The 69,934-nt window shown below is 41.6% G+C and overlaps 1 protein-coding gene across 2 annotated transcripts; it reads right to left on the minus strand.

The window, feature by feature from the left end:
• Window positions 1-18,199: 18,199 nt before the first annotated feature.
• WNT7A (Wnt family member 7A) lies at window positions 18,200-56,886 on the minus strand. Of its 2 annotated transcripts, XM_042806986.1 has the most exons (5): window positions 56,022-56,886; window positions 54,845-55,071; window positions 43,461-43,732; window positions 23,316-23,426; window positions 18,200-21,784 (listed from the first exon to the last, which is right to left on the minus strand). In XM_042806986.1, exons 1-5 carry the CDS (start codon window positions 56,090-56,092, stop codon window positions 21,305-21,307), a joined length of 1,161 nt encoding a protein of 386 aa, XP_042662920.1. In that variant the 5' UTR covers window positions 56,093-56,886; the 3' UTR covers window positions 18,200-21,304. The 2 variants fall into 2 exon arrangements, with proteins under 2 accessions (XP_042662920.1, XP_042662921.1); XM_042806987.1 differs by lacking the exon at window positions 23,316-23,426.
• Window positions 56,887-69,934: the final 13,048 nt, after the last annotated feature.

Here is a 69,934-nt window from a genome sequence, read left to right on the forward strand (position 1 = left end):
CAAAACCCTATACCAGGACTGCTGGTACAACTACACTGGCCTGCCAGACTCTTTTCCTGAACCACATTACCTCTTCCATGAGAAAGGGAAGTAGTATAATTCATAAAATTGTATATATCTGTGATTAGAGTGTTTTGGTATCCAAACCCATTTAGTCTTCACACTTTAATTTGGTCTTAAACAGCAACAAGACAGAAGTAACAAACCATCAGGGTAATTCCAGGTAGCACCTTGGACTTACCTCTGGTGCTATTGTGATTTGACAGAGTTACTGATTACTGGTTAAATACTTCAGTGAAACCAACAAAGATGTGCTGTGGGGAAATTTTGATGATTTTTAAGGAATTTGAAAAATAAAGGTAGCAACCCATGCAACCCATACAACCCATGACATTCAAGACAGACAACTCTGTTTTGTCACGAACTGTAATGGTTTTTTTCTCTCTGCTGGAACTCAAAACTGTCAGTGTGATCTGTGAAGTTAGAATGTATCCATTCCTCCTGTCTCTGAGAATCTTCTGAACTGCAAACCAGCTTAAGTCTGAGTGTAAAATGCAGTATGGGGAACAAGGAAAAGGAGGTCCCTGTTATTGAAATGCATGTGGTCAGTGAGATCAAAAGATGTTTTTAATCGTTTCACGAGTGACAGAGTGAATAGAGAGTGATGTAGCAAAGAAGCCATCGGAAGAGGCATTTCGAAAAGACCCAGTCATTCCCTGTTCTTGGATTAAATCAGAACAAATGAAAGACAATGAAAACCAAGAAAAGACTGAAATGTTTAAATGTTGGAAGATAATCTGTTCTGAGCCAAATCCTGCATTTCAAAACACCCTGACAGAATCTGGATATATTTTAGTTCACAACAGCGTTAGTCAAGGACTTTAGCTGTGTTTCAAAGGACAGCCTCAGAATTTGTGCTAAAATGGCTCAGAAAGTTCAGTTTCAGGACAGCTGGTGACTGTAACATGACTAGTTTTGTCAATCTGGTCTGCAAAAATTGGCTTGTAAAATTCAAAGAGTTTCTTATGATGCATTTTGGCTGCTATACTCAAACTCACAAGCACAGAAAGAGAATTAAATGAAAGTTTTTTAGGCTTCAGTGTGAGACTGTATCAAATACATCATCCCAGAGCACCGTACAGATCACTGTTCATTAATTAGAAAATGAGATTATGGCACATCTGTATGACAGGACATACCAGAATTAAGCAGTCTGGTACGAGCCTCTTGTCAGCAATTACAAAGCCATGTTCAGGTGAAGACAAGGGTCTTGCCCTGTTCTTGGTGTTGGTGTAGTCATGGTTCTTCAGTGCTCATCAGGCATGACCTTAGTCATTGTGGAGAATACTAATAATTTTCCCATGCCATCTTACACCAGAGATGCATTTCACTGAGGAGGGGTTTTTTCTTTGTTTGTTCTCACAGAGTGCCTTTCTACTAAAGAATTCTGTAACCTAAATAAGTAGTCTAATAAGAGTCAGCTGATCATGGTTATGCTGTACTTGTCTCCACTCTTCCCACATAGATGTACAGCTCTTCATTTTACTTGCTTTATAAGAAAGTTTTCATTTAAAACCTAAAACATTTAACCTGCAAATCCTATTTGTAATGCTTTATAGCTTAGAAAATGAGACAATGTGCTCTAAATCATGAAATGATAGGCCCCCCAGAAAATGAAAAACTTAGTAGTATAACTATCATGTAATGACATTTGACTCTGTGAATTCAGCTGTCCTGAATAATACATGCCTTGATGTCTCACATTCTAATGTAGTTTTTAACACCATGTGTTTTGTAGGGATCTGAGGTTTGGGGATTTATTTTTACATTGTTGCATCATTAAATGTAGTGGAGTGTCACTTGATTGAGTTTCTTAGTTCAAAATTGTGTGTAATTTCAGTCTACTTAGTTGAGTTGAACTATCTGTGCTTTAATAACCAATTGTAAGAATGGACTATGGACTTATTCCAAATAACCCACAGAAGAAAGGAATAAATGTGTTTTCTCTCCTATGTTGATATGAATAGTACTCTTGAAGGAAGAAAATTATCTCATTACATTAGAATCTAATAGGAGGAAGTGATAAATATAATACTTTAATGTACTTTATAATAGTTAATCTTGAAAGCTGAGGAATAATTTAACGTATAATATACTGGTAAATATTCAGTCATTTACTAAACCTACCAATCTTTGATTTTGTTAGTTAATGTTTTTTAATTGTCAAAGCAATAACTGAAGAAGGAGAGTATCATTCTAATGTAATTACCTCAAAATACTACTAATATCAATCCAGGAAGGTTCCTTTCATATTGAGATTACTATCGAGAGGAAATGGAGGTAGTCTGGAAAGAGTTCAAGGTGCTTCGTCATTCAAGAAAGTGGAGGAGTGAAGCAATGTGCATGGGAAAAGGAGCTGTTGGGGTCTGCCAGGAATTATGAATGACAAGGCAAGAGGTCTGTAGCTCAAGGATTGCTCCAGAACAGTATATATTTGCAATATTGCTTGCAGCTGCATAAAATACAAATCGAATGAGTGACATTGAATGAGCCATGCACTATACACAGTTTTTAAGACCTCTCTATCTTATTGGTTGCTATATCCTGCTCATTATCTTTAGTGACTTTGAGAAAAGAGAAAGTGAGTTGGATAACTCAGCCCCAGTGGATGGTTCCTGTATTCATAAACAGGCACAATTCTGCACTTCCTGTGTACTTTAGCATAGGACTAAAGAAAGACTTTATTTCTTCTGGGTTTTACTGCACCTGAGTACCTTGTTTACTGACAGCATAATCTGACCTTGCGTGTTTAAAAGCAGAACGCTTTCCTTAACTATACTGAGTTCATGATAAATACTTCTAGGAAGTACAAAAAAGAGAAAAATCTTTTCCAGGAGAATCAGTTGTTTTAAGAGTGCATGTGCTGCAGTGTAAATGCATTTCTGTGTGGGTTTAAATGTTCTAGACATGTTATCTCCATCATACGCTAGTGCCTTAGTTTAGTAATAAGGAGATGTATTATTTGCATGACCATAAATCTCACTGAAAGTATTAAAAGATGTTTGGATGCTCAGACTTACTATGACATAGTGAAGATGTAGTATTTCTTTACTTGAGATGTATAGGAACAATTACACATATTATAGAAATTTTCTTAATTAATTGTCTCATTTAAGCAAGTTTGAAATGCTAATACATGAAATGGCTCGATCCTCATTCATCATTTCATACTGTATAAATCCAGTTCATAACCTTCAGCAAGTAACAAGCCAGAAAACAGAACAGAATTTCAGCAGTCTTGTCTCTGGTAAACCAAAGGCAAATCGACAAATCTTGATAATGAAAGCAAGCTGTTTAATTATAAGATTCTAACAATTAACATTTTTGAGCAAACTATTGAGGAATTGAATGAGCAAATTTGTAGCCAATTCAATAATGACTCTTTGTTTCTGTAACTACATCAGCTTTTGAAGGTCTAAGACAATTTTGGCACATAACTGACCCAGATGTGATATAATAGAAACAAGGAGCAGATTGGTTTTACTGGATTGAATCTACCTGGTTCTGTATAATCAACCAGTGAATGGGGAGATGGTACTAGTGAGAATAAAGAGGAACTGGTGCATGAAAGATGGAGGAACTGGGATGGAGAATAGAAGAGAATGGATAAGAATCACAGCTGTAAATGAAATCTGCGTGGAATGGTACCCATTTAATTTGTTCTCTTGTTTTTTGGAGGGAGGAGCTTCCTTTTAGTAGCTTTTTTGCTTGTTAGACTCTTCTGTGCGTCTTTAAACAAGCTAAATGATCTAGAACTCGTTTACCTTGAGAAGGAGTGAAAAGCTGTCTGCATATTTTTCCCTTCAGTAACAGCACACCAGAGTGAAGGGCAGCTCTAAGTTATGTGCAATGTTGACTGAACAGTAAAAGAACAACCTTGATTTAAAAAAAAAAAAAAAAAAAAAAAAAGTTAAAATATGGAACCCACTGGTTTTTCCATACTTTTCCATTTTTGGACTTCTGTCACGGCCTGTATACTACGTGCTGACACAGATTGATGGTACACTGTTGTAAAAGCTGAAACACTGTTGTAACCTGACAGCTGTGCATGCATTTGATGTAAACTTTATCACTACATACTACAGATCTTGCTATGCTATATTTAAAGAGAACAATAATTTCCTGAGATCTACAGCCATGGATTCAACTCTGATATATAGGTCTCTGTGATGAAGATGATACCATTCTTAATGTACAAGCTAACGGGTGTACAACATACGGGACTAAATTTACTACAGCTGCATACCACCATTAGTAGTAAGACAAAATTTGCATTGTCCGCTGAAATACTGTGTAGATTTTTAGATAGTTATAGGTAAAAGTAACTATAGTAAGATATATCCATTTGAAGTAAAATTTAAGAGTTACTGAATATTTTGTTCTGATATTGAATGTTCTTCTGAGAAGCAGAAAAATCTGTATAACTCTATTTTGACTTCTGCTTTTGGTTGAAAGCAACCCTTCTACAAAGGTGACTAAAAGCCCATGCAAGTATAAAGCTCTGGTCAGAAGTAGACTTTGTGGATGCTACCAGTTTTGCTCTTGAGAGTACTATTTTTGAGCAAATATCCATAAAAAAAGTTAGCTGAAATGTCAATGACAGCAAGAATTCACATGGATTAATCTCTTCATTAAGTTTCAGATCTAGGGCTTGAAGAAGAAGCAGTATATACAGCCTATGGCGGCTGCCTTGCTCCATTAGTGAAAGAAAGTCATTACCCTCTTGCTGGGAAGGAGATGAGATGAAGAAATGATGAATTGTTTTTCTTGTGAAAACAATGTATTGTAGATACTCCTGAGATAATAGGAAATATGCTTTTGGGAATAGTACTGAAGAATGCTGTGTCCTAGGCTTTTGCAGTGGAAAGTATTGCAGGTTTTGGTTTTGTCATCCACATGTCCAGTATCCAGAAGAAAGTGTGGTATATTTGGTTTTTCAGCTTATTAAAATACACTAATGGGACATGACTTGCTTTCTAGTAATCCAAACTCTGCACCCTCATTGCTTTCTTATTGTCTGGCTAGATTAATATAAAAATAACATGTTTTATTTAATAAGAAAGAAAATTATCTTCCTCGGTGGAGAGAAGTGTGTTGGCTTTAGGAGTGGAAGAGCTACCAAAGGACCTCAGTCTTTCCAGAAAGGTTAGGAGTTATATTTCCTTGTTGGCTCTATTGATTCTTCTTGACTCTCAAGGCAGTTTGGTCTGCAGCTTTCCCCGGGGGCTGGAATGATGACTGTCACCACCTTGTTACAAGTTTCAGGGAGGTTTTGTCACCACCAGACACTCATTCTCGCCTCAAACCAACACAGAAGAAATGCATATATAATGCTCTTCCTGGCACATGGTTGCTGGTTACTGCTCCATGCGGTGGGTTCCTGAGGGTGTTATAGCAGGGAGCTACTGCACCCTCCACTAACGCAGCTAGGAGCAGCTAGCATGTTCATGCTAATGATTAATAGCAATGAGTTTTCAAGGGTTGTGGCAAACTTTTCTTGGTATCAGGCACTGAATGATGAAATGTGTGTATATGTGTGTGAGAAAATTGGATTCTGACTACAAAATGCAACGCTACTCAGCTCTCTCCAAATACAAGAGGAGACAGGTTTAATGTATTTTCTTGGTAAGGTAGCTGTGTCTCATGCTCATGAAGACAAAAATCATGCCCCCAGTCCCATTCTCTTTTAGTGATCTTTATTTATTCAATAGTCCCACTGGATGTGGTGAACCAGACCAGATTTTATGTGGTGATTCTGTCCACAAACCCTTTCAGAGGATTTGAAAGTGATAGCGGCAATAATAGTTACTACAGAGTGCATCTAGTTTTAAAAGCATTTTGCCAGAATACCTGTCCTGATACAATGTTAATGTCTTCATTGTTGCCGGTGTTTCAGAGCATTTGTAACACACAACCTGGCTAAAACAGAAGCTCAGAAAACTGCTCACAAGAAAGATCGTGTTGGCTAGATTTCCATGCAAAAAACTCCAAGGTGCCTTTGTAACATAACCCTTTATTAATGATAGAAATTGAGTCAAAAGAAAGTATTGCAAGCCACTGAGGTTAACCAATATGCCACTTAAATATAACTGTAGTTTGTGTTATCTGTAACTGAAGAAGGTCATGGGATCTATCGTTTGCAGCAGGAGTTTGCAGTGCCAACAAATTAGCATCAAAAGCTCTGGCTTGGCATACAGAACAGGGCGATAACTACAGCCTCTGAAAACTTCTCAAGAGAGCTGCGAACAGAGAGGAACAAGCTCCCTCAAGCTTGTGATCTTACTGTCATTTATTACAACAGCCTCACTCTTGTTGCCAGCCTTAACGTGCTTGAGAAACTGTCAGCTGAGCCTTAGAAAGCAAATGGCAGAGATGACAATGCCAAGGCAGCCGGGGGAAACAGAACCCACATGAAGATCCCATCTCGGTAGAGCAGCGCTACAGCCGCTCGTGGGGCAGATGTGGCTCTGGGGTGAGCAGGCATTTCACCTCTTTTTGTTTTAAAGATGAAGAAGACAACAACGGGATAAGCCCGGAAGAATTAAGACTTCTGAGTGGGTAGAAAAGAAAACCAATTTACTTTGAAAGCAATGAATTTAAGTGCTTTTGCCCTTTCTTAACAAGACTGGCTAAGAAGGAGAAAAGAAGGGAGAAAGCAAAGTCTCCTTTTTCCCCTCCCCCTTGAAAAATCCTACATGTCCTTTTGGCAGAGATCCATCATTCACTTAATGTGTCCTGATGAAATCAATTCATGTGTCAGGATTTGGAGAGCTAGAACAAAATTTGTTTGCTGATCCCATCCACAGATCACTCAAGAGGATTCATAAAGGTTAGCAAAAAAAACCCCAAACAAACCCACATTCAATTTACTATGTAATGCAATGCATTAGAAAATTACATATTCCAACAGAGAGAAAAAAAAGTCTGATTGTACAAACCAGTAGGTCAAAGTCCACAAGCACCTCAAAGCACATGCAATTACACGAAAGGGGATTTGCCTCTGGCAACTGAAAAAACTGCCATTTACAGTGGAAAACTGTGCCCTGTTGAGCAAGGTGAGGGCTTGAGGAGGCAAGTCCCCTGTGGGCAATTCGGTGGGATGCTTGGGGGCACAGCCCACAGCCTGCAGAGGAGCTGTGGGGCAGGATGGAGAGCACGAGATAGAGCACACACCAGCACGACAGGAGCAGGGTCCATGGCCATGGGGCCAGGCTGGTGCTCTGAGCCAAAGCCAGCTCCAGGTTCATGTTGTCCATGGGGTTTGGGAGTGCTCCTGTCTCCAGGTATCTTCTGGGTCATGTGTGGAGAAACTGCACCGTCACATACCCCCATCAGGGCAGGTGGGGAATTTCGCCTCTAGCTGCTTGTCTTCACAGACCTTAGGCAGCCTGTGAAATGACTCCTGGTTCAGGATTCCCTGGTGTCTGTCTGCACTGACGCATTCAACTAACCCAGTGTAAAACTAAGAAACAAAGACTCGGCCCAAGTGTCCGTAGCTGTTTTCTAACGAGAACTTCTCAGGATGCAGGCATGAGCTGACTTGACCACAGCGTGCTATTTTGTCTGCCGATGTGCTGAGAGGCTTCACTTTATGCTGTTGCAACAGATACAAGTAGGACCTTGCTTTTGGAAATTATTCTTAATTAAAATACAATTAAATGCATTAAATAGAAAGCAGCTTTCTCTAATCTCACATTTGAATAAAAGGGATTGCTACAAATGTTAGTCAGCAGAGTGCTCAGGAATGTGTAAGCTCAGCTAACACCCTCCTCGCTTTCCAAGGTTCACACAGTTGCGGCTGCATACAGAATATTGGATTGGGATAGTAGAATTATACTTACTCTAGCTGAAGATCACACCAACTACATTAGCAACTCACAGACTGATGAGCTATTTTATAGCCTTACTGTATGTAGTTCCTCTGGTAAATAACGTGGGGCATGATGTCACACTTGCTTAAAGCAATTCGTTGAGTTGTAAATATCACTAATCAATTCCTGTGACTGAAAACCGTGACCTTGGGTGTAATCCATGACAGCACTGACTTTAATGTATTTTCTAGTCTTAGCAGAACTACTTTTAGCTGCCCTTTCCCATTAACTTCCCATCTCACTAATAAAATACTAAGAGAATTATATTCACCACTTCTGCCAATTTTAACCGGAAACAATTCTGACTAAGGAATATGAAATGCTGCACATTGACAGATTTGATCTCCTACTAGCCATTGCTAGGATCGGCAGCCACCTCCTCAGCCTTTTCTTAAAGCCAGACATGCTTTGCAGCCCAGGGTCACTTGACCACAGTTTCAAACTCAAATTTAAAGGGCTTTTTATTTATGCTGAAAGCAGCTCAGGGTACATGATCTCTGCCTGTGTGAGAGGTTTTATTGTGACACTCCTCCAACTTGAAAACTTCCTTCTTTGATTCCAGAGCCTCCTTCCCACCTCTCCTCACCTCCAACAAACTTGCACGCAGACACCTGAAAATTATTGGTATTTGTTTCCATCTGATCATCTCCTAAAGCAGGAAAAACGCAGATGTGATTTTTTGTTTTTTAATAGGTTTTTGATGGGTAGTTTTGAGGAAAGTGATTGAGGACAGGACACAACAACTATTTGACAGGAAAGATATTTGCACTCAGAAGTTTCTTTCCCTAACATCTGAATTTATTCCAGTGATGCAGGCCCACATCCTATTAACTGAATTGCCTTCACACTATAGAACATGGGTCAAAAATCTGTGGAGAACAGCTGACCTGGCCAGGTTTCTCTGACTCAGGACTGCTGAGGTCTGACACTCTTGCAATACCATGTATGTGCATCTTGTGTTTGAAGTAAGGGCAAGAGCTCAGAAGCAGAATGTGATCCGACAAAAATATCTCTTGCTGTCTTTCTGTAATGACATGAGAAATCTCTGCATATTTGTTTTTTCTTCTAGACTTGTGATAGGAGTATAGACATAGTCAGTAGCAGACACAGCCTTGTGGGACTCTAAATCTCTGTAGTCCCCATGGAGATTTTACACTTGTAATTCTCAGTTCTGGGCTTTAACTGGCTACAGCAAAAATCTTCATTGCTTCACAACGTCTTGGTGAGAACTTGACGCTGCAAATTTGTCTTTCATCTTTCCCTGTACTTCTGCACTAGCTTCAGCATCTCCAGGCCTCCCAGCAATCTAATTTCAAGTGTCTTGGCACTGTAGGTTTCAGCAGATGCATCAGGCTCATTTTTGTGTTGTGAACACGATGGGCAAATCTACAGCTCTGAGGCTCTATATGCTGAGCGATGTGGACGTGTGGGTGGCAAGAAACTGCAGGCAAAAGCTGACAAAGTTGTTGGAAAGTTTGTTCCCTAGAATCTGAACTTCAGATAAATAGTACATGCTGGCTGTAATTTAAATTCAATCAATATTCAGTTAAAAAATAAATAGCAAGCTTTTTAGATCAGTGATGTAAGGGAATGTTGGTTCAAGGAAGTAATTACATATTATGTAGAAAAAGTCAATTTAAGTTCTCAATAATTTACTTAAGTGATTTACTTGACTGATGTGTTGTCTTGACCCAATAGGGCAGAGTAACAGACACTAAGTTATGGCATAGTTCCAGCAAAAACAGCCGTTGTTACTCTGTTCGACATAAATCATTAGCTACCGTCTTGTTCCAGGTGTACACAGGTGCTATTTAAAAAAAAAAAAAAAAAAAAAGTGATAAATTTTATGTTTGTAAACATAACTCTGTCAAAACTAATCCTGTTTCTGGCAGATGAAGATGTTATCCATACCTCTTGGTAAGGCAATATATATTTTCAGGAAATAAAGTTCCTAGTATATAATTAGCTTAAATTGTCAGTCCATAGGGCAGTAGGGATATGTGCTGTTTTTTAAGTGGATAGCTGTGAAAGAAGCTGTAGTTGCCAATACTGCCCGTACACATGGGGGAGAGCTGAAGGAATGGCTCTTGGCGTGGGCTGGGGGTGGCCGAGTGAGTGTGGCACCCGCCGGCGCTGCTTCGCAGAGCAGATCGGCTCCGGGGCTGAGCCGGCGCAACCACCTCCGCTTCTCACTTCAGGCTCTGCACTGCGATCAGCTGTTAGTGGCTTTTTAAGGATGCTCTTTGGACTTTTCCCAGATTACATACCGTACATGTGGAAGATAGAGATTTCAATTTGTAGTCATGACAACGATGCTGGCAAATACTGCTTTTCTCTTTGCTTGCTGTACCTGTCATACACAGAGTCCTTTTAAAAATTACCTTTTGTACTGTACCCTTTCTTTAAAGTTGGGAGTGAACTTTAGCCTCTGAAAAGCTGAAACCCTGAGTGAATCACTGGTGTGTGGGGTAGGTCTGCTGAGCTGCTGAACTTAGTCTTGAACTGCATTAACTCTAAAAGAACAGCACCAAGTCCCATATGCTCATTCCAGATATATGTGAGACTGACTGAAATCTGAATTTAATCTATTGTTCAGTTACCCTAGAACACCTGCTGGTATTCCTGGGTAAAGTTGAGCAGGTATGATCCAACATGTTAAAAAGCTTCAAGTAATCCATTAGTCACCTGCTACACACCCGTTTCCCTATTTTATGCTTTGTTGAGTGCTTGTAGCTAGAGTCCCCTCTCGTGCTTCCCAAGTGCCTCCCGTGGGCAACTGGGACAGGCAGTGCTCAGAGAAGCAGGCTCAGATGTGCGCATCAGGTATGGCTTCCTGCAGCCATCAGTTTCCAAACGCAGTTTTCCACTGGCACTTCTGAAGTTCTGATTACTTAAGGGGAACCTGAACTTAAGGGGAAAAAAAAAATCCAACCAAAAAAAAAATATCCCCAAAACCACTTCCCAGTTGCACTCCCTTGAAAATTAACATTGCATTGGAATATGATTCAACTACTCCTAATTCAGCATTAGCTCTAGTATTCATGATCTCCCTTTAATTTCCACAGACTGATGATCAGCAGCTCTAGAAAGAATCTCTGGAAGAAGCAGAAAGCTCAGGACCGAGGAAGAAAAACAGACATATGGTAGTTGGATAGGATGGTGGTGAGCAGCAAAACATAGGTGCATTCTTCATTTAAAAATATGGGTTTGCAATCATAACATGAAAATGCTTATTAAAAAATAATCAAACTGGGGGCAGATACAACCCAGTAAGCCACTTTGGGGAGGGGACTATAACAAGAGTTTAGAATGTAGCAAAAATGGCTGCTGACAGTTTTCCACATTTATTCTTACAGTAATCAGTAGCTTAAAATTTCTTGAGTTTGATTATGTAACTAGATCAGTAGATTAATGTTTGGGACCTATTTACTGTGACAGAAAAACAATACACTTATGATCTATTGTGGGCTGGTTTTAGATTTTGAACTTGAACAGTAAATGCAGTTGATGAACTTGCAGTTAAATTAACATGATAGCCCTGAAATAGTGGTAGTGTTTTGTGTTTTACAGATGAGAATAGGTGTTGAAATTATAGGTGAAATAGGTGTCAAAGGATTAACCTGAACTTCAGTCCTTCCAGGTCTTCAGTCTCTTCATAGAGCCTTTAAATACCACAGACAGGGCTTATGTCATTAGTCTCTTAATGTTATAAACATTTAATGAAGTTAAATTTGAAGTACAACACATTGTAAAATCGATCTGATCTTGCTGGGGAGACAAAGAGAAGAAAATTGTTTGAGTCATTTGGAAAACAAATTAAAAATTATATTCACTTAACTTTGAGGTGGATGAAAAATTACGACCAAGACAGATAGACCCATTCAAAGGAAAGCAGGGATCGGGAGCAGGGGAAACCTCTCTCTGTGTTAGATGCCGTCCGACATATATTAACACCACCATCAGTGGCAGGCAGCCCGACATGAATCACTTGGGAGATGACAAGCAGCACTTTCCTAGAAATTGGAGGAATTTCACTCTAAACATTGCAGCGTGGATGCCTTTTCCACAAAGTAGTTACTTCAGCAGCTCGAGCTTTCAGTGCTTTTGAGCGTATGTCTTCACTATGCCATCCACAGTTAACTTGTCAGGGGGACGTTCACCTGCTCCCAGCATTGCTCCCGTTCCCTCAGGCATGGCATGCCCTGTTTGGCTCTCAAAAGAGATGCTGCATTCTTTGACTGGAGGACAAAGCTATCCCTCCTACAAATGCCTGCAAATGCTTTCCTATAATTGGCTTTCTAAGGAATATGTTGGAGTGTGAGGTTCTCTCACCTTCTACTGAAGTGGGAGCAAAGGACTTTACTGGCAGCCAAATCAGTTTCCTAGCATGGTTTTACAGCACCCAGTGTCTCCTCAAAATGCTAAGTGGGAAGAAAATAAATAAATAAAAATAAATAAAACCCTATTAGCAAAGGATTACTGTGTAAAATTCTAAGACAATGAACAGGAAAAGTGAAGGGGCAACGGACATGTTAAAATGCTGCAGACAACAAGCTGCTCAGAGGAAAGTGTATTTGTTCTTTCTTTTTAAAACTCATTATTTATTTTCTCTGTTCTTCAGGCCTAATGTCTCACTAATGAATTCCAGGGGGATTTTTGAATCATGGTGATATCATGGGTTAAACCCCTTCTCTACTTCTTGAATGTAAATTCTTTTTTACATTCTTACTTATTGCGGAGCATTGACTTCTTTCCTACAACAAAACCAAACGCTATTTGGTTTTGCATAGTTAACATTTTGCTAATGGGTAGCCAAGATTCTCTCAGCAGCTCAACAACATTTTCTAAAGCACACTGGCGTTGTTGTAGCAACTGGTGGCTGCTCTGTGAATAAAGCAGATGTCATTGTGGCAGGATAAAGGGAGAATAATCTATCACCCAGCCACTACCACTCCTGCCCAAACAAGTCATCAAAATGACAACTTTGGTGTGTAGTCATTAATTAAGGTCTGTGTATCACCTTATCTCATCTTGTTATTATATAAACCAATGTTATGTTATCAACGCTAAGAATTTCTCAGCCTCTCACGGTTGTCTTTCTCATGGAGGAAACGCATCTAGGATGTGCTGAGGCACTGACAGTTTGCCAGCTTCCTTTTAGGCTTTGATTGATTTTGTACTTTTGTCCAAGCTGGTCTGGCCTAAATAAACACAATATATATTCTGGGAAGTTTTTTTTCTTTACTATTTAATCTGAATTCAGCTCATGTGGCTTACAACTAAAGATGGGCAAGCGTCAAAATATTCTGTCTGGTACCCAAGCTACGTAATAAAAAGAGAGACGGAAGCAGATAAATTGTCTTTCTAACTTCTCAGAAAGACTTTAATCCATTTATTATTTTTGTTTTAGCTTCTGTTCTAACTCTCACAATTTGTACTGAGTTGGTACAACTCATTGACCCAAGTGAATCACCTCACATCCCCCTCTTTCGGTGGCAGAAAATACGATGCGGTTTAGCATTGTTCTATTAAACACTTTTCATTAGAATATTTGATAACTTTTTAATATGCTTTCAGTGATGAAGCATCACAGCAACTTGCCCCTGCTTTACAGAGACCCTCAGACTTTGCACTGAGTTTCAACTTGTCAGAGGCTATTTGCTCCCTCTGCATAACTGCTGTCCACATCTTCTGATTTAAAAAGCCTACTCTCTGCTACCTCCTTTGCCTCACATCTTCATTAATCATTTGACTTAAGAAGACAAAACATGAGACCAGGTTTCTACAATTTCCCTGGTGCATGACTCATACTTAATGTGGAGACTATATTAATTACTGTGTGCTTAGCATTTAATGAGGTTGAGAAGAAGGAGTCTCCTCACTTCAGCTACACAGAAAATGCAGTGAATCTACTACATGCAGTGAATACATTTCCAAAACACTAAAATCTGAATATGTATTTTATAAAAGGAGGCAAATCGGTCATTGCTCAAGTTCCCTAAAACAGGATGGTAAAAGCTGAGAAATCTGGGCTGTAGTCCTAATTCTTTCACAGACTTCCTTTGTGCCCACTGGCCAACCCTCTTGTGCTTTGTGTCTCCTGATTTCCTGTCTGTTGATGGGGATAATAGTGGCTGACTGAGGCCAGGCTCAGTGCAGAACATTTGTACAACTTGACACCACAGCACTATAGAAGGCCAAAAGGAATTATCCTGATGGTTTTTAGAATATATGAAAAAACATTTTTGTGTGTGTGATAAATTATGCATCTTCCAGTGCTGTGTGATGGCATTATGGTCTAACACTACTGCCTGTACTGTATCATCTCTGTCCTTCTTTGTTAACTTATTTCTCAAGGTGACAGTTATTTAATATCCTCTAGTTTAAACCAGTTCAGGTCAAATGTAAATAATTTCAAAATCAGTTATATGTGGACAGATGTGATACCCATAGTACATATTTCCATGGGCCCACATGCAAAAGAAAAATTTCTAGGAAAGAAATTAAGCGCGAGAAATAACTCACAAAACAGGTTTCTTGCTGATTCAATGGAATAGATGTTTGGATATGGCTTGAGCCAAATGAAATTGCACTATGATCTGTGTGACAACTAGGCAGGCTTAACTTTGGATAAAATCTCTCCATTTAGCTAAGCTCTTTCTGTGTTCCCTGGTAGACTCAGTAGCGTGCCTTCCATGCAGTGAGTTTTTCAGGGATTTCCCCCCTTATGTGTTTTTTCTTCTCTTTTCCAAAGCATTTCTGAGCTGCTTCTGGGCTCCATATTAGGCCATAATAGTTTCTTTATCTTTCAAGTTTCCTTATCTGTCTCCTAGTTAGACTAATTCTTGCCTAAAGAACTGCCTTCTCTGACCATACTAAAAAGCAGTCTGATAGAGTTTGGTAGAAAATACTTTTCTTCAAGATACTGTTGACATCACTTGCAGACTCGCTGTGCTCCACAGCTGAGAATGAGTCAAAGTATGTGATAGTAATATGTAACCCTCGGGACAATACCAGAAACCTGCCTAGTGGATTTTGATTTAATTTATTTTGTAAGCTCTATGGGCCAAGAGATAAGTTTTGGGTCTTTTTTGTCATAAAAATGCTAAGTGTGTTATGGCATGTATGGCCTCCTATTATGTAAATAATAAAAGGGTTTCAGGATAACAGGATAAATGGCATAAAGGATCCAAGACATAATCTGCCAAACTAATTTGTAAAATATTAATACTTAAAGCAGTGTTTGCTGACATCATGTGAGTGAAGCAAGCTCAATAACATTGAGAGAATAAGAAAAATTAATAACTGGAAAAGGATTGTGAACAATGAGCAAATGTGATTAAGGATAATACTAAGCACTATCTATGGTACAGTCCATGTGAAGTCCCATTTAAATTGATGAATCTGCCTGATGAGGAATAAAACTCCGCACTGTCTCTTCACAGGTTTTTGCTACAATATCTTATGCAAGTTTAGCTGATTAGAGAACACCTCTTCCAGTCCACTCCCTTTAATTTTGTTTTAAAAAAACACCACTGCAACTTTCTCAATAATATTGAAAAGGTGAGTTAGGAAACATGGTGAATTAGATGACTGGAATAATTCCATATTTCTTGTATTGATCTGAAAAATTAAAGGTACACTGTGAGAGGATGAATGGTTTTTTTTTGCGTTGAGTGTCCTCCTCCTCAGCTGTACTGTAGCCCCACATACAGACCAAAAATCAAGACACACAAGCCATCAGTGAATGGGAATGGATCGGAGAGCCTATAAACACTCTATAGAGAACTAAAACTCAGAGTGCTTGGAGAAAGTTAAATAACAAACATATACACACTGCAGGCAGGCATGCTGGTGAAAATGGGAAGGTGAAGCACTGCAGTAACAGAAAGCTGTGTATAATGTATTGTTCCCAAGAAAAACTTCTGTGCATTCTTATAAACTAGAGGTGCACAGGTTTTTCTATGCTGGTAGTATTGGGTTTCTGATGTACTGCTAGTGAACTGTTTGTATGGGCAACCACAAAATCAAATGTGGGTCTGGTATGATATATACAACATGTATTTGGGGGGTATAGGGAAAGGATGCAAGCTAGCATAGGAAACACAAAAACTAGTTTTTTCTGTGCTAAGGGAGTTTGGCTATGTATTGATAATCATCGGTAAGTGGTGTAATTCTGATACCATCTGCTTTACCTCATCTTTGTTTTTTTTTGTGCACCCTGAAAACATTTCTCTAAGGTAAATATAATCTCATATTCTCCCATAGATATCAAACTTCTTTACAAAGTAAGCATCTTTCCCAACAAGAGCATGATGCAGTGACTTTGCTAACAAAAATACAAGATCAAGGTAAGGAATTATATGAACCTGAGAGCACCAGTAGTAAATATACCGTGCTACACTTAGAAGTGAGACTTCTCCACGACTTGTTTCTAACCTCACAATTACAAATTACATGATATGTCCTATTGATGAATCTGTGGATATGTTACAACAGCAAAACAGAAAAATCAGTAATTTCATAAAACTCCAAAGCATCAAAAGAAGCCTTTAGGGATTTACAGCATCACCTCTGGACAAGAGAATCACAAAGTTCTGGTATCTTTCTTCAGACACGTGGAATTCTTTAGATCCAACTACATCTCTTCATCATTTTTACTTAATCATATGTTATTGTTTGTTTCCACAGGAAAGATTCCCTTAATTTTTGTCCAAGATTAAAATGCCTGTCTGATATCATTGATATGATTTTAAACAAAAGAACATGAATTGGCTTAGCAAATTAGGTCACTTGCCATGGTGACAACTATCCCAGATAACCATGAATTAAGGGAGAATGTTTTGGAGTCTAGATGAGCTTCATCATCTGAAGTTCTAATGTGTGATAAAATTTCTATACTTGGTTCAATTTTGGACAGTTTTGGAACATTCAAGCCTGACCCAGACTGTACCACTGATGGTTGAGAGCAACAGTTATCTGCTGGATTTGGCCAGCCCTGCCTAGGCATGTCAGTCACTGAGTTTGCAGTTTAGTCCTCCCAACAGCAGAGTTGGAGAGCTGCTTGTTCAGTCCACTTCTTGGGGTTACAAGTTGGGGGCAAGGGGCTGTTAGTTAATACGCTCAATTTAGATGTTCACAGTGCATATTTCCTGATAATGATGAATTTTAAAATGTTGTCAGAAACACTGAATCTTAATTTGAACATGTGCACACTGACTACAGTCTGCAATGTTTCTGTGTTCAACAAATTGATTTTTAAGTGTGGTCAGTTTAAAACAGTTCTGTAATCCATGGGATAGTTCATTAAGAGCCTTGTGTAATATGGTACATGTCCATTATTTTCCTTTTCTAAGTAACTATGTACCCTTACAATAACTTCATGAAATGAGCCACTTAAGAGTACATTTTAAGGATGTTTTCAGTTTAATTATCACTGTTGAAAGACATATCTCCATTAGGTTTGTGCATACATGTCAAAGAAAACTTAATCATTGACTGACTCATTTTTTATGTAGGTACTACGAGTACTCAAGCTATTTGTATTCAGGTTAGTTGTCCTTTTAAAAAGGCCAAGAAGTAAAATCCTTAAAACTTGCTTAGGAGTCCCAAGGCAGAACTGCTTCATTTCCATGAACCAGGGCTCCGCTATCAATTGAGGAAGTGAGATTTCATAAATAATAGCTTCCCAACTTGCAATTATGCTTGTCCTCTTACGCTTCCTACTCCTCTTACTCTTCCTGCTTCTTGAATGTATGTTTTCTTTAAAAGCCTCAGCTAGGTTATTAATGTGGACAGCAATCCAGCGCTTCCCTTGGTTAGTAGAGATGAAAAGATGTATTTTCTTTTGAGAGCTGTATTGTTCTGCAGTTGTGTGCATTTCACTCCCATTGTGTGGTTCTTCACCAAGTAAAAACAGAGCTCCTCTATCCCTGAGGACAAAGAACAAACTGTTGTTGGAGGGAGGAATATCTACAAAATCGTAAATCTTTCTCCTTCTATTTATTCTTCGTGCCATTCAAGCCCATTTAGTGAATGACCAATTAACTCCAGACTCATGGCAGATTCTGATGGGCCAGATTTCTCCTATCTAAGATGACACAGCCAAATTTCCAAGTACTTCTAGTTGAATGCAGTGTTTGGTTTTCCTTGTTCTTTAACTCATAGTTCCCAAACAGTTATTCCATTATCAAGTTTTCATTTTCTCTAATTAATGCACTGACCATAAGCAATGTTGTAAAATATAGGGAAAATCTGTACCATATTCATTTCATTGTGCATCCAGTTCTTTATTATTGTGAGTAAAACTGTTTAAAGATAATTGTCCTTCAATAATTAATCTGCTAGCTGTACATTGCACATCACTGCATACTGAAATATACAGGAAGCAGGAATTTTACAGATTATTTTTCTATGGTAGAAACATGCTGCAAAAGTAATAATTTGTAAAATAACTCTAATCGGTGAAGAAAACACATTTTTGACTATGACATGGTATCCACTAAGTAAAAAAAAAAAAATACAAAGTGGGGGGCGGGGGGTGTGGGTGATGGGGGAGGAAAGGATATTCCAATATTAAACATTAGATCTGAATTATTTAACCATAATATAGTGCTGTAATTAACATCCATACTGCATGTACTTTACTGCCTTTTATGTCTTATCAATTCTTGATGTGTGGAATTTAGAACTAAAAGCAATGACTCAATTAACCCAAAAAATGTTTTTATATTGACAAATCATATGTTTGAAACTAAATTATGTTAATAATTTTATTTTCACATCCCATGCTGGTGTCTGAATTTCATAAAAATCCTCTTTTTTGTTAAGTGGGAGGTCTGCAAAGAAATTGCATATTTAACTCTAATAACACATTGCTAGGATCACATACTGCATGGGTATGTGGTTTTACATAAATAACATATATACAAGAAGTGAATTAAAAAAAAAACATGCCACATTCAGACAAGTTCTAAAAGGCTAGGTTGTTATAGTGAAACTTTGCAACACCTTTTGTGATGCTTCTGTTTACTTTCTCAGAAAACTTTCTCTGTTTTTGCAGTCTTATTTGGGAGTTTTGCCTCAGAAAGCTCAATGGACACAAGATATATCTATACCATCTACTCCTTGTAACACTTGCTGTTATTAACAGGAGTCAGTGAAATGCACCACAAACTGGATGGTGGTTTGTCTCTTTTACTGATGCCCCTCTTAGCCTCATCAGAGGTATGAGATCCTGTAGTCTGGAAGTAGGGGACAATCTGGCCTGTCCCAGAGAGAACATACAATATCATTGGTAACACCATGCCATGTTTCTTACCCAATGAAAAACATTAAAATTAGATTATTTTTTTATCGGTCACAAATGAGTCAAGCAGAAGGAACAGAATGATTCTTAAAAGAGAAAAATATCTACCACTCAAATATCTGAAGAAATTAGCAGTGATAACATGGAAATACCATAAAGGGAACACAAAAACACAAAAATGGCTTAGCTGGGCTCTGAAAAACAAGTGAGTAGTCTTTAAATTTGCCTAGATGTTTTTCTGGGGTTTTGAGCTCTGGCCTTTTGGGGGGAAAGAATAATGTAAATGCCAAAAAGGATTGAACAAAAAGTAAGCTTTGTATCCTATCTATGAGAATCAGACGATGTGTGTCATGCTAGTTTTTACAGTCATAGTCTACAGTCTTCCACTGATTAAAATCAAATTTGACAGTAACACAATATAGAGGTTTAACTGACAGCACACACAGCACATTTGCTAGTCATAACGCCACAGTTTAATGACTGACGCATGTGGGAAGTTAATTCGGATTTTTTTTTTTCTTGAATGGGATAAATGAGCATCCAGTTAATACCAATCTTGAATTCAAGCCATGTGACAAAATTGATGCTACATACCCTGTTCTTGTTTTGCATATTCTGCAAATTGAGCTGCAGGAAAAGAGCCGGTTTGTACACACATCCAGAGAGAAAGTTCATTCTGCTTTCTGACACATCCACCAACTGCAGCTGAATGTATCCAGCTTGCTGCTGTTGTGTCCACAAACTAATTACCCTTTCTCTGTTAAACAGCCTAGGAATTACAAATTGTATGCCTGTTTTGAGAAAAAGTACAGGTTGAACAAGCAGACGTAGTATAAATAAAATATTTATATAAAAATAGTTTTTTACAAAATATACTCTCTTATCTTATGGTTGATTTTTCCAAAAGATGGACGTTTGTCTGGATTTTCTTATTTTTAGACACATTCCAAACAGGATTTTATTAATGTTTCTTTCATTAATCAAAGAAAAAAACAAACCAAAACAAAACAACAAAACAACAAACCGGTAAAGATTTGTAACCCCTACCATGTGACTTTTGTTCCAGACAACTAGCAGCAAACAGGAGAAAAAACAAACAAACAAACAAAAAACCCCCCAAAACAGTGTGTGTTTGTGTATGTACATATATATAAAGACGCCAGCTTTTGTACTTAAACATCTAGTATTGTAGAACATATTCTGCAAGTCCAACTAATAGAAATATCCTAGTTAAGAATAATATATACAGCTCCAGTTTTTCCTTGTTTTTTCTACAAAATTATTCCACAAAGCCAGCTATCTACTTTAATTGCAGAATAGTTCGAAAAATGTCGGTAGAGTTCTTTTTAATTAAATAAATTAATATTAGTTTTATCTGAATAAATTGTTAAATATTGCTATTATTATGCCCAAGTGTCCCAAATCACTGTGCTAAAATCTGCAGCACACACACACAAAAAAAAGGCAGATAAAGCAGTGTCTACAGAAAACTTCAGCAGTTCTACTTGCTGTAGCAAATGGTATATGACATGGAGAGATGGTCAAGACCAGCAGAAGCTTTTCACAAGTGTAGAAGCCTAAATTTGTGTTATCCACGCACTCACATGGGCAATTCACGATGGGGTACTGTCCATCCCATCCTGGGCAAAGCCCTTTTTTGAGTATTTCTCTCCTACCCCTCCCTGCTCCTTATAGACTGAAGTTTTTGATCATCTTTTTTCCAAACCAAGAGTTAGTTGCCACACTGAGATTTTTCTCTGACTGGTGACTCTTCACAAGGCAGTCAATGCTTCTTGCTTTAGAGGTGCAGATTGTTTGAGATTATCTTTTTCTCTCTGTTTTGTGTGTCAGGTGGCTCAGGGTGGGGTTTGTTTGGTTTTGTTTCTTGACTGACTTTTGTAAGAGTCTGAAATGTGTATCCACATAAGCAATGAAATATGAGAAGAGAGGGCTCCATTCATCAGCATTTCTTCAGGGAGAGCAGGTCTTTCCTACAGTAGGTACGTTGAGTGCATGTGCAAATGTATTCATGGCCAGGGACATGTCAACCTGCCCAGCCATGTACTCACTTACAGGTATATACTTCTGTTCTTTCACTGCATGTGTTGCATTTAACATAGCAGCACCAATGAAATTTGCAGTTGCACTGCCACACTCTTGAGTACTGGTGTGTATTGTAACCTCGGCCACAGCACATCAGATCGCAGCCATTGGACTGCTGGGCTGTCTTGTTACACATCCTTCCCTGTGTTCCCACACTGCCAGTGACAGGGTCTTCTTCACAATAATTGGGAGATTTTTCTATGTACACTAAATCTGTATCCATGGGTTTGCGATAGGAAAGTGGCTTCTTTATTTTGAGGAAGGTTGGACGCTTGTTACGACTTGCTCTCACTGGTTCAACTTGAACAGCTTCATTGTATTTGTCCTTAAGGATGTAGCCCAGCTCCCGGAATTTAGGCAGAGTTGTCCAGCATGTTTTAGTGGTACAGGATCCTGAGACCCCATGGCACTTGCACTCTAACTTCATGTTTTCTTCCAGAATCTGTATTTGGAAGAACAAAGAATGATTCATTAATACAAGCCAGAGTCTCTTCAAAAGAACAGGGTTACCTGATGCACATTGAATGACAGTCATGGATGGGTTTGCTCTCCAGCATGAGTTGTCACCAGACACAGGTCATGTTCCCACCAAAGCTGTGGGCTTTGCTTGCCTGGTGGCACTGTTGTCCCAGGTAGCAAATGCTCATCAGTGTCAACTGAGTTCTACCTGCAAAGCTGATTTCCCATTTGCATTTCAAGTTAAGCAGGGAAGATAACTTTGCCCAATTTCACAGTCCACAGACCAAAGGTAAAATGAGGCCCCCCTTAACCACAGCTTTTCTTCATTTTCATTTGCAATATGATTGAACAGTGCTGCAGATTTGTCTGTTGTTGCAATTTTGGGCACATGGCAGTGAAATTAGGAACTGGCAGAAAATCACAGCTTTACATGAAATGCCACATGCAGAATGTTTTCAAAGTTCAACAAGAGGTACTAGAACTTGATTTTTGTAAACAGAGGTTAAAAAATAAACTACATTTCTGTTCTTGCACCTGAAAATTACACAAGCTGGTGCAGGATATGAAGAAGCAGATAAACTCTATCAATGCTTATCCTCCTCTTGGTCTCACATTAATCATCAATGTAGATCAGATGATCATTTATTCATATAGGCATCTTCTGTTCTAAATGTTGCAAGTTAATGCTCCAATTTGGAAATCTAAGTATTATTTTAATACAACATAGTCAAGTTCTCTTCACTTTCCAGCACGTTTGAAGTATTTTGCCTCCTCACAAATGGATACTGGAGCATACAGAATGCCCCAGCTGCTTTTCAAGAAAATTAGGTCTGTCATAAAGGGTAAGAGTAAAGATGAGAAACTGTTTTCATGTTTTGTCATCAATTCTTGTTAAAAAAGATCTACCTCCTTAATACTGTAAAAGTGTCTCAAACACCTCAACATCATGGCTTGCTCCACTCTGTCTCATGTTCTCTTCTTTGCAGGGGTCTCTCATGCTTATGCCTGAGTTATCACTACTTTCCATTTGAAAATAAGAAGTTTTATCTTCCCTTCAACTTTCACATCCCATGAAAGTTTATCCTTGTATCTTCTCCCTCCTGCTGTTTGTATACCAACAGAGTCTTTGCCAAGTAAAACTGGAGACCAGCTTAGTCCTTGCTGTCTGTCCCAAGCCCTATAACTTAGCAACTACATTGCTTTAATGTTAGAAAACATACCTCATTTAAAGCAATTAATTTCCCACTGCTCTTTTCTTGAAAGAGACCATAATAATTTTGATGATTGAATTCTGCCTTAACCTGGCAGATACCAGCAGTGAAAAGCCCAGCCAGAGGGATTATCTGGGTTCAGGGAGTGGCCACATAATTTTTCCTCTGAGAAACCCCAGCTGATCTGTGAAGCTCCAAACCTGGGCAGCCTCGAAGGCTGGAAGGAGGTCAGCAACACAGAAATTTTAATTAACTCTTTGTTGTAACCCATCCCCTTCGGTTTTGGAGAATTGGAACACTTACCATCCAGATGCCATCACTGGCTGCTGCTGGAAATGGCAGCCTGCAGTGAAGGAGCCAAGTCCAGCTCAAAGGCGAGATGTCTAATGTGTGCTGGGACTTCAAGTCTAAAATCTGAGCATAAACGGGGTTGGCAAGGAGAAAGAGCACATCTTAAGTTGTGCAGCCAGCAGATCATAAGTAGTGCACAAACACTGGTGAACATAGCTCCATCCTGCTCTTGGCAGCCTTAAAACAAGTAATTTCAAGACTGCATGTAGTAGCTTATTACTGTAACACCTTTTGGTCTTGAGGCTGTTCCCATGTCACCTAGGCACAGTAATTGCTATTGCCTAACTGTATGATAGTTTGTAGCTGCTTCTTTACTCATTGTTCTTCCTCTGCCCCTTCTCAACAAAGATAGGGATTTCATAGGCATTAAAATAGTTTTATTTTTGTTTTAGACTGCGAGTGAAGTGTCAGCACATGTTGTCCGAAGACAGGCTTAAAACCCGTAGAAAGTACAGGTCCAAGATTTTGACAGATGTGAACTTAGCATATATTAGGTCACATTTTGTGCTACTGTTTTTAAATTAGCTTTTCATGCAAACTATCTAATGACTGCCCTAAAACTCAGATGCGAGAAACTTTTATATTCAGATCTACATCTTAACTTGTAGTTCTGCTCAAGTTTTGGCTTACATTTTGCATTATCTTGTTATCTTGAGTTTCTCAGCCACTGCATACTTCTTTTATTGCTCACTCATTCATAATGTAGTACACTTAGAAGACAGATGAGGAGATGGAAAAGGAGTTATAGCAGAGAAACCGGAAAAATAACATAAATTCTTTTAGTCTTATTTGTACCTTTTTAAAATCTCTCTTTTTTTAATTTTGAAACTAGCCAGGGATACATTTCTCAACCCTAACTCAATCACTGCTCTTGTTCAAGTGACTAGCCTTATATCCTGGTATGGTGTTCAAACTTGCAACAAAATATTTCTAACTTGCCTGCCACGAGGCCCACCAAATGGACTTGGAACATTAATACAAAACGCATCATGTGTCATCTATCTAGGTTGAGCTTTTTTCCTGAAGTGTATTTAAATAGCCTAAATTGCCTTTTTGTTTATTTCATTAGCATCCCATTTACAGCCAGCAATCTCTGAGAGAATGAGTAGCTCCACTGGAAAGAGCTGAGCAAGCGGCTGGAGCAGTTCAGCAACTGGACGGCCTCGTGTCACGTGTTGGTCTCCCGCTCTGGGTGACACCATGCCAACCAGAACAAGCTTCTGCTTTTCTGGTCTCAGCTAAGGCTGGGCATGAGCAGTGAGGATAAAAAGGTCTGGTTTTGTCTGAACATGAGAAGTCTGAGCAACGTTAGTTGAGCCCAAATACTAGGGGTGCTTCTTAGACAACCAAAAATGCCTGGAGGGGGACAGGATGGGGCAGAGGGATGAGAAAGAGTTTCTTTTTTTGACGCTGTGCCACCTTTACTGTTTTGGGTTTTTTTCTGTAGATAACAATTCTGAAGGTTTACCGGCTAACCCTCCCTTTTCTCCACATACCCGATGGGGGTGCATTTCCAATACGCTGTGCTAAAATCACTCCAACACATCTACCTAATTTGGGTCCACTGTACTCTGAGATTGACCTTTCCCTTCCAGTTCTGACTTTTCTAACCCAGCCTCTCTACCTTTCACTCACAAACTCTTTTGTTGGTTCTGTTCTTGTATATATATCCTCCTTGCTGGTGCTGTCTTTCAATGTGGTGTTTTACAAATTCAGCCAGAGATGAATTGACTCTATAGCCTTTAGAAAATGGGCTACATGTAACTTGAACTGTCTATCCTCAGCAAAAGCAAAAGCCTGCAATGGTGATTTGATAGTTTTATTGTACTGGGATATCAGGTGCTTGGACTATTTGTTTTGCATTAAAATATGTGGACAGTGCTATTTTAACACTGTTACATTATTCTAGTAGCCTCTGATAAATCAGCGCCTTTATAAATTCAAGACAAGAGTTGAAAAGAGAAGGAAGAAAATAAAATAAGGGATTCTTTGGGTAGGGACAGGAGGCCCCAGTCTTTCCCTTGGTTTCTGTGAGCAAAGTGTTCTACCTCTTAAAAACTTGGTCTGTGTTAAAAACAGAAAACCTTCTTCACCTTTCAAGATCAGGATTTGTTTCTTTGGAGGTATTAGCCAGCAGCTCATACTTTTTACATTCAATTAAAACTTTTAATGTATGTTATAGACTGACTTTTCCTATAAATGTAAGGGCCTGAAGGGCACAAAACTTAAATCCTAGATCCTCTGTTTCTTACCAAATGACCAGATCCAGCTCCGTCAGCCATGGAAAGTAAATCTGTATGCACCAGTGAATGCTCTGAACGGGATTAAATGCGAACAAAGAGCTGGAGTTCTTTTAGCTTTGTCCACTTTTTCTTTGAGCTCCTACAGTAAACTGTCAGTACTTGTTTTTCTCTCTCTCTCTCCTCATTGCCATTAGCCTCTGGGAAATAGTTTGTGTGAAGAGAACTTGTGCTGGCTCTCTCTATTGATGTTATCTTCAGATATAGTACCTTTGGGCACTGCCATTAGGAACTTAACATGTTTTTTCTTTGCCTTTAGTTTTGCAGAGAATGCAAAGGGTGCGTCATGTGAGGGTGGCAAGCTGTAGCTCTGAAGAACCGTGCAGCCCAGAAGCTGCATGGGCTGGTTCCAGCACTGTGGTCGTGCAGTGGGCAGGGCGCCTGTCAGTGGTACCCTGGCTGGGGGGTGGCTGAGCCAACGGTCCCGGTTTCCAGTGAACCCAGCAGAGAGGGCTGGCTGGTGCAACCTGGCGCTGGAGTGGCATTTGCTTACAAGTGCTGCCACTGGCACCCTGCAGCCTGCTGGGTGGTGGGACGGGCGCTGCGGGTGCTGGGATCTGGGCGAATAGAAAGAGAGGCTGTTATGTGGCTGGCATGCTCAGAAACACTGGTCACCCTTGTGCAGTGGGTTTTCTCAGCTCAGTGCCTCTGTTACCCAAGTTAGTCAGTGGTGTGTACCTCCCTGGGTTTCCAGCACCTAAAGTCAGCTGACTTTCCAAATGCATCTGCCAGGGCAGTCTGGGACCACACAAGCCCACTCACGTGGGGTCAGGTACTGCACAGCCCTGCATCCAGTCACCAGAACTCTAAAGCACTCGATGCCAAAGCTGTCCTGAAGGACCTACAGCATGAAATACAGTGACCATCACACTCCCAGTGCATTCTCCTTCACCAACAGGGTTCCCATGGAAACTAAATCCTGTCTCACAGTCAATACACTGCCAATGTCATAGTGCCTGAGGCCTGGGACTCTTTACTGCTTCATCAGAAATAACTCGGACTCCAGTCTACATGTGAAGCAAATGTAATTAGTGAGACAACAGACACTGATTCCTATCCCACCAAGGCCATAATCTTTCCTAATTTTGTCTGACATCAGATCATCCGGGTCAGGAAATAACTGTCTCCTACAAGTGCCTGCACACATACCTTTACGAGAGGTCAAAGAAGACACAACTGTGAGCAAAACAAGAGTGAATTTTTCACTCCAGAGAAAAACATGGCAGGTCACAACATTTCTGCGTGCTGGGAGACCAATGGACAGATGCAAACCTGCCTCCTTCAGCTTGTGGCAGATGATGATTTATGATTTATATTGTTTCCAGGGGCAATTGTAGCTATAAGGCAAAGATCCTCAAACTTCAAGAATTAGAGATATGTTTTTTGCTTTTGAAGAAGGATTCATTGAGTAAAAATATTGTTTTAAGCTAATACAATAAAGCTATGTGATATTTAGTTTTTCAACAATTAACTTACTTGTGAACCAAATCATATCTAGAGCAACTGGCAAGGAGGTATAGAGTGAGACTAGGCATTGAAAAGGGCAGTGGAAGTATATGTAAAAGGAGTATGTCTAATTAAAATGACTAGGAAAATACTCTGCCACTTGTTTTATTCAAGTCTGACAGTAATCTCAAAAGGATGCTACTCTTTAAGTAACTTGTAGGACTGTCTTAACACCAGAGCTGTGAAACTTGAGGAAAGTAAAAATAATACTTGGTGCTTTTTGATTGGAAAACAAAAATGAAGATGAGTGACCATAAAGGAAGAAAAACTGCTGTTGAAGACAAACCCGATGAAATCTTTAAGAAATGTGAAAAACAGCATAATAAAAAAGTACCCAAATGCAAGTTTAAAGTTAGCAAAGGCATATTTTAACAGAAAAAATTATTTCCCATCAGAGGATGTTCACTAACTACATTAACAGAGCTGTTGTAAAATGTTTTCTGTAGAAACATAACCTATTTTGCATTGATATCCTATGGCAAACTAATTGTGGATGAATTTGGAACTGATTGTGTCCCATATTAAGAGTGACTCATTCCAGACAATCTTTCATATTTCAGTTGAACATATTATGAAGACCTTATTAAGCACAGAAAAAAAATTTTTTTTTCTCATGTTTTTGATTAGTAAATCTGTGCAAAAGTATAATACCTGAAGACAGTATCAAACACACTGAACGCTGTCAGCCGTGACTGTCCCAGAAAACTACCCCGGCAGGTTGAACCATTTTTCTCATTACAAGAAATTTTTGGTTTCAAATAAAAAATGGCTGGGAAATCACAACAACATGTGACCTACATAAATGAAATCACCATTGCACTTTCCTCAGAATAGGCATCTAAAGAAAATCGAGCAACATGCTGGTCTGAGGACTAATTATAAAGACAGCCAAGAGAATGCTGCTAAAAGACATAATGCTAGAAACACCACAGATGAGTGGTATTTCCCAATACTACTATCTACCTTCAGTAATAGATATCCTATTTTAAAAAGCAGAAACACTTTTTACAGATTCTAACTCATGATACCCTTAAAAATTGAGATTTCAGAAATTTTGCACTCTCATAAGTTTAACATTTTGTGTACTGTTTCTGACTTTCCTCTATGCTACCACAAAGCAGGAGGTTCCTTACATTTCTTATATGCATTTTATAGCGTTTCATAATTATTTTTATACATTCTGCCCTGGGATATTAGTTGCCCTTTACTTTGGCTTTATAAAAAAGTTGACCATGTTTATTTATTATTATTATATTTTCTAAATAGAATTTCTGAATATAATTTCTAAATATAATTTCTAAGTATAATTTCTAAAATATTTTCTGAATGTAGAGACTATTTCCACAATATATCGAACAGATAAGGAAAAAAATATTAGTTAGTCTTTCTGTTTGGTCACAGTACTCACGCACTGTTGTCAGCACACGTGAACTGAATGAGGTGTTCTTCTCTTTCCCTGGGTAAGCTGTACTGTTTAAATTAGAGGACAGAAGACCTAGTACCCTTCATTCAGTGACTAGCACTGTGCAGAATAACAAATGAACACAAGTCTGAGAGCAAGGCCAATAAAATCTGAGATGAATGCAGCAAAAAAAAATGTATTCCTGCATATTTTTCTTATACTTCTGGTAACCTTCATGACTTGCCATGTACTAAATCAATTTACTACCAATTCTGGGACCAAAACCCAAAAAAGCAGTAGAAAATAAATGTCACAGGATGCTTTCATAATTGGTATTTTTGAAGGACAGTTGGACTTGGGATAAAAAGGATATAGCTGTTTTAAAAAAGAGAGATGTAATGAGACAGATTCTCACACAATCTAATAGTGCCCTTCTCAGATTAAACTATAAAGCATGGCCCTTGACTTTTTTCAAACTGTAGGAACGGCTATGTGAAATAAAACGAGGTGTCATAATACTTCAGCTTTCTGTCACTGAGGGGTCCCTTTATTAGAACACCTTATATCCTGCTGTAGCTGCTCCTAGGAGAAACTTCTGCCAAAACCCTCTCAGTTTTTGCAAAAGTAACTATGAAAGTGGATTCCACGTATGTGGCTCAGAGTGAGTCTGTATCTAGCTTGCTCATTCCTCAGTACTTTTCTCTGACAGCTCTGCAAATCTAATCATGGTCCATGAAAGTCAAATAAGGTTCTTAAGTTTTTATTTATCTTCATCAAGATACCGCTTGCAGAGATAGTGGGCATGATGTGGCAACACCTGATGTTAATAGCTCAGCAAAATCTGATATGGATTTGAGAGGAATGATACATACAGAAATCCACACTGCCACATCAGACAGTCCCTCCTCAGAGCAGGTCTCATGCCAGGTATTCTCTTCTCCCTCACCCCCTCCCTTTTCCATCGTATCTGATAACAGCTGCAAGCTGGTCTGTGGGATTCCTTGCCTTTTTACATCTCTCACGAACACATTCCAGTTTTCCCCAGAGAGAAAGTACCTGCACCCTCATCTCTCTCTCATTATGGTCATCAAAACATAAATTGAAACCATTAATTCACGAGCTGGAACTGTGAGCTTCAGGTTGAGTTTTGCATACTCTTGAGGGATGTGGTGGGTGACAAAGTTTTCTGTATAATATCAAATATAAAACCTTCTTACCCACCCTTCCTCCCGTTGGCAGGAAGTCCTGTTATAAAAGTTTTTCTCAACTACGAATTACCAAACTAATGCTTAGGTAAGTTTTATATCAGGAAATAGACTGAAATTAGCATGTTCCTACTGTCTATCGGCAAATAGGCTGTGAGATGGGGGAATTCCTGGTGTGGGGCTTTCTGTTTTCTGAGTTGCTAATGGCAAAAGCTCAGTACTTGAAGGTCAGCTTGGCAGTTTATTGAGGGGTTACAGCTGTGATGGCTTCTTGGTACATCTGTCTGCAAGACAAGTCTTTCATTTTGGTTCTGTGGATTTCTCAATTTAAAAGCAAGACAAATATTTTAACAGAAAAAGTGGAAATAATTTGAAAACATAACTGTCAATGTGTTTGATGAACTGCTTGTTTTTAAAAAATAACTCTTGGGAGACCCATTATCATCTAGATTAGGCTGGATCTATGCAGTGCCAAGTAAGTGTCATCATGTAGGAAGTTTAAAGATCAGTCATAAAAAGGAACTTGGAAAAAACAGTTCTGAAAAAAAACTGGTTTCTTTAAATCTGGTTTCTTTTAATTTAACATGTTATTTTATATTACATATTTGTTTAAGTGAAAGTGTGATTTCCTAGCCCCTACTGAAATAGGACCGTGAGATTAAGGGAAAATTTACCTAGGATTGTTATTTCCTGCAAAATTGACACTGTGAATATGATGGATTTTAGCTTGTGAAATACTGAATAGTCTTGTTGTCTGGCCTACCTGGGCACTTTGTACAATGAAGATAAAATAGACTGGAAAGGGGGATGGTGTTACAAAATTACACATAGAGTCATTGGTTATAGTATCTGGTTTATCTTCCTATCATTACATAAGTCTTCTACAGCATGTATCTTCCTCTCCAAAAAGATACTGGATAGCATCTTCATGCCAGAAGTGAATAAAAAATGATGATCAAGGAGTTCTGAAAATAAAGAAACAACATGGTGTTCACTGACACTGAGAGTTTACAAAGAAAATGAGACAGCAGTTTTTCTGGATTTGGACATGCCACCAAGGTAACATTTCTTCTTAGATTGTATTTACCTTCCTTACATTCTGGTCACAAATTAAAAATTACTCCAAAATACTGATACTTCTAAAACAGGCCTCTATCAAATAGTGATCTGTGGGATATTTTGCCATGTATTAAAAAGATGATGAATGTGTTAAAAACGCCGTTTTCCCTAATCCTTACTTCAGTCTAGGAGCTCAGTTCTGCAGTCAATGTATGGATCAGAGTAATGAAGTCAATGAAATCTTAACTGAGTGATGTCTGCCGACCTCGACCTCTTCGAAGTCAATATAATTCTTCTAGCATCCTATGTCCAGTGTGCCCGTTTTTAGTTTTGATCTTGGGACAGTGATCTTCATCCATACTCTGGGCTTCTAAATGACAATGCATCAAGCTGCCATTAAAATATAGTGTGGAGTGGGGGTTTTTTTGTAAACAAAAAAAAAAAAAAAAAAAAGAAAGAAAGTAATTCTGCTTACAGTTTATATTTTAGCATGCTATTTCTGAAGAAATTGGAATTAGTCCCCAATAGGATGAACTAAACTTATTTACGCTTCTCAGTTTGGGAACACAATGACATACTGTTACTTGGGGGTTATTCAGGCAGGGATGTCATTGCTACCTGTCACTTTGGTCTATGTCATGGAGCCTGAGTCATTATTCACGTAAAAAAAGCAGCGAAAACAGGAAATGACACAACTGGAATTCATCCTCATCACAGCTTATGTACATAGATAGAGGAATGGTACAGGGTTGACTCATTCCCACTAAACTTCAACGTCCGTGTAACTCTCCCCACTGGTAGTGAAGCACTCAAATGAAGTGGTGCTGGCACTGTATAGTAAAGAATTGGGAGCAACCAGGTAGAGCATTTTGACAAATGCTTAAGCTGTCAAGAGAAAAGTTTCCAAAGATTGATAGAAACCAAAAGAACAGTCTTACTTGTTCCAGACAACAAATCAGAAAACACCTCTTGTGCTAAACTAATAAAGCCAGGTGCTGGCAGGAGTACTAGTTGCAAAATAATACCACTTCATATTGCTTCCAAACATTTTTAACCAATAGCCACACACAGTTAATTATAGGTTCATTTAGTTGCATACCAGACTATGAGAGTTAACCCTTAGGTACTCAGCAAATAATCCTATGCAAGACATATTTCTCATGCTGAAAATTGTATATAAATTTTAGTTCTCCAAGCCAGTAGTTTTGGTAAACAAAGGATGTTTTTCCTTTCTATCAGGCTTTTCAGGTGATTTCAAAATATTAATTTTTCAGTACTGTGTTAACACAGTATTTCTTAGCTTAAATTCTTCATTAACTACTTTGGCCTATAAAGAAGCACAAGGTATCTTCATGTTTGGTTCACAGAGACACATCTTTAAGATTCAATCCTAATAGATAACGTACTGTTCACAACTTGGTAAATGACACTGTAGGTGTACCCTTTGCCTGCTCTGCCTACCTACTGTTTATTCAGCAGGAAAGAGCACCTGAGCTATCTCAAAATCACTTCCATTCCCTTCAGTCACACTATTTTGCAGAGATAACATGAGCTAGACTGTGGCAGAGGCTTCAAGCCCATTGCCAGAGATGGTTGTACCCTAGGTGGGATATCACCACGCTGGCACATTGAGCAACAGCTCCTCAGGAAAGTGATAGCTATTCTTGTCATTTTAAGAGAAATTTCCCATTACTCCTCCAGCTAATCAGCATGCAATTATTTTAGTTATCATAAGGCAGACATTTGATCACAATAACACATTGTGTTTTGTGAACATATTTCCACACACTTTGTATTTACAATTCAAAATACATTATCATAAAGTAACGTGATTTTGGTGTTAATTGTAATATTCTCATGAGAATAATTGTTCCACAAATATTACTTTTAAATTAAGTTTTATACATAAGAGTTTTCCCCCTCCAGTTGCAGTTGGGACAATAGATCCACACTTCCATGTTTTCAAATAGCTTCCACTTATCAGAGATAAGATCCTACCAGCAGACCCTATCTCTGTAGCCTAGCAGCTGCCAAGATCAGCATGCCCGTATGCAGGCCAAGAATTTTAACAAGGATCTTCTGGCCTGCTGACAATGAAAATTTCCTCCTATACAGAAGAAAGTGGAATTTCGTAATTCTACGCATAATGCCTAGTGCTGTCTAAGCAAACCTTTTTGGCTTTCTGTCTTACTTACCTGACTTACTAGATTTTCTTCTTTTCATTCTAACAGGTATTTTAAGCAAGAGTTGAAGTTTTTGTCTTACAGGTGAGCAATCGTGTATTAACAGAAATTCTCTTTTGAGGTTTACAGTATTGATGCATGTAATTCCTCTTGGTCATCTCACCCTCCAGACCAGACACAGCTGTTACTTTTTGTTACTAGATCTACCTGTTTACCACTTATAGATGAGTTAAGCAGTAACATCTAACAGTGCCATTAATAGTTAGTTCCTCTTTATAAGCCATGTATAAATGAATCTGGATATCAAGACTGATGTTTTTAACAATGGGTTAACCAATTGCTCTAGGTCTTTAGTTCAGAGGGTCATACGATGCCTTTAACAACAGATTCAATGCACCCATTTCACCGGTACATAAACCCATCAATAAAAGAAACCATGCGTGTCTGTAGAACACATTTCATGTATTAATCAGATACTAATTATATAAATCGCTTTTTAAGGAGAACTGCAGTATAAAGCATAACTCTGTTAAACAGAATTACAAAGAAATCTTAATGTTAAGGTATTTCTTAGCAGAGTTATTTAAATCTATAATTTTCTGGAAAATATTTTAAGACTTTGATTACAGCTTTTAGTCTACTTTTGCTCCAACTATAGCAAGGCAGATTCTCAGGTTGATTTCCTGAGAAAACAAAGCCTAAGTACTCACTTGGTGTCTGGCTCCCTTATGCCTTCCTATCTTCTCGTGTCCCATTGGTAACAGCTGCACCTTTTTAGTAATTTCAACCAAATAGGACAACGGGTAGAGATTTTGAAGAAAATTCTGTGAAGACCACAGGGAGTGACAGTGTGAACACTTGTGTTGTTAGACTCCCAGCAGTTCACAAAGAGTTTGTCATCACCTGCAAGACATGCTTTTGCAGCAGAGCATCTCCACTGTTTCATTGCTTACATTTCCTGGAGCTTTTTTTTTTTTTTAACCAAGGTCTTAATCCTTAATCCAAGCCTTTTGGACACATCTTGTTGAATCCTTATTGAACTTCTTTATTTGCAAGCTATTGTGCCACCTCAATAGTTAATTGTCTTATGACTGCAGGATTTATATACCCAAAGATAACAGTATGTGCTATGACTCAATTAAAATCTCATGTGGGAACAGCCTTGTAAGAGTGTATATGTCTGTACTCATAATTGTGTGTGGTTTTATATTTAGTATAAGATCTAGTATGCTTAAGGTGAGGCTAGTTTCCTCAGCTGATGCTACCAAGAGAATCTATTGCTAAAGCACTAGCAATAGATGTTGGCTTAGATCTGATTTAGAGTCCGTGAATACTGACACTTTCCTTCTGTTTGTCCCAGAGGACCAAATGTAGTCCGTTAGGTGCAGCTCACTTTTAAGTACCAGAAGGTTTAGGGTCATTTCAATAACCAGTTCTAATGCAAATTAATACTAGTGCTTTTTGTCACTAATTAGGCACGCAGAGCCAAGCATCCTCTCTGCAATTACATGAAACCCTTATCCTTTAATAGATCCACTCTACATTCTTCCAGTACCAAAACAGGCCTTGTTTGTGTCCTTGGACTAAAAGGTTGTTCTTCATTTAATTGATTTTTTAATTGTTTACTTCAAAATACCTGGAAATTCTTTCCATTAAAGCAAAAGTCTGTTCCATTTGTACAGCTAATGCTAGCTATTATTGCTTTTGGTGAGTGTTCAGGGCTTCATGACTTCAGAATTTTCTGCCACCAAGTGTCTAATAAAGCATTTGAACCAAAACTTGGTTTAACTTTCATCTTTACCAAAACCTCTGTTATGTATTTTTCCAAATGTCTCCACTTAGCCCAGGTAAGAGATACTGGAGATACTTTCAGCTCAGACTCTAGAGGTTTGGGTTGTAACTGCAGAAGATTCCAGTTTTGTCCCTGTTGACACAGCATGGTAGCAGAGATTCAGCCACACAAACCTAGGGTTATGTGATGAATGAGTATACTTTGTCAGAGATGTAATGAATAAGACTGCACAGTTAAAGATCTCCAGCATAATTCAGTGTAAACTTTATGTGTGGTATAAACACTGCCTGCTTGTATATTAAAAATGTTCTCTGTGATTAGCCTGGCCTAATCATTAGTTTCCTGCTAACTTGGCCAATACCCACCTTCTGTTCAATTTTGCTAAAATTGCTAAAATATGGAGACAGAAGTGTCTAGTTTCAGGCAATGAAATCAGTCTTAGGTTTGGAAACCTAAATTTGAAGTGTCATCGGGGGAGTACAGGAGAAGCAGAACTGTGCTCATGAGCTATTTCTGAAAATTTTGCAACAACTTAGCCCTAAATTCAGATATGAAACTCAAAAATTTTTTACTCTGATTTAATTTCTCAGTAAAACATCCAAAACCACAGATTAATAGAAATATTAATATTTCTATTAAATTTTTATTAAAATTTCTATTAAATTTCTATTATTTCTATTAAAATAAACAGCCATGCTCATAGGTCAGAGTTAAGGCTAATAGGCGTTATGTTTTCTTTTTCTTACAACTTTCATTACATGATCAGCATAAGTTCTACAATACCCAAACTTAGCAAGTATTTGCTTTGAAGTGATTATGCTTTGTGATAGCTGCATTCGTTTCAAATTAGTAATGTTTGTTTAGAAATGAGGGAGTTTGTTCTGCAACATGAGAGACACTGGAGACTCTACCAAGGGTCCCATCCAAATGTGCAGTAAACACTGGGAGAACTGAATAATCTGTACAGCAAGTATTTGTGTCTGAGTGATGTTCCTCTCTGAGTACTGAATGACAAGTGTATGCCCTGTGGGAAATGTTGCTAACTGTCCAAAGAGAAAGGCCAAATTAAATTAGAAAATGTCCAAAAATGTGTGACCCAGCCAGCAGCTTTGCTGAGCAAATTAATCATTATAGAGAACATCTTATTATTTCAGTTATAAAAGGTGCATGATATTAAAATTGGAATTCAAGATCTTTGTTATTTATTAACAGACCCTGGCCCTCAGTCTCCACTATCTTTGTCAGCAGCATGACAGATTGTCAGCTTTAGTAATCATATACATGAAATGCATGTTTTGCTCATAATGCCAGAATCTTCTAAAATTGCGACTGCAGGTAAGTGATAGCATTTATCATTCCCTAATCTTCAGCGTAAATCAAGAATTCAGTTTTCAACCACATAAGACATAGTAGGGAGCTGAAAGCCAAAATACAAGTAGGACCATGTATCACAATTTTTGATTAGCTGAAAGTGGAGGACAAGTGGAATGAAAATTCATTCTTGAGGATTACAGTTCTTGTGCAGTCCAATTCCCTCTCATAATTTAAACCAACATTAATGTTCCCTTTATCTTTCCTCTGGGCTGTTGAGAAGATGCAGAGCTTGTCTGTCAAGTTTGGACTTGTTTTAAGACTATTATATGAAAAAAAGTAGGAAAGTCGTAAAATAGAACTTTGATCCTTTCAAATACAAACAAAATACTGTAAGAGTGCACAGGATGTATATTTTTCTTCACACCTAGGAAATTGCCCAGCAATTGTTATGTACTGCAAACACTCAGTAGGGATGGGATTTTTGGAAGCACTTGGCCAGGTCCTGTGGTCTCACCAACCTCAGTGGGAGTTTTCCCATTCAGTGAATTAGACTTCCTCCAAATTCAGTGCTTGGCCTTTCTGGAAATGCTCCTGCCCCCGCAGCAAATGTGTGTTGACAAAGTTGCCAGGAAAGACTTTGTCGCATCTAACACTCCTTTTCTAATGGTATTGAACTACAGCTGTGGTGCCAGGCCTTGGGGCTGGAGGGCTCGGAGAGAAGGGAGGTACTCTGAGCAGGAGGGCTGTGAAGCGCAGGAACTGTAGGGTGGGACGGGACTGGGTTTACCTTGGATAACATGCTATAACTGGATCCAGGTCTGTGGGTGAGCACTCATTCTCTTTGTCTGTATCTTACAGCTATGTCTGTGGGATTTGGCAGAAGCGTTTTTTACATATTCTATCCGGTCACAGTCAGACACAAGCCACATATATAAACCTTCTCCTAAATCTTCTCCATCTGCGCAGTTTAAGCTAAGCAAAATATCATACACCTTAATTAAGCAAACCAGCTACCAGGACATTCTACATAGGCATATTTGGTGCACCTAACACCAGACATTCTAGGTGTTACATAACATTTTAGCAGTGGAGCCGCATTTTTTATTTGTTAAGACTACTATTGCTTTTTGAGTAGAAATGCTATGTGTTGCTTTGGCTGAAGATTGTTTGCACGGTGTTTTAGGCATGATTATCTCCATTACAGTTGTGCCACTGCTCTGCCCCACTCTCCACTTCCAGGCCCCATGTTAACATATCTACCAACCTCATCTGTCAGGGGTCTAGACAGCTAAAGTTGAAGTCTGTCAGAATTGCTACAGCCACTATTAACAAGGGGCACCTACCTGCCAACAGACCGAGTTCCCCATCTTCCTACGGAAATGGATGCATAGGAGGCCTTTTCCTGGTCTCTTATCAGCCAGGCAAGAAACCCCAGAAAGTGTTCAGTCAGTTGTGTGTTGCAGGTGCAGCACAGGGCTAAGTGTTGTGCTCATTGATCTTACACACTCAACACATCTGTTGATGATGGAGGTCCAAGTGAGGGAGCAGTAAGTGGAGCTGGATGTAAATGAATAAGCTCTTGAGCAAGCAGGCATCACAACTAATCCTGGGTGCTCTTCTCACGTCAGAATCTCTCACAGGCACTTGCTACTCTTGAAAAATGCTTTCCAACTTCAAGCCACTCTAAATCAGGAATGTACCACAGCTGTGATCATATCACAAGTAGCATCTACCAGGAAAGAGGAAAATCATTCTTCAGCTTTGTATTTAAGGAGCATCCCTAACATTAAGAACTAGAAGCTTCTGAATACAAAACTCAGGAACATTTCTGTGCCCATGCCAAAAAAAAAAAAAAAAAAAAAAAGAGAAAAAGTGAAAAACTGTTGGAAAATGTTAAGTGCAATTGCAAGGGCACTGTTAAATTCTGAACTCCTAGAAACATGTGGCTGTGCTGCTGATACTATAATATCACTTGATTGCTGGTGCCAGGAGTATCAGGGCAGCCTCACCCAGTTCTATTCTGCTTGAAGCTGGTCTCCTAGACTCTCTGGAGTCTATGGTAATTTTCAGCAGCTCCAGACACAGGCAAGCTTTATTCTGGTGTGTGTGTGCCATTAGAAACATTCTTTCTGATGGAGCTGAGAGACAGCTGAATACAGAAGTAAATGGTTTTGGTTACTATTAGCCAGCTGTGCTGTGTGCAGAGATTGCTTAGGGCCAGATTACAGCTGGTACGTATATGTAAGGAGGAATTTTTTGGCTCTGCTATGAGCCTTGTGTCCTCCCAGCACTCCACTGTGCCCTGCAAACAATGCACTTGCCAGGGAGTATGCATCCCTGATCATCTTCTGGAAACAGAATTCCTACCAGGAGCTGCTGGGCTGTTGGGGTCCCCCTGGAAAGTTGTGGTCTTGCTTGGGCAAGGCCACCCCCGTGGGGCTGCAAGCCCACAGGCTGCACTCCTCCACTGCAGGCAGCTGAGCTGAGCCACGGGCGCAAGCAGGAATAGTGCCATGTTTTCACGTGCTTTAAGACTTAGTTCAGGCAGAACTATTAAATTTCCAGAATTTCATGCCTATATTCAGAAAAATTATAAATGTTGAATTGTTTGGTAGTCTTGTCTTCTATTAGTCTTGTCTCTTTTCTAACACCCTATAGATGCTTACAAGCTTTCAAGTGGTTCATCTGCAAGAGTTTGTGTTCTGTGCCTCTTCTTGTAGTCAGGCTAATAGGCTAGTTAAAGTAAAAGGTATCTTGAATGAAGTAGAAATAGCTGTCCTCTAGAGGATAGTTAAATTCTTGCAGTGGTGTGATGATTTCACACCATGCAAGAACTGGAAGAGGTTCAGGAAAGTTATATGGCAGCAATCTGCTTCTGAGGTGAAAGATGCTAGCAAGTAAAGGAGGTGAGTGTCATCAATGTAGGCTTTACAGAACAGCTTGGGAGAACTCCCGAACTCCATGCTTTCCAAATGCTGGTGTTTCACTTCAACATTAATAATAATGTTTTCCCTAAAGGATAAAATACTAAACACTTCAGTCTATTATGATCATTGCATGATCCACTTCAGAAACACTTTCTGATTTCTCATAGCGTTGCTTGATATTTGCAGCAACTCTGTTAGGCACGTACTGCACTTCTCCTATGAACCTTAGAGCTGAAATGGAAAACTGAAATGCCTCTGATTCAGAGGATGAAGATACACTGCAAAGTTAGTGCACCTAGGTATGCCTCCAAAAAGAAACACTGAATAAAAATCCACCTTGATGTGCTCTTGAATTGCAAAACCTTTCTAATGCAGCCTGTGCCCATGATTTATAACAATGACTCATAATATTGCATTATACTTAATATGATGTAACGCTGATGAAAGATGCCATTCGTGGAATTTCAATGTCACAGAGAAAAAGAGAGGAGAGCGCAATCTGGTCATGTACTTTGCCATGCTGTCAAAATGAAAAGTTTATAGCCAAAATATGTAGAACATTTCAGTACCTACTTTGCTATTGTTTAGCAGGATAACTTGGAGAATAACATTTTTATTTCCTGGAGCATAAATACCTCTCAGACATACGTTATTGTGTTACTTACAGTAATTCAATTAACTTTGTACTTGAGAAGACAAATTTGCTAACAGACAATTCAGTCTTGCAATTATAACTCCTCACATGGAAGTTTGCAGGGCAAATCAGGATTATGCCTTTAAATTAATTCAAGCTTTATCTCTCTTTTCTGACCCAGCTGTCATGAATTCTCCTCCTGCTCTCCCTGTACTGCTTGCTTCTTCCTGCAGTGAATCAGCATTTCAGGAAATACTAATTCAAAGAGGAAAGACACCCTAAACTCTGTTTCTGGAGGTCAGAAATAGCTGCTCTCCAATTGGTTTGACAAATGATATGAGGCTTCTTGGGCTGCTTGGGGCCAGTTTTGTAGGGTGTATGTAACCCCTGTGTTGAACTCTGCCCCTTCTCTTCCAAGCAGCCTGGGAACTTTGAAGTTCTGCCTATGTGCTACAAAACTGAGTCCTGGTGGTTTGTCATCAAGACAGACAGAGCAACAGAGTTTGAGCCCTGTCCTTTAGCAGTAAGGAAAACTGTTACTCGCTCCACCCCAGCAGCAGATGCATCATGGGTGCTCATTCTGCAGGAACTGCTGGCATCACTGGCTTGAGTTCACAGTGCGGTAGGAGCTGGAAATGGAGACATTTCACATGCGCTGATCTCAGGTACACACAAGTATTTTTCAAGAGTTGTACTACCAAGGCTGTTGAGGAAAAGGAACACTGATGTTCTCTACCTACAACCTCTGAAGTCTTCCACCTTTGACACAGTCAATTTTCATTTACTTCTGGAACAAGCTGACAGGTAACCATACTATTGCTCTGACAGAGTCATGTATTCAGTAGGTTCAGAAACTGTCGTTGGCACCACAGGAAGCAGAGAGACGTCTGCCTAGGTAAAATAAGACTATGGGAAGGTGGAAAGTCTTTAGCTGAGATCTCCAAAAAGTCTAGATTAGGATTTTCCTGGGGGTTCTCTGTTTATACCACGTAGTCCTACCTATGCTTTTTCCCTGTTAAGCCCAACAGTTCTGCCTACTGCAGTGCAAAGTTTGTCATCTCTTGCTTGCCAAGACAGAACAGATTAATTTACCATTGATTCTTAAGAAGAGAACTAGATAATAATATATGTATGATTTACTAGAGTGCATCCTGAACCACCTGCAGCTGGTGTCATCCTAAAGAAGGACCTTTTCACAGGTCATTTTTTAGCACCTGAGGGAGTGGGCACAGCACACACAGCAGTTTCGCACTGTAAGACCAAAGAAATAGAGGGGACTGACATTTGAACAGCATAGCGGTGCCTACAGGTGAAGATAATAAATCAATAAGAATTGAACATCTAGTTTATTTTTGGAAACCCAGTAGGTGCCAGCCTGTCTCCTAGGTGAATAAATATCATCAAAAACAGCCATGGGCAAGTAAATGTAGACAAGAATTTGTAGCCCAGAGGAAAGCCACCAAGAATAGATTGTGTGGAGGCTGATAAGATCCATATTGCTCCAAAAGGGAGAGTACCACCTCAAAACAAGACAGTCTTTGTTGTGAAAGGGTTAGGTTGTGAGAGATCTAGCTTGCCAAATACCTGTAATGGCCTCCCTCTGCCAATTGTCTTTAAATACTGTGATCTTTCACGTAAGAGCAAAGCCTGAAAGGAATCTCTCTAGCAAAAGCATCATTTATTCATTCTCTACAGGATGGTGGAGTAACATGCTTCTTCTCAGTCATGTTACTCTTTCTTTCCTCTGCAGATTTCAAACAGAGATTTGTTCGAACAAAGATCAGTAATTTTGCTCCGTAAGGGATGCAGGAAGAAGCATAGAAATATCTCTAGATCAGAACAGTTCCTGAGCCTGCTGGAGAAATGGCAGATTGCCAGAGATAGCATGCACCACTGTTCTCCCAGATAACAATGCGTAAAGCTGAATCTTCCAGGCATAATCTTTTAGGACAGCAAATTGTGAACATGTAGGTGAGAAACACAAGGAGCTCATGTCCTCAAGAGGAGGCTGCTGAATGCTTTGCCTTCCCACAGGCCAGCTCCAGGACCAATAGCCCTTGTCCTCTACCCTAAGTCCATGCCTGGGTGATAATGGAGACCAAAAGATGGAACTTTTTTTTTTTTGTCTGTATCTTTGAGTTTTGCATTGGAAAAAAAATTCTAGACAGCAGCTAGTTCCATCTATGTTTGCAGTCCTCTGTAGGCTGATGTGTCATTTCTTGAGAATCTTTTACTGCCAGCACCTATTGAATAAAAGCAGACCTGTCAAGGAAGTAGCTTTCCCACAAAGGTGAAACTCCTCTGCAACTTTTTATTTCAGTGGATTTGTGCTTGTATAGTTGAGCAGAATGTGAGCCTTGGTATTTCACCAGGCTTTTCAGTATGTGCCTTCATGCTACCAGGAGCCGAGTAATAAAGATCTCAGACCGTTTCTTTAACAAATATTAATGATTAGTCCTTGAGTTATTCTCAGAATTCAGTGTCAATTTTGCTAGTGTTTTGAAGTATCGTGTTTGCACTAGAGAGCTAGACACAGGCATCAGGGATACCAGACAGAGTAAAAACTATAATCTCACCTATAAAACAACTACAGTAGCATTAAATAAAAGAAGGGTTAGGCTTTTGTTTGGGGTGGAAATGGCTTTTCTTCAATACAATCTGCTTGGCTCCAGCATAAGTGGAGATGTCTCAGAGCCTACAGGTAATTACCACAACAAAAATAGTACCCACAAATTAACTACTGTTTCTAACTTCCTTCTCCCATTTGCTTCAAAGTCACACTAACATAATGCTAAAATCAGTACTAATGCACAGGGCCGTAAACAGCAGAGAAGGTAAAATAGAGAGCTAAGACAGACAGAGGATTTACGTTCGTTCTCTAAGATATGATCAGCAAAACGGTAACACCCACGTGGAAAGCAGCGCTGGACCGCACCTGCACACAGCTCTATGGGGAGCACACGGACATCCCCTGGCTGTTCCTAGCTGGTGTAGTCAGGGCCTCTTCACCACTGCAACTGCTCTGAGATATGCTGGGGAACACCTGACCTGCGAGGATCTGAGAAGCACAGATCAGATTGGGACTGCATCTGCAACGGCTGCCACTGACAATCAGAAAACTGGCCGAGTGCAGCAAGTGGCAAAGGCAGCAAACCCTGGGAATTCCATACCCGGGATCCCCAGGAAATGTGCGTGTTGGAAGCTGCTGAATTCCTGTGCTCCAGAGCGCTGCTTCTGCAGTAGCTGCTTTCAGCTACTCTGTCCCAAAGAATGGGGAGGAGGCGGGAATCTTGCTGTGCAAAATGACAAACCAAATCCATATAATGGTGTAACAGTGAGTCAGCCTGTGGTCTTTTTGCTAAAGTATTTTTCTCCTTGTAGAGGTAGTCCTCACACAAAGAGCAAGGTTTAAACAGTTGGGTTGAAAATGATCCCTTTTCAAATGAGTGAGAAGTTCGTGTCTGAACCTGACGAGAATCCCATTCAACCACACAGTAGCAGGCAAGCTTTTTATCATAAGTACCATTTGACTTTCCAGATAAAATGTTTGTTTGCTTTTTTCTTTTTACAGTTGTAAAGAGTAACATTTAGACAAATATTTGACAGACAGATGGTCCAACAAGCTTGTGTAACTTGCAAAGGTGCCTGCTTGTCTACTGTAAAATTAGCTTAGCATTATAGCATACTGTAGTTCTCATGCAGTGTACATGATCTAACCCCATCTCCAATCCTAGGCCAGAGATGACCGCATCTGAGGGAGAGCAGAGGTACTCACCTTCCGCCCAGCCTCATTGTTGTGCAGGTTCATGAGCGTCCTTGCATTTTGCTTAATCTCCCGGGCATCCACAAACACTTTGGCGAATCCTATTCCATATCGGATGTCAGCAGAGCAGCCTCCCCATTTCCATCCTTCCTCTTTATGGTACTGTCCTTGTTTTTCTTTGTCACAACCACAGTCACTCAGGTTGCCCTGTGTACAGGCTGCCGTGATTGCATGTGCTACTCCAGCAGCAATGATGGCATATGTGAATGCTGCTTCTCTGCTACCTGAAATTAAAACAGTGCCATAAATACATTATACAACATGGTGACATTAGTTAGAAAAAGATAGGCAAGTTCCTGCAATGCAAACATCAGAAGGTTATTATTAGAAGTGCTGTAAATCTGCAGGCATAAGCAGGTCTCTTCTAAGTATTGATTTTTGTGGAGGTTCACTCTCTAAAATGAGAGCTATTCATGAGGTAGTAGGAGATAAAGTATTATTTAGGCAACTTCATATATATATTTCCAGATGGTATTAGAAGTAGTCAGACTAAACTTTTCATAGCAAAAAGGTGCAGTGGCAAATACTGTAGTTCAAAAAGAAAGAAAATAGGTGGAATTAGGGGTGAAATTGCTAAAACATCCATAATCAGCTTTTAAAAAATCAGCTCAGAAATGGGATTTTATTTAGAAATTTAATTCTACACTAAAGGGTATTTTTTACAGGAGAACAACCTCTGTTAGAAATCTTGTTCTGAGAATATTTTAGCTGAACTGGAACATATTTTTTCACATTGTAGGTGTCACAAAGTTTTCGACATAGACATTCGTGAAAACTCAATTAAATTCGTTTTGATTTTAATTTCAAAATTTCTCACAGGATGGAAAAAAAATCCCAGCCTGTTGTATGTACCATGACAAAAGCAAGGCAAAGTAACAGCCTCACCAGAGGGCTGTGAGGAAGAGGTTAAGCCAATATTATTTTGTGCAATATGGCTATAATGACAAGCTTCTGTTTGTTGGGGAGGGTTTCTCACTTTAAATCTATGATTTAATTTATCTTCTTGAAGCTTTCTTGTATTCTGGTGTGTGGACTTCCTGTGTGGGGGTCCTATGGGATCTGCAAGGCTTTTGGAACCAGTTCTGCTTAGAGGGCCCCTTCAAAACATAATGAAGTTTGCAGAGGTTGCCCATGTATATCAAACAGCCCTTTAAAAATTCTTGGATCTCCCAAATGAAGAACTTACCCCTACTCTTATTTCTCCAATGACAAAATGTACCCTTGCATCAATAGGATCAGAATCAGGCTCTTAATTAGGAGAGGGCAGATGGGAAGATCAGCTTCCCTTCTCCAAACACCAGCCAGTTAAGTTCTGGCAGACCTCAGCTGCTGGCAATAGTTTATTATACATGAAACAAGCACATTTCTGCTGTTTATTGGATTTCACAAAAAAATAATCACTTGGGAAAGAAATCTTACACGCACTTCATTCTTGGCTACATCCCTTTCACATATATGATCTAGATTTCTGTACTTGTCACTAAATGGTTCTTTTAATGAACAATATTCGCTTCCTTATGGCAAGGAAGTAAAATGGAAAACAAGATGACATAATCAGAATCTGTTAATAGGCAACTTCATGCCCTTTTATTAGCATAGGCAATATTCCCGTTGATACCGCTATGCACTGTGTTTATTGAGGAACTTGTAGTCAAGTATCAGACTTCTTCAAAGGATTTCTTGTTTTCCCTTATTTAAAAAAACTCATAAAATGCTGAACTGATATGACTGTGGATTTTGCAGATGAGGCTTTCTAGAGCTAGTGGCTTTTTATGAAAATCTGAATGTTGGATAGAAATCTTTGGATTTAGGTGTATTTGGAGTTGTGCTCTCAGTGCCTCTGTGCAGCCATGTGGGGAGACCAGAGGAGGCAGGTGAAAGTGGGGTCCCACTCCAGAGTGAATCCATAAGGACCAGCCAGGGCACCTTTCTAGTTTCTCCTCCAGTTTATCCTCAACAATATCTTCATTATTTTGAATACCACACTATGAAAAACAGGGGGAGATACAATAAGAAGTCCCACTTTCTCTGCTCAGAGGGGAGCAATGCATTACACAAGATTTCTGTTTCCTGAAGCAGCAAATGTGGCATCGTCAAAAAAAATATTTTGAATTGAAATTTGTATCTGGTTCTGCTTTTCCTTTGGTTGGATGATTTCTGGTCTAGCACAAGTTGTTTTCAAAATCTAGAATAAAAAATCCTGGGAGATAATTTTAACCTGACACACTCAATATTGTAAAGGCTAAGCAGCTCTTTTGTTTCTCACAGGGGAGAAAAGTGCCACACAGAGAGTATAAAACTAGTACAAGCAGAATCAGAATCCAATGTCAAGCTTGATCATAAAACACATTACACAAGTTATTTTATAAGTTTGTCTTGTTTGGGGGAAAAGTTTAGCAGTTTTTTAAAACTAAAAGTTAGCAGATGACAAGGTAAACAAAGCAAGTGTCTGAAGGAATTGATCCAGGTAGGAAGTACCTTGGCACTTGTGCAGTATTGACAAAGGGGCACAGACTTGTCACGTCTGCATCAAACTATCCCTTGTTTTCCATAAATGATTCACTTTTTAAAGCTTCATTACCCTTGTCTGGCTCACAGAAATGTCAGCATACAGGCTAGGGGTAAGCTTAGTTCATTTGAGCGTCTTCTCTGACAGTGTTTTAGATACCAAAACAGTGTAATAGGGTTTTTGTAAACAAATGGGATAACATGAGTACCTATATTTTCCTGACCCTGCTAAATAGTGAATACTACTCCTCTGCTTCTGACTTCAGAAGACAGTTGAAGTGCCTGGACGATCTCAAAGGGAAACTCTGCTTTACCAAGGTACACTCAGGCAGCTGGTCCTTGCAGGCAACGGTTTGTTTCCTCTGAGCTTCTGCTGATGCTGTAGAGCAGACTGACTAAGGAAGTACTGCTCCATACTCAGTCTGACCTCAAAATATGGGTAAATTGAAAGGTGAAATCTCATCACTTCTGAATTCCCAAAGATGAACAATTTGGGAAATGACCTGATATGATGCTCCTTTATTTTCTTTCTTGTTTACTTTTCAGCCTACATTTTTTACATCTGACAGATAACTTAGACCTGTGCCTTACTTTCCCTCTGAGAATTTAGTAGTAAAAAATTCAGGATCTTAGCCTTAGAAAAAGGTCAGGCTTTGATATCAACAGAATAATGAGACTCTTGTATTTAAGCTGTAGGTGATGGCAACTGTAGCATCGTAAAATACTTCATAGGTGGGAACACTTCTGGTTCAGGAGGGCAAAGACGGCAAGGCAGGAGACATGGTACAAAATATAGAGTGAGGAAAGAACAGAACTGGCAGCAATGCATCACACCATGTGAGACAGAGAGCCCAGTTTGGCCAATGACCAGAATATGCAAAATACTTACTTCCTAGCAAAAATAGATAGTCAGTAGGCTGATGGTAATATCAAGGGTTTCATTCTTCTGTATAACTGAAAGAGTGCAGAAACCCCTAATCTGCAGTCGTTACCCTCCCTAGATGACTAGAAAGATCAGAGAGTAGCCAAAAGAGTAAACTAGGAAGTTTTCAGCACTGACATCAGAAAAGACCTTTGCAGAGAGTTTAAATAAAACGTGCTCATTAGCATGAGCTACTCAAACTGTCTCTTGAACAGTTTTCTGACCTATTTGCTAGACACGTTGTGTGGAGACCCAGGAATTAAGTCTTCTTGCAGTCAGTTCCCATTGAACCCATCCTTAGACTGCAACTGGACTTGGGTTTTTTTTCTTTAATATTTAAAAAATAAAAATTAAAACTGTAATTTAAAAATGCATATAATCACTCATTTTCTATTTGTGGGGGGATTGGTACAGATCGTGATCCCAGATGCTAGGTCAACTTAAGAGGTTTTTGTGGAGGCTTTTCAAGACAGTGACAAATAAAAACACCAGTGATGAGTGAACTGGCAAAAGAAAGAACAATGGCTCCTTGAGACCTCCAGGAGTTGAGGAGAAAGGTGGAAAGTTAGCTCTATGTGCACAAGAACTGTAAGTCATCCTTTCAGCTCCCAAATGACACGGTCTTCTCATTGTCTCAAATGAGGCACTCAGCCTGGCAATGGGGTGTGGGCACTGACAGCTGCCTGATTCTGCTCCCCCCAACAAGCCTTGGTGCTCTCCTCAGCCTAACCAAGGGCTTCAGTGCTGTATGGACACAGAGGCTTTTCCTCACGTGACAGCCATAAATATCACCCTGCTCTGTCTACTTTTTTCTGGACTTAAATAAGGTATGCAGTGTGTTGCAGATCCATTTGCTTTGATGGCAGATAGCTTGGCATCCACGGCTTCCGCTGTTTCCAAAGTACTGGAGTCCTTTCTGTAGACCTCTCACTGGGTAGCACATGACAAGCCCAAGCTGTCTTTAACTTTGTCTGAATTCTGCACAGTCAGCCACCACTGCAGGTTGTCAGATGTCATAAGGGGAAGCACTAAGATTATAACAGTTAAGAGCAAACATAAATATTACCAGCACATGTGTCTCTACGAACAATAAGCATAAATATATACAAATCATGCATACCTTGGAGCATTAGTCCTTCAAACACATACATATCTTTGCTCTTATGTATAAATGTTTGTGGCACTGGGCTTTGGCTGATCAGCAAATGGCCTGCCCGCTGTGAAGAGTGGTCTGCATTCTGGTTTTAATTTAGCTAACAATTTTTTAAAGTTTAATCTTAAAATTTGAACAGTTTGTAAAAAGCTTCATTTACACTGATCAGAAATGAGAAGTCAGTTCTCAAAAGAAGCACAATAACTTGACATTGCATGGGAAATGGGACCTAATCCTGCAAGATATGGAGTGATTTACTTGCAGGAAGTCAGTAGGTGCTCAGCAGTTCGGTACCTCTCGGGATCTAAGTATGTTTAAATAGCTTGGCCCGCCCTATCAGTCCCCCTCATAAATTGACTAAGCTGTGAAATAAAAAAGACAAATTTCTATTTATCTCACTGGAAAACATGGGTTGTATTTTCTGCTATTTAAAGCCAAAGGGTCAGAGAGGGAGTTGTCTGCAGTGACATGAGCTGAAATACGATTGTGAAAATATAAAGATGGAAAATACAAGGTACCTTGCCAATTATGTGCCATAGCTAACATTACTTCACGTCTCTCTATAGAGGTCATAATTCACAGCTAGGAAAAATGAAGAACAGAACTCATCCTCTGCCTACTTCGGGGTGTGCCTCATCCTTCCTTGGTAGCCTATGTATGATCTTGCAGATTTTTTATTTTTAATCTTTCTTCAAACTAGCATGTGTGATTAATAAAAATGGTAGCTTAAAAAAATCACTGAAGTATCCTCCTCCTATTTTTCTTACCCTTTTGTAATCACTCAAACTTTTGAGAGGTTTGGTGCCTTGAAATGTTGTACTGACTTGAAATGAAAATGACAGTTCCCTATAAATCGGCAGCATGTTCTTTGCAAAGATTAATACCAATAAAAAAAATAAGTAGAGTTGCTATGAGAGGCATTTGAGACTTTGGGGGGTTTGGTCACTGCCCACTTTCACAAGCTCATGTTTGTTTCATAAACACATTAAATTCTTGGAAAGGAAACACTCCAGGTGTAGTGATTATTTTTGAAAATACCCTCTTTAAACTTACAAAGTTAGGACTCAAGGCATGTGCATTACCAAAATCACAGCCAGTATTTTGGAGTTCAGACAACAGTTTCCCCTTTTCAGATGGCTCTGACTCCTCCACACCACTGCCTTACTTTAGAAAACGCCACACAGTGACCGTGCGATAGGAGATAGCTCTTCTACCTTTCTAATGAAATGTAATCTTTCTGTTTCTGTGAAACATGTACTCACAAGACACATCCGAAGGCAGGTATGAAAACCTTCTGATGGGAATTCCAACTGCAGTGACCTTGGGGCAATGTTTTATCTTACTGTGACAGTCCCTGCTGAGAAAGATTGACTTTTTGGCATAAAGCAGCATGCTGGGGTTTGGATGTTCAGGCCATATTTCAGCCTGGCTTCTGTTTTGCCTACAAATAACTTCTCGTGCAAGATACTGACATTAAAAACTGGTTGTAAGGGCTGAAAATTTAGCACAGAAATGCAAATTCTGACCTTGCTCGAGTAAAAAGCATGATTCCTGTTAATGACAGTATTTCTTTTCTGTATATCTCCAGGGGTTCGTAACACCACTGATTCAGAAAACAGAGTATTTATCAATCATTCTTCTAAATATTGGCCATACTGAAGACTGCAGTAGTACTTAAAACCTAGATTCCCACAGACTTGTGCAGGTAATCTTCCATGCAACGTAAAAACAGCAAGCATTTTCATGATAATCTACCAGCAGTTGTTTACCTGGTCTGTCATCTTGTAATTCAAAGAATCAGATTTTAAAACCTGACACAAGAGATTACACCAGTAGTCAAAAATCAAAAAGCTCTAGAAAATGATTGAAGATGAAATCCTCTCTTGAACAGACCTGTACTGGGATGTTTTCAAAAGTGTTTAACACAGTGACAAAATGAAGTTTTACTCCATTATTTTTATTTTAGCTCTACCAGACCAGATAGGATAATGAGCTAGATCTTGTTCTCTTTTTTGTACTAGCAAAAAAGAGAGTTCCTGATAGCTACCGAACAAGCTAGTTAAGAGTTTGGCTTTTAGGATAGTTGTCATTTGTTTCAATAGGCAAGAGTGGGGATGTCCCCTTGTCATTTACATTGTGGAAACCATAGAAAAGTTTATTTCAATATATGGAAAATAAATGACTGGGTTTCAATGGAAAAAAAATTCAGCCCAGTGGGCAGTGTAGAGCTGTGTACTATATAAATAAAAGCTAATCGCCTCTCCTGTTTCAATGTGTACATCTGAGTACATCTGTAATGACTCCCGAGTCAAAGGCATTGTGTACAACGTACCCAGGCGCTGAGTTGGTCTGCTATGCTCAAAAGTTTTAAGACCACTTTGGCCATGTGGATTCTGGTTTTGATTTCAGCTTTCCTTATTCACATGAGTAATGTCAGATGGATGAAGATATCAAGGGGATTATACTGAAACTTTTTCAGTACAGAAAAAAACAAAGAATTGATGCATTTTATTAAGACCAGAATGAAAACTTGGTTGAAACCAATTTTGCTGTAATGTTCTTCAGAGACCACCATGTGTCTTCATAGCCCTTGGCTGCTTCCCTCCATCCTCCACCACGTAGGATCCATGACAGCTTCTGTAAGGCTGTAGTGCTTTTCTTTTCATAGATCTGCACTGCAACAAGTTTCCACTTTGCTGTGTCACTTTGTAAAGGTGCAGTCAAACAGTTTGTATTAGTTTTATTTGGGAAGTCTCATTTAATAGTGGCAGTGATACTCAGTTATGACAAAAGGACATAGGTTTTCTTTTTTGCCCTGTGATGCCAATACGGTGCTTTCCTCTAGATACCATGAAATGTATGCATATCCTAAGGCAATTATTTGAGATAGTTACCCCCGGGCTTGTGATCACAAACAGCAAAGTGACTGTTGACTACCTGTTCACAAGGTTGCACACTGCAAAATGGGCTACTAAGGCACCTGATGAAAAGCCTTCGCCACAGCACTTGCTCTTTCCATGATGCATCAGAGCCCAAATGTGATTTTCAGATTCTGTCAGAGGCATCTCCAGTTGCTCAGATGTTTAGGATTGAACCACATTTCACTTGAAGAGAGATGGGCAGGAGTTTTTTGGTCTCTCCTGCTTTAAAACCTTGGGTTTGATTGTGGCCATCTTCAGGAACAGAACTGCTGACCACTGTAACAAATATGTTTGTTTTTGAAAGTGTCCAAATTGCAGTGTTGCGTCATCTCCATGGTTATTTTAAAAATTCTCTTTGTGACTTTACATTATTAATAAGGTACCTACAGAATTGTCTAGAAAAAAAATCCTTGTGTTGATCTTGATTGCGATTTTACCATTTCCTGTTGTAATAGGACCAAGTCCTCAGCTGGAGTAAACTGATGTCACTTTTAGTCTGTTATTTCTCTTCATGTTATTGGCAGTATTGTCACTAACTGACACGATAAAACAACCACAGTATGTCAGTAGGGAAGACTCTCTCTTTTGAAGGACAAACTAGACAACATGACACAAGAAACAGAGAGTATATGCTGTGCACTGGTGGGAAACATGCTATAATGAGCTGGAAACTCAAGCCTGTGATCACAAACACACTGTATGAAGCATGGATTAATTTAAATGGTTGCTAACTATAACTCTACAATTAAATTATCACTGGAAGACGGATTAGATGTGAATTTGTTAAAATACAGATATACACATTCTACAGATTAGAACACTTTGATGGTTTCCTTCTACTGACTTCAAAGTGTTTCAACAAGTCTACTATCCCTGTTGCCATTTTAAAAATAGTTAAAGAGAAGAGCAGAGGAGGAGAGTGCCATGGTCCCTCAGCCACACAGCGGCAGAGCCATGAGGAGAACTTAGGCTTCCTGAATCACCCTGCAGTGTCAACAAGAGATTGTAAATAATTTGGGTACATTTGCATAACCTTCATAAAACAGATTACCTAGTAAAGGTAAAAGTAATGAAATATGGTTTTGAAGAAATTTAGCTTGGTGTACCGTCAAAATCATGGGTTGGGAAACAGTTCGTGAGAATGCGTGCTATTCAAGGGAACTTATTTGTATGGACTAACACACGGAAATCCTATTAGCATAAGTTACTAAAACACATCCTCCCAAATTGATATTAGACTTTGCTCGCTGCACACGTTCAGCAGTGCAGTGGCAGAGCGAGCCACATTACTGTCATTCTGAAGTCATATCCTAATCATAGAGCAAGTACATCAGCGCCACTCCAGAGGCAGAGCGAAGCCCCTAATAGAGAAAGCAGAATGAGGTCACGTGTGGCCCACTGACTTTATTGCCAGTGGCAAGACAAAGGTGCCCTGTGCACTTCCAAAGTAATAACTTTAAGGATGCAATTGGCCAAGAAATATAATCAGTCTTTGAATGCTATAAAAGGTACTAATGTATTAGTTGCTATTGGAGTAGTATTTTGTAATACACACCATGTCAAAGAATTGAGAATCAAGAGCTGTTGCTGATAATTAAAAAAGCTACAAAGGTACAGTATCTTAGCCCTAATGTTAACCTGTGTTATTCTTGTGCACAGTAACCTTAAAATACGTCCTACAGGGCATATCATTCTTCATGTCACACATCTCTCTCTCTTTCCTGTTTAGGGTAAGGCACACAGGCCTGATCTCCTCCTGTTTGCTGGCACCAAATTTGACTTACAACTTCATGGCACATAGGTTTTACCCTTTTTAACCAGAGCAAAATATTGGCTCCTGTTTCTCTGGTGACATAGAGTACACCCTGACACAGAGATCTTAGGGAAAGAGGGAGAAATGTAGGGATCAGATGCTTTTTACTTATAGCCGTAGAAAGATGAGCTGTGTCAGATATTCTAGGGTTCTATACGTGCTGATAAGGAAGAAGCGGAAGAACAAGAAGACAATCTGACCAGGGGTAGTTACATTACAATATTTCATGATGTTTGAGGGCCTGAGCATTTTTATCCTTGAGACACCATGCATGTCTTCTATGCAAGTAAAATTCACCATTGCAGAGTTCAAACCTGTGTGATTTTTATCAAAGTTAGTGTTCAAATGTAAATGTATAACCTGTTTAAATTTGAAGGTTTTGGTTATTGTTTAAATGAGTTTTATAATTTGGATGCCATTCAACACTCAACTGTGTTCCGAAACCAACGATGAATTTGCCCTATCCATCTTAGCCTCGTAATGGATAGATAGAACATATTAAGAGTTATCACCTCAAAGACAGATCAAAGTCTACTTCCTTTAATATCGACTTTCTTTAAAAGGACCTAAATATAACCCGCTAGCTAAATAATTCAATTTTGGGAGGGGGGGAGGAACTGAGTGCATGTTTATACAATAGATCACAATAACTCTGCAGTTTTATGATTTGTTGGAGAAGAAGAAATCCTTCTCACGTTTTCTGTTTAAGGAAATGTTACTCTTAGACTAAATGAGGCCAAACCTGTCAGCCATCCAAATGGACTCTTCACTGACATAAGTGGCAAACACTTGCATGGATCACTGACAGGAACAGCTCAGCTCAAGGAATAGAAACAATGAGCTAATCTGAATAAATGGTCCATTTTCAGATGTTTCACAATGTCATGCAGGGTGGTTTTTACATTCCCTACTTGACTCACTCTGATTATCAAAGGTGTTGAAAGATCGGTAACTCACACGGGGCTTTCAAATTTGTTTTGTTCTCTTTACTTTCTTTCCTTAAATACTGCTAAGTTTTGGAAAATACACATATCAGCATGCACATATGTGATAAAATATATGTTCAGTTAGTGCCAGGCGTTCTCGGGAGTCCCAGGACATAGTGGCAAGACAGTATCTCTGCTTTTCATGAGAATGTAAGGAATGAGGTACTGGGGACATACCCTGCCATTTGTCCATATATGACTAAACAGTACCTGGAGCCATTCCAGTCCAGGGGGTTTCCCAACAAGCTAGAAGCCAGGCACAGCTGCTGCATGACTGCTCAGGGCTCTTCTAGCTTCCATTCTCAGTCACTTCTTCTGTTCTCATGAAATACCCATGTTTTCTATCACACTAAGCATTGTCTGATGGGTTTTCTGGTTATTGCATCTACATTTTAGGTGGGGAGGAGACAGAAAGACCTCAACACTGGAAATCATGGGTCCCAACTTCAACTCCTGGATGCAGAATGCTGTACTATAAGTAATTATCTTTCAGTGATGGCTCTGAAAATGGCTATAGCTGTATTTGGAAAACACTTTTCCTCAGTCTTTGTATTTTAAGTGCTGTGGAATCTCCTACACCCCAGAAGTGTAATTACAACCCCGCTCAGCTTTCGGTCTCTGACCACTACCTTTAGGCAGAACCAAACACCTTTTTTGCATCCTTAAGTACATGAATAAGTCTTCTGTCCCATGCACACAAGTGGAAAACCTTTCAGAAAGGATCTGTGAGAGCAGGACAGTGAAATTACTGTGGTGGAAGCTAGCACGTGTGGTAGCACTTTCCTGAACCGCAGCAAGGGCCGCAGCAGGTGCCCTGCTAGGGGGAAGCACGGATGCCAGGCATACTGGTAACAGCCACAGCATCCAGGTGACCACGCTCAGGGTGACAGTCCTGCCCTGGCTGGCACAAGTGCTGTGAGCTGGCTGGTCTTTCCCCACGCCGATAGCTGTGCCCCGTGACACTCCCCGCGTGCCCCCCTTTTGGTGTCACGCAGGCGGGAGCCAGTCAGTAGCGAGCAGAGAGGCAACGTACCCACTTTCAGCTCCTTCCCGAAGATGGTCCTCTCTCCCAGGGCAGAGCAGTTCCAGCGCCCGTTGCGAAACTGGAACTGGCACTCGTTGATGCCCATCTGGGACCCTTCCCCAATGACGATAATAGCGTCGGGCCTGCTCTGGCAGATCGCCCGCTGCCGGGGGGCAAGACCCGGGATCTTGTTACAGATGATGCTGGCTCCCAGGGCCACCACAGAGGAAAAACCCCTGCAACGACAAGACACCGGGGTGGCTGGGGGGAGGCTCATCCCGGGGGGGCGGACGCAGCACCCTGCCACCTTCCTGCGCTGCAGGGCCCAGCTTTGGCAGGTGCCCCCGGAAAACACCCGCCTTTTCCCCGTCGCTTCCCTCTCCCTCTCTCCGCAGCCAAAGCAGAGATAAAGAGCACGTGGGCTCCTGCCAAAACAGGACCCAACTTCCTCATTCGTAAATTAAAGCGCATGCAGCGGCGTTGCGTGCCCGGGCCACGCACAGGCAGCGGGCTGCGAGGGTTTTCCCTCTCCTGTGGAACAGTTGGAGGGAAGGAGGGCGGGAGGGAAGGCGGCTAACCCGCTCCCTCTGCCCCCCGGGCTGCGCCGCCTCCCCCCGCAGCCGGGCGCACCTGGACGGGGATGCTGCGGGACCGGAGAGCAGCCACCCTCCCGGCTCCCCTCCCGGTGCGGGCGGCGGCGTCTCCTCCGGCTGCAGCCGCCCAGGGGTTGCCGTGCGGGGAAGCGGGGGGCCCGCCCCGGGATGCAAGGCGGCGGCAGGTAGCTGCGGGAGCCGGGCGGGGGCGAGAGCGGCCGCGGCACCCGGCGCCGGGGACCGGGGAGCGGGGTGGAGAAGGGCCGGGTGCCCCGCGGCGGAGTGCCCCGGGTCCCCCCGCGGAGTGCCCCGGGTCCCCCCGCGGAGTGCCCCGCGTCCCCCCACGGCAGGGGGCAGCCGCCCGGCCCCTCGCCGCTCCGCAGCTGGAGGCTGCGCCCCCGAGGGTCTCCCGGAGGTGTGGGGGTTCTGCTGGTCTATTCAGAAATAATCGTGATCACCACCATCATCACTCGGTTTTGAGTCTTCCCGAGTTAAATAGTAACAGGTCTGGGCAGGTTAGGCTGAGAGCGAGAGAGCGCGAAATTGTTATAAAAGAAAGGAGAAAAAAAAAAAAAAAAAAAAAAGTTACTTACCCGATCTTGATGTACACAATCCCCAGGCTCAGGAAGATGTGGAAGATCCAGCGCCTTGTTTTCCTGTTCATATTCCTTGCTTGCCGTGTCTCAGACCAACATGCGAAACGATGCGTGCCGCGCTGCCGGCCCGGGGCCGTGGCTGGCGGGGCCGCTGCGGGTCACGGCCGCGCGGGGGAGAGGGGCAGCCCCCGCCGCGCCCCACACCGCGCTGCCGAGCCCCCGCGCCCGCTCAGCATGGCCCAGGCCCGGGGCGCTCCGCACCCGGCGCTCCGCCTGCCCCGCTCTTCCCTCTATCCCGGATTTGTATGCCTGTCACACGTAGCGCTTTATTGCTGGCGATGTATGGGGCTGCGGGATCCTCCTGAGCGCCAGCAGCTCCGGGCTCAATGTTAACTATCTCCCTCTCTTCCACCACCACCCCCCCCCCAGCCCCCCCTTCTTCCCTTCTTTTTTTTTTTTTTTTTTTTTTTTTTTTTTTTTTTCCTCCCTTTCTCTCTTCTTCAGCTACTTGGGCGTGTTCTCCAAAGGAGGGAGTTGTCCAGCCGGGGGGGAAGAAAGGCGGAGGAGGTGGGAAGAAGGGTAACCAGAAATGGCAGACAGATCACCTGCCTGCAGGGAGGCTCACAGCGATCCTCCTCGGGCGGCGAGCGCGGCAACTCCTGCGGGCTCAGCCCGGGGGAAAGCGGCAGGGGCTCCGGGGGGTGTCACCGGGGGGTACCCCCGGTGCTGGCCCCGGCCCGCCTGGCGGCATGGGGCCGCCGCGCTCTGTCCGCACCCCGCGCTGCTCCGCGCCGGCCGGCACCGGGGGAGGAGGAGGAAGGGGGGGGTGGGGGGGCGGCTGAAGTTTTTACTCCGCGATAGCCGCCCGTTCGCCGGCGCTGCCGAGTACCTGGGGCTGGTTTTATGCCTTTGCCCCGGTCCCGACGCTCCTCCCCTCGCTCTGCCTCCCCGCGTGTAACGTGCTGCTACTCTCCCTCCCGGTTGCCGAGCCGAGCCGGCGCGGCGGGCTGAGCCCCGGGCAGCCCTCGCCATCCCCGGCGGAGCCGCTGTGTCCCGCACCGGGGCGGGCTGGGCGGCACCGGCCACCGGCGGGCACTGCAAAAGCCCCCTGCTGCCCAAACGCCCCGCCCGTCCACCTGCAGTGCCCTCTCCTTTTATTTTTTTTTTTTTTTTTGATCGATCCTGCTAATGACAGGGACGGGGACGCTGAGCCGCTGGCAGCCGCGCGTCCCGCCGGGCCCCGCGTGGCAGTGGGCTCTCGCATCGGGTGTCTGTGGGACTCGGCCGCGCTGAGTCCGACCCCACGGGGGGAGCAGGCTGCTGCGGCTGCCTCGCCGAGCCGCCTTCCTGCCGAGAGTATCCCGGCTCCTCGTTGCGGGAATTTACACGGATATGGTGACTATTTCATTATTATATTTCAAACAGGGAGGTTACCTAAATGATAACAGGGGTGTGGTGCGGGAATTGTTCTGCTGATAGTGTTTTTCTGAAAACAAAAAAGCAGTGAAAGGCCCCCAGGACCCCCCCGAGGAAGCCGGTTTGAAGCCCCTCTCGGGGGGCAGCAAGCGGAGCGGAGCGGCGTGGAGCGGAGCGGAGCGGCCGCCCGCAGCCGCCGGGGCGCCCGCACGGTCCCGCCGCCGGCCCCCCCCCACCTCCACGCTCCGCCGGCCCCCCCGAGCGGGTCCCTGCGACGGGCCCGGGGCAGGGAGGGGGCTCCCCCTCGCTCCTCTCCATCTCTCGCTGTTTCCCGGGGCAGCAGGTGCCGTCGCACCGCCCGGCAGCCGCCCGCCCCGGGCCGGGCCGCCCCGTCCCCACCGCGGACAGCGGGAGCGCTCGGGGAGCGCGCGGCTGTGGGGCGGCTGGGGCGCGAGGCCGCCCCGGAGCCGCGCGCACGGCCCGGCCCGCCAGCAGCAAAGCCGCTGTCGGAGCGCCACCTGGCGGGAGAGGCGGGCACCGGCCGCGAGGCGGGGAGAGGGGAGCGGGGGGGGAGTGGAGAGAGTGGAGAGGGGGGAAAATGGGCAGGGAGAGGAGAGAGGGGAGAGAGAGAGGAGAGAGGGGGGAGAGAGAGAGGGGAGAGGGGGAAAAGGGGGGAGAGAGGGGAGGGGAGAAAGAGGGGGGAGAGGGAGGAAAGGGGGAAAAGAGGGGGAGAGAGGGGAGAAGAGAAAGAGGGGGGAGGAAGGGGAGAAGAGAAAGAGGGGGGAGAGAGGGGAGAAGAGAAAGAGGGGGGAGAAAGGGGAGAAGAGAAAGAGGGGGGAGAAAGGGGAGAAGAGAAAGAGGGGGGAGAGGGAGGAAAGGGGGAAAAGAGGGGGAGAGAGGGGAGAAGAGAAAGAGGGGGGAGAAAGGGGAGAAGAGAAAGAGGGGGGAGAAAGGGGAGAAGAGAAAGAGGGGGGAGAGGGAGGAAAGGGGGAAAAGAGGGGGGAGAGGGAGGAAAGGGGGAAAAGAGGGGGAGAGAGGGGAGAAGAGAAAGAGGGGGGAGAAAGGGGAGAAGAGAAAGAGGGGGGAGAAAGGGGAGAAGAGAAAGAGGGGGGAGAGGGAGGAAAGGGGGAAAAGAGGGGGAGAGAGGGGAGAAGAGAAAGAGGGGGGAGGAAGGGGAGAAGAGAAAGAGGGGGGAGAGAGGGCACAGGAGGGAGAGAGGGGAGAGGGGAAAGAGAGGGGAGAAGGGACAGTGGCTGGAGAGAAGTCAGAGAAAGGAGAGAGAGGGGAGAGGAGAAAGAGAGGGGAGATGGAGGAGAGAGGGCAGAGGAGGGAGAGGGGGAAGAGGAAGGAGAGGGGGGAGAGGGAGAAGAGGGGGGAGAGAGGGGAGAAGAGAAAGAGGGCAGAGAGAGGGAATAGGGGGGAGACGGGGGAGAAAGGGGAGAGGGGAAAGAGTGAGGAGAAAGGGGAGAGGGGGCAGAGAGCAGAGAGAGGGCAGAGGGGGCCCATTAGGCAGCCCCCCGGCACCTGCAGGGTGCTGGGAGGAGCTGCCACAAGGCTTTTGCAGCCTCAAGTGGAATAAAGGTGGCAGCCAGCCCCTGAACTCACCCCGCACCAGTCACAACGCGGCGGGCCAGAGCACACGACTTATACGTGTCAATATATGGCAGTATGTATTAACGAGAAGTAAATTCAAGGCTTAGGGCATATCCTCTTTGGGTGGGAGGGAAACCCCCCAGAAAAGGAAAATGCTAATAAAAATGAGGCAGAATTTGCATTTGTCTATAATTTCCTTGGATCAGCAAGGAACATAGTGAGTTGATGCTAAATGGGAGCCCAGCCCCTGCTATCGTGCTGGGACAGGCACCCCACACCGTGCACTGGCACCACCACCAGCTGCGTGTGTGGGAAACAGTGGGAACATGTGGGTGACAACCAGAGGGTTTTCCAAAATCAGGGAATCGATGTACCTTGTACACAGCACATTCCTGCAGCAAATACAGAAAGATGTTGACCTCGCTCTTGTGAGGTACACAGGCCAGTGGTTTAGGCAAGGCGGGATGGTCCTGCATGAAGCAGTGGTATAACATAAGTTTTATCAGTTCTGCAAGGAAACACGGATGTGCTCAGTGCACTGTCTTCTTTGTACATCAGGCACAAGTTTTCCAAGTGTCAGTGCCCTGTCATTGCAGCCAGTCATAAAGCATGTATTTTGCCTGTGCAGATCTGTGAATGAAGGTTTTTATTTTTTGTTTTGTATATAGCTCAATACAATAACATATCCTGATCCATCACTTGGGCTCCAAAGGTCTAGAGCAACCAAAACCAACCACCAAAACACTGCAGGTGACCAATAGAGCTGCTTCTGAAGAGGACTCAGGGATACACGGTCGAGGTGGAGTTTGTTGCATTTTTGTTGCTCTTAGTACAATTGATCATGTTGGTCCAATAGTCCTTGAGTAGAAAAGGGCATAAAAAGTCTCAGGAGTCTCATCCTGAAACTAAACCTGCTTTCCGAATAACACATCTACCACCAAAGTGAATCTCTCAACACTAAAATAACTGGGAGGTCATCTTAAATTTGCTTCAGAGTTTCAGTTCATATTGCTCACTGTGGTGATCTGGCACATAAAACACAGTCCAAGAGATCTTTAGGCTTCATTTTTGTTTTTTGTTTTCTGTATTTCTGATGCTGAAGCTAGAGATATTTTGTCTAATTCAACCTCAGCACACTGACTGTTTAACACAGCACAAGGCATGCGATTGGTCAAGGCTGGCCAAATTGCTGTTTTAGGGTTCAGTAAGAGCAGAAAATGGCAAAGCCTCCTCAGACGATGAAGATAAATAATTTATTGGACTAATCATTGACTTTTTCTTACTGTGTTTGCTCCTAAAAAAATTGTGACCTAGATATTATGTGAGCGTGCATGCACGTGTGCATGCGCATGTGAAGCATACACAAAATAACATTCCTGTGCAGATTAGAGAAGGGTAGTTTGTCTTGTTTGGCAAAGATTTTCAAACATGTTTATCACCGTTTAAAATGTTGTAGACTTTAAATGGTCCCTCCAACCCTGTGGTCTTTCCAGTGGTCTGTAGTAACTAATCTTTACCTACCACCTGTTTTGCAGTGCATATATATCCAGATTCCTTTTTTACACTATGTCTTTATATTTGTTACTTTCTAATCTCTGCATAATAAAACCAATATGAGGTATTATGATAAATTATTCTATTTCTCTTAACAGAGTACAGCCATAAGTTATAGGCAAATTGGTAAATTAACACAAAACTTTGAACAGCAATTAGAAGTTAATGACAGAAAAGCAGGAATTAGGAAATTGCCTGTGGCAATAGAAATGAACTTGAAACTTGCTCTTAAAAGGGTTAAAAAGAGCTCCTGGTTCATAAGAAGATGTCTGCAGGTAACAATCCAGCTCTCTGGGTTCTTCACTTGAAAGAACTCTGCAGTCTTTGCAGGAACTTACAAGGAAGCTCTTGTTACTCCCAGAAGCAGAGTTGTCTGCATCATTGGAAAGTGGCAGAGCTGTTCCAAACCCTTTCTCGTGACTCCAAAAGAGACAGAGTCAAGGCAGCTGGGGGAGTCAGGCTCACCCTGCTTCTGGGGAAGGCACCTGGTGTGTGGTCAGAAGCCCTTTGAGCAGACTCCAGGCAGCCTGGCCGGCCCGAGGTGCAGCTCTTACTGGGCGCGGGCTGGCAGACAGTCTGGGACATCCAGCTGGGAGCTCGGAGGGATGTGGGAGGTCGGAGCGAGACAAGAGGGCCTGAAATTACAGGTCCTAGGTACAAATCTTGAATGGGTATCCTGGGAGAGAACAGTCACCCCACCTCACCACCCAGCCTGCAGGCAAGCAGACACTGTATTTCACCCACAGTGAGAGAGCAGAAACCTTGAGAGGCTGTTTCATCACAGGCAGAAAGAGGGTTGGTGCGGGGTAGTTTCTGACTTGTGGCCTGCCCTGAGCCATGGGGCTTGCTTGTCTCTCCTGAGAAGATCACTGCTGTGAGGAAACATACTCTCAAGTAGAGCGAATAGTTTTATTCCAGATATGATCTGTTCGCTCTCACCTTTTACTACCCATTTCTTTATTTAGCAGCAGCAGCTCTCTTCTGAACAAAGACTAGGCCCAAGCTACACCCTTGAGCCATCCATCACTTGTTGCCACAATGGTGTTTCTATTGTTAATTGTTTGTCAGGGTTGCTTTTTGGGGTTAGACAGTGCAATGATTTAGTACGCTAGCTAATCAGCTCTGAAAATGTATTCTCAAAATAAATTAGATTAAAAAAAGAAGCTTGAAAAGTCTATTGGTCTCGATACAATCCTTCTGGACTCCCTCAAAAAACTATAACTGGATCCAATAGTTCCCTCTAGTTAAAGAGATTCAATGCTGTTCCTGGTCTCTGCACTGGCGTGGGCTAGTGAAACTAGGTAAGGAAGTTTGCACAGTGCCTGTCTCTGTGTGTGGTTCTGGTCAACATTATTAATGACTCATTTTTCATAAGCATAAAGAAATACAAGAAATATACCCACATAAAATGAAGAAGAAAGGTTGTCTGTCTTTTTTTTTTTTTTTAAGATGGCCTCTGATAACATGAATTCACAAGGGAGAATGTGGTTAAAAGCCCACTTTGTAACCAGATCCTAGATGCACATACCATCAATACTTCAACTCTGGCTCCCTTTTATCAGGCTAATCATAGCTGCACTGTTTTGTTGTCAAAACATCTCCTGCAGAAGTCAGACTAGAGAGTCCTTTCAGTAGAGAAAATGTGAGGTTAATATACCAATGCTCCCAGTATTAAGAATCTCCTACCTCCTAAAAGGGTGTGTAATAAATAAATAAATAAACAAACAAACAGAAAACCAAACAACATTCACAGAGCCAGTTAATTTCCTGGGCTCTTCTTGGCCCACTCCTGCATTATATTGTATCAGCAACCACAGTAACTTCTCAGTTTACAGATGTATTCATGGGACTGCAAAATGAGCAATAAATAGCCTGCTGCAGAGTTTCTCTCTGAGAGGAGTAAATTACGTCAGTAGCTGCGGCAGGTTGGAGCTCTGGAAGGGTGAGAACCACCTTCGCTGCCTGGCAGGGCTGACAGCACTGCCGGGCTGGAGCAGATCACCAGAGTAAGTCTTGTCTGGTTCTAAACACTTGTGGCAATAAAAAGATGACACGTGCCTTGTTGTGATCAATTGAGTTGGTGATGTAAACAGGTGTCTGGCAAGCTCAGGACAGGGGGCTGAGAAACGCAGAGGTTTGCACCCTTTGAGAGGGAAGCTCAGGTACCACTGTGGTGGGACCACCCAAGCTAGGCAGATGGTGACCTCAGCAGTTAATGCAAGCCAGTGGGCAGAAGTTATTTAGGCAAGCATGTGTACCTGGGAGCTAATTACCTGCAGCTTCATCTAGTTAGTAATTCATGGGCTCAGAGTGTTACAGGAGCTAGAAGAGGAGAGAGGTAAGTGACTAGAAGCCAATAGAAGATCTGGGGTAAAGGAAGAGTTGCTCTGTTTGGATGATTTAGGAGTCTACTGTCTATTCCGTGACTTGGAAGATACAGCTATTTTATGCCAACCTGGTGCAGAGCTTTATCTGTGGGCAAGTACCCAAGCAGGCACTCATCTGCTGTAGCCTCTGCTGGGTGTGTCTGCTGGGTTTTGGAGCTGGATGCAGCCTGAGGAGCTCCTGAAAACAAGGTCTTTGAGTCCAGGGTTTCTCTGACTTTTTAATCTAAGTACAGGTGAAAGAATGCTTTATGTTAAAGCCAAAGTAATGCGTTGATGAAGATGCTCTAAGCCTGAATTGGTGAACTCCATCCAGCCCTGTTTCTGAGGTAAAACTGTAGGTTTGGGGTCTCAGTGTTGAGGCAGTCTCTCTGTGTAAACACATGATCATCAATTATATTGAGTGTTAAAAAAACTACAGGCAGGAGAACTTGGAGGCTGTTAATGTGCTGTTTTGAAAATGCCTTGATCTTTTTTCTGCTCTATCTCTAGGACTAGGTAACTTACTGTGGCTGCACTCTGAGTGGTTTCCCAAGATCCTGTAGTGCACACACCATGTCTGGTCTTGGGGCTCTATTCTGAAGTGGGTTTAGGCTTAACCCTGCCTCCACCTGCAGATTGCAGCCCTGGGTACCGTCTCGACTGCTTGGACCCTGCCCTGGCTGCACTTGGCAGGGAAGGAGGTAATGATTAATACACTTGGAGTGAGTTACTCTCTCAAACAGTAATCCTTAACATCAATAGCAGAATCAGAGAAACAGATCTCTTTTTGTCGGTCATTCTGAGCTAAGCACATGAACCCCACTGGTCTGCATCTTCTATTACCTCAGGCAGTGTGCAAGTGTCACCAGGTACCCATTGCACATCACACAGAGACCTCCAGTTCTACAACTGCTCTTCTTTTTTCTCTCTTTTTACCTTTTGTCTCCTGACAGGTATAAACACAGCTAGTTGTTCACAGGGATGCTGCTCATCCAGGCTGCTTTTTGTTTTGTTTTGCTGTTGGTTTTTTTTTTCCTTCCCTGCACAGCTACTTTAGGAGACTTTTCTGATTCCACCCATAACAAGTTAGTTGTTACAAATACAGTGGGCAATATGTTGCATTTGCAAAAATAAATATTCCTCATTTATCACAACACACACTTAAGCAAATATTATTTTTGCCTTTTTTTTAAAAAAAAAGAAAAAAAAGACGTGACATTTCCTTTACACATTTATTAATGGACACAGAGGTGAAAAGATAAACTGTCAAAGCAGGTTATTTGTTGCCAAAAAAGGTCTTAAACACCATGGATCTGGTCCAACAAACATGATACAGTCTTCCAGGCAGCGTAAGAACCAGAGAGCTACAAATGCTGTTAAAAGAAGGTATTTCCAAAGCCATCAGGTTCTCCACAAGCCTAGAGAGATGAAGTAGCAATGGCACACATGAAGGGAAGAGAGCTGGTTTGCAAAACTGGATATAAAACATGCATCTTCGCTAGCCATGGCCAGCAGGTGTTGAATATAGAAGTCCTGCTGGGTATCTTCTGGTGACAAAACCTGCTGGGTACCAGTGATTTGCCACAGAACGTGCTGAACTCTGACAGTTCCTCATGGTGCCAGGGCAGTGAGTGAGAAGGAAGATGAAGCAGATCTGTGCTTGACACCAGTCGTTGCAAAAGTAACATGAGCTCTTTGTTGGACAAATTGTCGGTGAGCACAGTGATGTGCAAAGCAGATAGCATGTGTGGCTGGGTGGAGAACAGCAGCATGGACAACAAGGGTGGTGTCTATTCCCTGAATGTGTGCAGGGCGGAGTCACAAAATTCTGGATGGGAAGGGGTAACAAATAGCATGAGGAAATCATGTGGAGATCAGGGGAAGCAAACTCATGTTCATGGCAGGAAGGAGAGAAAGGGTGGAGAAAGTGGAACGATGGGGAGGAAGGTGCAGGAAGACACAGTTTTACTTTTTGTTCTGATGAAGATTGATCTTGGACTAAGGTATATTTACAAATTTGAAAACCAGTCGAAGACATTTTGAGACTATTACTACTATTGATGAGATTAATATCACTATAATTATAGCTATAGTTAAAATGGTAGAACTCAAAACCTGTCTTTTTCCAAAATGAAGCTTCCCTTTTTTTCCTCTATTCAAAGATTTGAGATGCACTTTTACAAGGCTGATGTCAAGGTGTCACTAGAAATGCACGAGGCCACAGAGGTATCATGGTGTGAGAGAGAATTATGAGGAATACACATAAACTTTATGAAATATTGTAATTTTTTTCCCTTCCGTTTTAGCCATTGCCTAAACTGTAACCATAAAACCGGTCTTAAAATAGCACTGCAGCTAAAAAAAAAAAAAAAAAGGAAAAATACTGAACTAGATTTTGTTTTCCAGCCAAGTTTGTTTAAACAGCCTTTGCTAATAGGAGAGCTTTGGGGGAATTCTGTGAACCATAGGAAAGGGTATTGTATTGCAGATACCAGGGCTCTTATCAATAATTTCCTATCTCCTTGCAAAGCCAGGAACTTTCCCCTATCTACCTAGGGAGAGATATATTTTATGTCAAGATGTAAGGCAAAATAGGCTTGAATTCAATGTTTAGTTTAAAATTATGTAAACAATATGAACTGATGTGTCAAAAATGTGTTCATGGGAAACACTTGACTAAGCTAATTCATGTTTTTGGAAAGGTTGCTTGTACAGACACTTAAAGCACATCTGTTTACCACAGGCCTGGTAATGTCTTCAGTGAGCCACGCAGCCCTCCAGTTATACATTTCCAAGCAGTAATTGTGGAGTAAATAAATTAAAGGTATTAAACATATAATTGTAAACTGTTGGGGGTCTAACAATACAGAAGACAACATGATCGAGTCCTAGCATGTACTTTGTACAGTTGAGAAGATATAACATGTAAAATACAAATGAGTACCAGGCCACAAGGGCTGGGGGTTGTCTGGGGGGGTCTGGCCCAGGGCTTTGGTGGTCGTGGGTTGTCTGGCCTCACTGACCTCAACTGAGCTTGCTGGCTTAAACCAGATGAACAGATTTAGCATTAGAAAACTAAAGATTATTTATGCTGCATTAGCAACACTGCCCTGCCCTCATGCTGCAGCTCCTCTGCAGCCACTCAGATGTCACTGAGGATGGAGCTAGAGGTGGGTTCATCTCTCTGATGGCCAGGTGAGATACTCAGCAGCTTAATTATTGGTTCTAGTGTTCATCTGCCAGAATTGTTAATTTTTCTAATAAGCTTCATGTGTTGTGGTCCAAGACTGTTGTGTAGTTACAGAGGATAAATGAAATATTTGGTGTCTGCTCTCTGAACTAGGAGGGACTTCCAGACATAACCTTAAACTTGTGGTTCAGGTTAAAATGGCTTTCCAGCTATGTTCTTGCTGCTCTGGTTTGAGTGATTGCCCTTGTCAGGAGGGGGGTTTGTGGTGCTGCTCATCAGGAGGAAAAGCCTGGAAAGACATCAAGAAATTCAGCCTTTACTGAGTATTTCTGAGAAGCATTTGAGAGCCATAGCCAGGGGGTGTGCAAGTGCACACACAAACCCTTTAGACGTCTCGGAAGTCTATGTTCTTGTGAAATTATTTTCTTGTGGACCAGAGAGTAAGGGCCATTTGAAAGGTGTCAGCATTGTACTCGAACTGAGGAGAGGGAACAGACTGAAAGGATCTCTGGGAGGATTTATATGTTTGATAATGGATCTGTGGTAGGAGAGGACTGATAATTCCGTCTTCCACAATTTGCTGTGCTTTGCACACCAGGACTTCTTGATGCTGATATAGACCTATCTATTCAGTAGGTTGCCTTTCTGCAGTATCATTTACAAATGCAGAAGAAAAAGGGTCCAATCCCCCCCAAACATTATTATGTAAGTAGAGGGTGAGGGTGGAAGGCACAAGAGTAATAAGGAAACCATGATCATCAGTATGGTGAGCAGCTGCTGTGGCTGTAGGAGAAGAGTGAGGTGCTTTTGCTAGTATTCAAAGGGAGCTCTAAGTGTGAATTCAGCACCCAGGAAGAAGACCAACACTTCCTTGGAAATACAGTAGTGAGGGATAAAGACCATTGTAGTGGGACAGCCATAGAGCAGCTTCTTATTAGTGAACAACAGTATGTCACAAAGGGTCTTGAAAGCAGTCAAGTGACTTATGCTTGATGCTAAAGAGGACATGTCAGAAGATGGATGCAAAAGGAGAAGCGTTTGTCAAAATGCCAGTGACAAACTAACTCTGCAGCAGAGAGCTAGATTGATGTGACCAACACAAGAGTAAAACTGGCAGTCTAATCAAGATGTCAGACGGTGAGAGTTCAATTAAGGGGATCATTGAGAAAGTCTGTCAGTTCTTAGAACACAATGTAGAAAGACTTCAAGAGAATTAAACCTCATTTGAAGGAGAGGATTTATAAACTGTGCATTAGGAGAGAGATTGGAGGCCATGATGGGTTGTGGGATGACTGACACGTGTAGTCATTCTGTCAGTAATGAAGGAAAATGGGGTTATAATGTAGTCATGGGCAGCAGTTTTGCTTCAGCCAGGAAGAACCCAAATTAAAAGTAGATCTAAATAGAGATGACCTTACAGAAAGATCTTTTATTTTTATTCTTTACTTTTTATTTGGACAGAAGGGACAGGTCTGGAGCTGAGCAGTAAGACAGGAAGTACAACTGTAGAGATGGTCATTCAGTTTGTGCATGGAGATGAGTTTGGGTTTCTGTTTTGTTTCGTGGGTAGTTTTCTCCTGGAAATGAGATGGTAGGATAGAATGGACCAAGATCTGTTCAAGGCTGGTAAAGAAGACTACTTAGCAAATGTGCTGAACAGGTGGTGGGAGGCAGAACATGAGGAGTACTGAATCCAGAGAACAAAATCTCAAGAAGAGTGTGGTCAACAATGCTAAAAGTAAATGAAGAAAGATAAAGAGGAAGTGTCTGACTGAAATCTTGGTAAGAAGAAGATATGAGAGACCTCGACCAGAGAAGTTTCAGTAAGATGTGAGGGGCAGAAACTGTTGGAGGAACACCAGGATACTATAAACAGCAGTGAGCTATGGGATGGAACAGTGTCTGGAAGAACAAGAGGGAAATCAAGGATCTTTTGGTATGTCTTAAAGAAATGAGATGCTACAGGATGTTAGTGAAGGGGAAATTGCAGAATTCAAGGTTAAATGAGGAGAGTTAAGAATAATTAGAATTAAAAGGTATGAAAAAAACTGAGATGGCATGGAGATGTTGTCAGAAGGGAGAACAGACCAGTGCCCTACCACAGAGATGGGGAAAACCAGCCAGCTCATTTCCTGGGAGTACAGGGGAGCAGGGAGAAGAAAGTGATTGAGGAGTGAGAAGTTGCATCAGCCAGAGTTGCAGAAATACTTCCTCAGATTCAGCTGCAACTTACAGCTGCTTAGTTGGGTAGGTGTCAGTACAGAGAGGTAGAGAGAATGCATCTGCTGCTGTGTTAAGAGCTTCAGAGAAGGGGGAAAAAAAAAAAAAAAAAAAAAAAAAAAAAAGTGAAATTAAGTCAGTAGGCCAGACTCTGGGAAGGCAGTCTAGACTGAACTGAAATGAAGCTTGAAAGCAAATGAGCAATTTTCGAATTGAGAAAAGGACAGGGAGGAGAGGTCTGCAAACAGAGGAGGAAAGAAAAACTAATTGAATTATAAGGATGAGCAGTGACCAGAGAGGGAATTTGCACAGTGGAGAGGTAAGGAAGACCAGCACTGGGTAAAAAACATCACAGATTAACCATTTCAGAGTGACTGAGAGAGTCGGACAAGAGCTGCAGATCAATTGAAAGCACAAGGATACGGAGATGCCAATGTAGGAAACTGGTTGGATTGTAACATCAGAACCCAACACCACCAAGAGTGGATGTGGGAATCTGGGAGAAGGAGAAAGAACTTTGGATGAAACATGGAGGAGGAGGGGGCAAGGCTGGGTAAGAGAAAGGGCTTGGAAGCAGCAGGAACAGGAGGAATCCCCAACCGTTTGCACCATGTCTCCTCCTGATCCAGGAAGCTCAGAGAAAGGAAGATGCCTGGAAGGGAGCAGAGGTGAGGTCCTGAGAGCTGGAACAGATGTGGGTGCCTGGGGTGAGCCCAGAAACAGCTGGTATGGGAAAGAAATGCAGTGGCAGCACTGAAAAGCAGGTGGAGGTGAGGGATCAGTGTAGTTGGGTGGAGAGGGTGGTATGCCAGAACCACAGGGACTCCATCCAGAATTGTCAAAGGAAGGGATGAGGAGCATGGTGGGAAGAGGATAGGCTTGGTATGGAAAATGGGAGGGCATAAGGAAGATAACAGGGCCAGATGCTGCTATGAACAAAGGGTGAGGTCAGAGCAATGGCTGGGTGGCAAACGGACGCATGTACAAAAACAGAAAACAAGAGGCAGCTCCTGCCTGCGGTTTCTAGGTACAGTGTTTGGCTGTCTGCAATCAAAAGTGATCAATTACAAAATTAGGCTTGTGCTATTTTGGCCCTGTGACTTCAGACGCTGTAATCTAAGCTCACTGTGTGTTTATCCTTGCAGCAAGGATAACTCTTTAGGAATAGGGATGCTTCTGGGGGAGACATGTCAGAAAGCTTTTCCCCAAACTGCGTTTGCAATCCTGCCACTCCTCTCATCAATCATCAAGCTAATATAAAACTGGCAGTGTGCTTCCTGTTAGAGTGTTGTGAATTTTCAAAGGCAAAGTGCACTATTGTTTAATAGCCAATTATTCACTGGCATTGATAAACAGGCTCCGCTTGCAATTACTACACCAATTACTCACTCTCCTAATTTAGACATGAGGAAAAATGAATTCAAGCTTCCAGTTGATCATTTATATCTTTGGCTTTTGTAATACACATCACAGCACGCTGAAAACAACTCCACCATAAAGGAAACTGATCTGTTCAAATTGATAACGTGTTTTACTCTCATTCTGTCACTGAACGAGGCAGGAGTCCATGG

This window comes from Tyto alba, unplaced genomic scaffold, assembly GCF_018691265.1.
Source record: "Tyto alba isolate M040663 unplaced genomic scaffold, T.alba_DEE_v4.0 Super-Scaffold_49, whole genome shotgun sequence".
Classification (NCBI taxonomy): Eukaryota; Metazoa; Chordata; class Aves; order Strigiformes; family Tytonidae; genus Tyto; species Tyto alba.

Excerpts from the sequence above, each read along its gene's own strand:
- WNT7A (XM_042806986.1), bottom strand. The coding sequence starts at position 56,092 with ATGAACAGGAAAACAAGGCGCTGGATCTTCCACATCTTCCTGAGCCTG. Across the intron at positions 43,733-54,844 it reads CGGGAAGGAGCTGAAAGTGG|GTAGCAGAGAAGCAGCATTC; the intron begins GTACGTTGCCTC and ends TTTTAATTTCAG. Across the intron at positions 23,427-43,460 it reads ACAATGAGGCTGGGCGGAAG|ATTTTAGACTTGAAGTCCCA; the intron begins GTGAGTACCTCT and ends GTTTATGCTCAG.